At 47.0% G+C, this 60,948-nt stretch overlaps 1 long non-coding RNA gene across 1 annotated transcript; it reads left to right on the top strand.

The window, feature by feature from the left end:
* The first annotated feature begins 14,581 nt into the window (after window positions 1–14,581).
* LOC147702333 (uncharacterized) lies at window positions 14,582–47,805 on the top strand. The gene is made up of 3 exons (XR_015297226.1): window positions 14,582–14,678; window positions 47,105–47,190; window positions 47,682–47,805. It is a non-coding gene; the product is annotated as an uncharacterized LOC147702333 (long non-coding RNA).
* Window positions 47,806–60,948: the final 13,143 nt, after the last annotated feature.

Below are 60,948 nucleotides of genomic sequence, written 5' to 3'. Positions count from 1 at the left end.
ATACAAGACTGCGAAAACGCATTCTTCATCATTCAAGTTTCCCCATGTAAATCGCTTTCTGGACTCCTAATCTATCGCCCCCCAGGGGCTGTTGGACAGTTCTGCAGCTCACTCACGGAAACATCACTGACCTTGGCCAGCACTCTCCCTAATTTTATGATTTTAGGGGTCTTAAATATCCATTTCGATAATAAAGAAGATAGTCGCGCTACTGAACTGTCACTGGACTTAGCAACATTACAGCTTTTTCTGGGAAACCATCAACCCACGCACTCCATGGGCACCTTTTGGACCCCATCTTTTCCAATATCACAGATCTTAAAGTGCACGCACCAATCCCACTCCCATGGTCAGACCACTCTCTTATCCTGTTTAATTGGCGGTTCCCGACCACCTACCATCATAGACTAGCTCCATGTAAGCTCATACGCCCATGGTCAAAATTGAACACAGATAACGGGAAGCATACTCTGGAATCTTCCCCTCCTACATTCGGAGCAGACTAAGCATGGGCGGAAAATCCGTTCCGCTCGCGGATTTTGCGGATTTTCGGTAAATTCGCAATCCGCGAACGCTCGCGAATTTACTGAAAATCCGCAAATTCGCACGCAGCGGATTTTTTTTTCTTGGTGATACAATTTTGCGGCGTGCGGTGTAAGTTCGCAATTGCGAACATGTAGGTGCGGTGGGCAGCAACAATCTCGCACTTGCGAAATTACAAAATTTGCAATTCTGCACAAGAAATCCACTAGCAAGCAGCATAGACCTTCTGAAAATGATGATTTTTATCAGAATAACTCATCAGGTTGACATTTGCCTGCCCTTTTTTGGATTTGAGGCCTTTTGACTTTCTTTGGATCACTTTTGGATTAGAAATAAACTTTCACAAGTAAGTTTGTTGGCATTACATTTGCTGTTCTGCAGAAAAACAAGTTTTGCTAAACTGAAAGCACTCAGCAGCAGGTGCAAAAGTTCAAATTCATCATTAGTAAGCATTCCCTGTAGTGCTTCCTGACTGGGGCCCCTCCAGAGTTCAGTTGCTAGTTGCAACAATTGTATGACCCTGCTCTGACCCTCACAGCCGGATCATAGAATAGCTACAAGTAGGCCACAAAGGTCCTGGAGAAAAAAAATTGCACTGCAACAGAAAGCAAATTGCAGATAAGGAAGCAGGTGCAGACTGGAATTTTAAAACAGTGACACATTAATAAATCAACCCCAAATTAATTCATGTCAGTTGAAGCAGGGCAGGTGTGCTTGCTTTTTCCCCCCATAATCTACAGTGATGATGAACCAGAGGGTGGCATTGATGTACCAAAGGGTGGCATGGGTGAAACAGAGGGTGGCATGGGTGAAACAGAGGGTGGCAGTGGTGAAACAGGGGGTGCTGGGAACCTGTGATGATGAACCAGACGTAGAAACAACATAATCGCGACCGTTGCGAGCCGACATGTAAGTTCGCAATTGCGAACTGGTACAAAACCCTCGTGAACTGGCAGAAATCCTTGCGAACACAAAAAAAAATCACGCAAATTTGCGAGAATTCGCAGATTTTGCGGACTGCGAGTTCGCAAATCCGCAAATTCGCAAACGCCAGATTCGCAAAATTCGCCCATGCTTAGGAGCAGACCCCACTGAAGAGGATACCATGTTCACTACATGGACTGAAAACTCCTTGGACGCAGTCCTCCCAAAAAAACTCACCCCCAATTCTCGCGAAAAAGCCACCTCGCCTTGGTTCACTAAGGAGGTTCGTCTCCTAAAAAAACTTTGCAAGAAGGCCGAAAGGGCATGGAGGAAGGATTATGACCCCGGTAGGAAACAGGACTATAAACTTACGATATTAAACTATAAAAAGGCATTGAAACAGGCGCAAGCTGCCTTCTTCGCAGAAAAAATTAAATCCTCTACAAATTCATCAAGAGAAACCTTTCAAATAGTGAAAAAACCTTTAAAAGTCCCCGACCCCCCTGTCCGATAGCCCCCTTGGTCAATTGGCCTCCCTCATTAGTAGCACAGCAAGCTGAGCATAGATTAGATAGGTTTGGTCCCATCACAACCGAAACCCTTTCTCCTATCTCTCAGCCAATCAAAAGCGGCTCCCCGCTTGATCCAGCCCCACTACATATTCTAAAATCAGTTGCACCTTATATTCTGGCCCCCATAGCAAACTTGATTAACATCTCTCTGTCACAGGGGATCGTACCCCGAGTTGGAAGATGGCAGTAGTCAAGGCCCTCCTAAAAAAAACAATCTTGACCCCACGGAACTGAATAATTTTCGGCCTATCTCTCTTCTGCCAGGTATTAGCAAAATGGAAGAGAAATTCATCAATCGTCAACTATCGGACTACCTAGAAGCAAGCGACCTACTTAAACCTTCACAAGCGGGATTCCGACCTGGCCAGGGTACGGAGACTGCAATGATGGCGGTGGTTGAAGAGGCTAGGAAGATCAGTGACGCAGGGGAATCAGTGGCAGTGATCCTCCTGGACCTGAGCGCAGCCTACGACACCGTCAATCATCTTACGCTGCTTCAGCGATTGTGATTTGGGCATTTCAGGACTTGCTTTATCATGGCTTAAGTCCTTCCTGTACAAGCGGTCATTTCAGGTAGCCGAGGGCAATTTTAGTTCCAACACAACCCCACTTCTTTGTGGTGTCCCCCAGGGCTATTCCATGAGCCCTACACTTTTTAATGTGTACATGTCCCCACTTGAAAAAATCGTCACCCCCTACAGTATCAAGCTCCTGACATATGCTGATGATACCCAGCTTGTGGTATCATTAAGCCAACAGGAACATCCCTCCACCGATCTGAACTCCTGTCTGAGGGATATAGCCAGTTGGATGGGCAGGTCCAATCTTAAGCTCAACAGCGATAAGACGGAGATCCTGGTTATGGGCAATCAGTCACATTTCCGTCCTGAAACGCTGTGGCCTCCATGTATGGGCCCACCTCCAACCCCAAAGTCCGACATCAAAAGCCTTGGTATCTGGCTGGATCAAGGCCTAACACTTAATACTCAAGCCAGGAAAACAGCCGGGGCCTGCTTCAGCCTCCTTCGCACCGCGCAAAAAATTCTCCCGCTGTTGCCTTCACAGTCCAGAAAGCTCCTGATTCAGGGCCTTATACTGTCCAGACTGGACTACGGAAATGCACTTTATCTTGACGCCCCAAAGAAAGTGACAGCCAAATTGCAGGATGTACAAAATACTGCTGCGCGGATTCTTAGGGGCACCAACAACCGCTGCTCAGCGAAGCCGGCCCTCAGGTCACTGCACTGGTTGCCAATGCTCGAAAGGATACACTTCAAGGCCTTGTGTATCACCCATAAAATCCTGTATGGCAAAGCCCCTCCTATCCTAAAAGACTTTATCACCCCACACAAAACTAGTAGAACCCTTCGCTCCACACATCTTCACCTGACGACAACACCCAGGATCAAGAGGGCCCGATCAGGAGGACGCCTGTTTTCGTACAACGCCTCCAGACTTTGGAATGCACTTCCACTGGACATCCGGTCCCAGCCCAATCTTCTTTCCTTTTGCAGGCTTCTGAAGACCTGGCTGTTCCCTTAAAATCCACTCACCTGTTCCTACCTACTCTAATTAGCGCTGGGACGCTCACGGGCAGCCATGCGCTCTAGAAATCTACAAACAAACAAACAAACAAACAGCTATGATAGGTTTGTGAGACAGTTGGGTGTTTTGGGAAAGACAAAACAGGTTTGTACAGTATTGATGGTTCCACATCCTGTAGTCATTAGCAATTTATGATATTTTTAAATATAAAGATTGTCAGCCATAATAGCATGAATCTCACAAAGTATGTATATTCTTAGCAAAACATTAGGTATCAAATTAAGGTAATAATATATGTAATGAAAAAATTCAAACCGTCATGGAAGGCACATAAACTTTCTTATCATAGACTGAAATGTATACGGCCATAAAACTGCCATACTAAATAATGTGCTTAGCAATTTTTGTCTGTATGGAATTTCATCTACCATCTATAATGACAACAAACCTCTTCCTATTTCTACATGCTAGACCTAGGTGTAGTCTGATGGTCGTAGGGCAGCTCCTTCTTTCACCTTTTTGACGGGCGCTAGTATGGGTAGCATTAATTTGGGAACAGCAACACATGTTTCCGAGCACAGAGATAATTTGTAATGTTTACTTCTATGAGCCATACTTTTTAGTTCCGGTGGGTTTTGTAGTGGGTCTTTGCTACCTTATGTGATGCATTGCAAGCAAAGAAAGAAAGATAGCTGAAAGGGTTAACGTGCCCACTGCAAAATATGTGACTTAAAAAACTATGCCTCAGTGTATTCTGAGGAAGAAAAAAAAAGGGGTCACACCTGCAGAGTATATCACAGAGCTTCCCCTATGGACCCCCCTTTCCATACATACACACTGTCCCCACGAATTGGCTGAATATGAAGTATCGCCAAATAGAGGTACAAGCCGCTACCGGTTACTTTCCCTTTAATCTCCATGGCAGTGCCGCCAGTCACTGGCACCGCAACACTGTCTACACACTTATAACAAGAGTTTCGGTAGCCTTTAGTAGTTCAGTCCTCGGATGCAACCCCCACCAGTAAGATGAACTCTGTAAAATGACTTAGTAGGGTCAGGTATCAGCTGCAGACCTAGATGTAGTGCGAGGGTTGTAGGGCCAATTCTGGGAGGAGCAGCTCCTTATTTCATCTTTCCAAAGGGCGCTAGCATGGGTAGCTATAATTTGGTTAGCAGCAACGCATGCTTTCGAGCACAGAGACAATTTTGTTTGTAATCTGTATTGTAAAATTCAGTTGTGTAACAGTAAACAGCGGTTCTGTGTCAATGTACCAAAAGACACATCAGTTGGTGCGCTCAGCAGAGAGGCCAAGAAGTTAGTGAGCATCTGACAAGGTTTCAGATTGCTATGTGTGACCTTTTCATAATTTCAGTGTAATTATAAACTTTTTTAAGCTGTGTTTTGGGGTATTTAAAGTACCTTGCTCTGTTTTAGATGTGTTTGGGATATTAATGAATTTTTATGGAGCTGGAGCCCAGCACCTCTGCTAGGGTGTAGGGTCTTTGACGGGATCAGGATGGGCTGCAAGTTGGGGCCTATCGTGACTGTAATGTTTACTGCTGGGAGCTACAGTTTCTGGTTCTGGCAGGTTTGCTTGTCGGCTCTTCGCTACCTTCCGTGATGCATTGCAAGCACAGGTGAAAAGATAGCTCAAAGAGTTAACGGGGCCACCACAGTTTATGTCATCTAAAAGTCCCATGCCCCAGTGTACTCTGAGCAAAAGGAGGGTCACACCTGCGGAGTACATCACATAGCCCCCCCTCCTGCACCCCCCTCCCCCGCCCCCCCCACCGCCCCCCTTCCCACACACACAAACACGCACTGTCCTCAGAATTCGCCTAAATGTAAAGTAAAGCTAAATAAAAGTACTAGCTGGTTTCCTTTTAATGCCCATGGCAATAACGCCGTCACTCGCCTCATGGCACTATCTACACACTTATAACAAGGGTCTCGGCAGATCAGTGTCGGCGTTTTACTTTAGTGGTTTAGTCCTGAATATTACAAATTACATCCATTTGAGCAACTTGAAATTCTAAGGTTTTTCAGTAGGCTCGCTAAACGTTTGTGCAATTTCACTAAGGCTGACATCCTTTCGTTCCCTGTAAGATCTGTACATATATTAAAGGAGACACACAAATCCCCTAAGCTGCTGTACTTGTAACTATAATTTGCAGCACACAAAAACACGCTTTTATTTTTGCTAAGTTGGTGGCTGCGTTAGCGTCCGTTTGGGTGGAGCTGCAGCCAAACAGTTCACAGGTCTCCTTTTGATTATATGAGCAAATGTTTGCTGTGATAATAAAACAATTATTAAACAAAGTAAGTCATCAAATGAATTCTATTACACACTACTTTTACATGTCACAAAAAATACATTAATTATTTATAATATAAAATAAACAACTAAGCTAATCAATATGGCGAGCACAAGTTGTATCTATGTGTTTCAGGAAGATTAGTTAATGCACTGTAAATGCACATCTGTATTTGTAAAGCGCAAACTACTCACCTTACGGGTCTCAAGGCGCTAGGGGCCATAGTGGAAATTAAGTAAGCTATTGCCCAGAGTCACATGGTGCTGAGATGAGCTGCCACCGGGTTCGCCGCGAACCCTATGATCCGAAGACAGCTGCCCTGGCCACTGTACCACACCTCTCCACCTGTCACTTAACGGGCGAGTAATGAGAGCACATCATAGGTAAATGCATATAAGGCCCCAAAGGCGAGACCGATTATTAGTGGAGGTCCAAACATGCAAAGGAGACGGCATAAAAGTCTTGAAGTATTTATTGTAGTACCAGAAGTAACTGTCAACGACCTCAGCCACAGCTGGAGTCACACTCGAACACCAACAGTCAGCTGTCTATCACGGCGCTCGCCTTGGAACCCTCGCAGTGGTGACATTCTAAGTGATGTCACCACGGAGTGTTCCACGGCGTGCTACGGGACAGGAGGGTAGTGGTAGAACAGAGTGGAAGATACCACACATCCCCCTTCCCTGCATAACCAAATGCAAAAGGTAAACAAAAACATAATCAGAACCTACTCCGCATCATTTAGTCACATATTGCTCCAGATGTCGGGGCGGTCTGACCACTCTCTGAATTGTCCTACTGGCAGGGTGAGCGATTACAAAACGTTTCCTGGGAGGAAGTTCTCCTTTCCCCTGTGGCTTGTCCCCTGTCTCTTCCCCCCTTCCAGTGTCTTCCTTGGGATGATACCTCACTACTCTTCCCAAATTCCAAATCTTTCCCTCCTGAGTTTTCACTGCGTTTCTGAGTAATTTAACAATCTTTGTGGGTCTGCTGAACTCCGACCAACTCGCTTTCCCTGTGGGTGCTCTGATTTTTATGTCATCTCCCACCCTGAACCCCGCATCGTGGGTGGAGTGTAATCTATCAAACCTCTCCTTCCTTTCTAACATGGCCTTGCCTTGTCTGTCTAGCCCTTTGGACTCCCTAGAGTGATCAGTCCATATTTGTGCCAACCCATCCATCCTGGTGATAGTTTAGTGTTGGGTCTTCTTGCTCTGAGCAATTCAAATGGGGTTGCCCCCGTCGTCTGGTGTGGGGTCAGGCGGTAAGCTTCCAGACGTTTCACGATTTCTTCTTTCCAGTTTAGTCCATTAGTCTTAGCTAACTGGATGATTTCTTTCAAAGTCTTACTGAACCGTTCTACCATTCCGTTGGTTTCAGGGTGGTAAAGCGCACAGCGCTTGTGTTCAATCCCATACTTCTCTAGAAAGTCCTTCATTTCCCTTGAGCACAGCTGCACTCCGTTGTCTGTTAGCAAACTGCTAGGCAATCCTTCTCTGAGGAATAACTCCTGTAAGAACTCGACAACAGTCTTTGTGGTGATTTCAGGTACTACCTTCACCTCTGGCCATCTTAAGTACAGATCTACCAAGACTAAGATGTACGGTGTGCACAGTTCTCCCGTCAGTGGGCCTATTATGTCCAGCGCCACTTCATCCCACGGTCCCGAAGGGGGTGGCCTGAAAATCATGGGCGGTGTGTGTTGTTTCAAGACCTTGTCACTAACCGTACAAGGGATGCAATCTCTCACTTTCCTTTTGATGGTATGGTCCATGCACGACCACCAGTAGTCCTCCCGCATTCTCTGTTTGGTCTTGGTGATACCCAAATGTCCGTCATGGGCTAAGTCCACCAATTGTTCCCTCACCACCTTGGGCGGGATCAGCCTTGTTTCTCTGAACAGACACCCATCGGCTACAGACAGTTCTTCCCTGACCATCCTAGAATGGGCTTAGTGTTTCGCTTAGTTTATCTTCGTGTCTCCACGTCTCTTTTACTCTCTCACATACTCCCAAAAGTAGGTCATCTGCCTCCAAGGCCTCTTTCCAAGATTCTTCGCTGATGGCCCCTTGAGTGATCACGCACACGTTTTCTGTTAGGAAGTCTTCCTTGTCTTCACTATTCTTTTCTTTTGACTTGTCTTCTCCCTTTTCTTCTATCAGCCGTGAGAGACAGTCTGCCGCAAGATTCCTTGTTCAAGGTACATACTCGACACCTAATGTGTATTCCTGTAGATTTACCACCCATCGCCTGATTCTGCTCGAGATTGCGTCCAGTCCCTTCTTGTTAAACACTTCAACTGGGGGCTAGTGGTCTGTACGAAGGGTGAATTTTGTCCCCCAGATGAAGTCTCTGAATTTCCTCATGGCCCAGTGTACCGCCAATGCCTCCTTCTCGATCAGCGAGTACTTCATCTCAGACTTTTGTAGCGATCTTGATGCAAAGGCTATTGTTTCTTCTCCACACGCCCCTACTTGAGCAAGAACTGCTCCTAGCCCTTTCGAGCTCGCGTCGGTCGTTATCACCGTCTTCCTGTTTGGTACGAACGCTTTTAGGCTGGGTGCCTCTGCCAGTGCTCTCTTTACATCCTCAAATTTATCCTGGCATTAATCGTCACAATTGAACCCTACATCTTTCTTGAGTAGTCGTCGAATGGCGAATGTTCTGCCCGCGAAGTTCCTTACGAATTTACTGTAGAATTCCAGCATTCCCATGAACAACTTTATTTCTTCTTTGTAGGCATCAAGTGTGTTATGGTGTACTGTAGCTCGACTTTCGGACGGATCCCACCTGGTGTCACCTTGTGCCCCAGAAAGTCTAGCTCCTTGCACCCAATTCTGCACTTCTCCCTCTTCACAGTAAGGCCTTGGTCCTTAAACCTCGCCAGCACTTGCCTCAACCTTCTGTCATGTTGTTCGTTGTCATTGCCAAACACGAGTACGTCGTCCTGGTAACACAAAACACTGGGTATTCCTCTCAGTATGCTCCCCATGATTCTCTGGAATACCGCTGCTGCAGAGACCAACCCAAAGTCTGTAGCAGAGCATATCCTCAGCCTGTGACGTCCTGGCGAGAGGCGTTTTTGTATCGTTATCTCCTTTTTCCAGGGGAATTTCTCCGCTTTACTTGGATCGGATTTTATTATTTATCCGTCCTTACCCTACACGTGGCGCATCTCGGTGACAGAGAGCCTTTTTGGATTTAAATTCATCTATCCAGGAAACTATCTTCGGCACATTAAAGTCGCTTCTCCAAATCAATCCCTGGTTTTGACGTCATCGCCCACCTACAACTTCAGTCTGAGGTGTTTTTATCCAAATATAGACAACGTATAGTACGATCCACCTATACCAGTGTGATATCCACGGTTCCTTCTTCTGAGATACCCCTACCTACGAGATTATACACTCCTGCGTGCATCCACAGTCATGTAGAACCTTCTTTAAAGGAGAGACACAGTTGAAGCCATAGTAAATCATTGTCGATATCCAGAATAAGTTATATGTGCAATAGACGGCTACCTGATGAAGGCGTGTATGCCAAAACGCACGTTGTAGACATCTGCCGCACTGCCTGAATCAACGTTTCGTCTATCATATGGATTTGTATATATCTATGCCGACTGTTGAAATTAATTTTTTGGAATGACTAATTGAATCCTATATGTATAATTGAAGTTTTATAATATCAAATGAATTATGAACTATATATAAAAAATACGTAAATAAATCTATCATGTCAATTTTCTGTATGTGTACACTCTGACTTTATAGGGGTGCTTCCTGAGTACATTTAAAATACTCCACACACAGAGAGGTATTTTTATTAATAGACCTGGTTTGCATGGTTTCCTCTAGCTATAATCTTCCTATACAAGACCAACCCAAAGAGCATTCTCTTGAATTTAAATGCACCCATAGGCGTCACGAACGATGTAAGTTCTTGTGAATCTTCATGGAGCTTGATCTGGAAGTAGGCCGAGGTCAGATCCAGTGTGGAGAATACTTTAGCTCCTTCCAACATACTCATCATTTGTGCGATGTTTGGCAGAGGGAATTTGTCCACGATCACCTCCTTGTTCAATGCCTTAAGGTCAATGCATAGACGGACCGATCCATCCTTTTTCCTTGCTGCGACGATTGGCGCCAACCATTCTGTTGCTTCCACCGCCTCTATGACCCCTAGGTTGCATAATTTTTCTAGCTCGTCTCTGACTGCCTCCTGAATCGCTATCGGAAGGTTCCTCACCTTGGCTACCACCGGTACAGCATTTTCCTTCAGTTGTATCCTGTGAGAGTAATTCTTCAGGCATCCCAATTCATCATTGAAGACCTCTTTCAATTCGCTCTCCATGCTGTCCCTAGTTCCCTTCACTTCCTGTACTAAAATTTGTGGGGTTTTGTTTGGGTCAAGGTATATGCCTAAATCCTTTTGAGCTTGCCACCCTAGAATGTTGTCTCCCTTTGAGGATACATACACCTTTGATACTGTAAGCCTATCTTTATATTCTACTGTGCCCCAGAAGTATCCCTTCATACTAATAGGCTGACCACTATACCCCCCAGGTCGAACATCCATTCTGCTTAACCTGATCTTACCCTTGGCCACCCTTTCAAATTCTTTTGCATTGATGATCGTGATTTTGGAGCACGAGTCGAACCTAAGTTCTATGCCAGTCCCTTCGATTGTTATAGTGTCTTTTGGGCTGCTGACTTGACCACTCTGAACTTCCAAAACGATTTTGTCACACACTCTGTTCGTGTTGTTTCTGGTTTGCTTCTTAATGCCCTGACTACTCCTGCAATATTGTCTAACATGGCCCTTCCTGACACACTTGTTACATGTGTACTTGAGCGCGGGGCAGTCTTTATCGTTTGCCATGTGTCCTTGCTTACCACACCTATAACAGTTCCCTTTAAAAGACCATCGCACTCTGCTCTCCTTCTGCTCTTTAAGCCCCATCTTCTGCCCTTTGACTTCTAGTACACTGTCCCCTTCTGCCTCTACTTCACTCACCTTGACCTTCCCCTCACTGTCTTTGTTCTCACTATCCTGCTTTATTTCACTCTCACATTGCATCATGTGTTCTACCTGCTTGGCAACTATAAGTACTTCTCTCAATGGAGGGCCATCTTTTAACCACAACTCCTCTCGTACACGTTCTGTTCTGCACGCTAACACAAACCTGTCCCTGATTCTCTCTTCACTTGAACCACCAAATTTGCACGTTGCTGCAAGTTTACGCAAATCAGAGACAAAGTCTTCTATAGATTCCCCTTCCTTCTGTCCTCTTTTCCCAAAATGATTTTTTTCCATGATGGTGCTAGTTTTAGGAAGGTAGTGTAGGTATAGTTTTTAATGCTAATTTCGAACTCGTTTAGTCCTCAAGCCTCATGCGCCCCTAGCTCTGGGAGATGCTCTAAAACTTCTTCCCCCTCCGCCCCCAAATACTATTCTAACAAAGCCACCTTTCTCTCCAACCCCACATTTGGCCCGCATACCACAGCATAGTTCATAAACATTTTTTTCCATTTCTTCCACTGTATAGCAGGGTCCCCTGGACTCAATAGAGACATGGGGTGGGGGGGAGTCACGTTTTGCATGCTTACTCAGGGTTCTTCTGTAACTGTTAACTAGGCTTGAATGGATTAGTACCCCAAGTTTTCACATTAGACAGATAACATGCAAATAAGTGTATCTTTCCAAACACATTTTCCTCTTTACACGTGAAAATACAAAATAAATGCACTCTGTAGCCCACAAAGTGGCGCTGTTGTACTATAGGCTCTCTTTTAGTCAGGTCTCCTATCTTTACACTTGAATACTAGGTGTGCCCTTAGCGTGTGACAGGAAACCTCCACTAGGATATGAGGAGAATGAAACTCTTATAAACTCAACAGAAAACACAGCCTGAAATGACTTCCTACTAAGCTTTGATCGCAGATAACAGCTGATTGGCAAAAGGTCCCCGAGAAGAGTTAATTCCTCAAGTGGTCATGCTTTGGTGTTTTTTTTCGTATCGTGAAGTACCCGGGTTCACTCCAATTATGTCACTCAAAAAGCTCTGGCCATGTACGTTTTTTCCAGTTTCATTCAGCCTCCCACGCCGCACGCCGCACGCCTCAGATGCCGTTCGCAGCACAACACGCAGCCACACCGAGAAACTGTCACAATTCCTGGTTTCCCCCGCAGCGCTCTTCCTTTGCTTCAAGTCCCTTGCCGATGACAAGCGAATTTCCTCACGCCTTCACCCTTCATGCTTTTGCTCCTCTTAACACACCCATTAGTTATGTGCCAAGTCAGTTCCGCACCAATGTCCGCAAAGCCTCTTAACGCTAGCTCTCCGCTCCTAACTTCAGTCAGTCACACAGCATTTTCAGCGCTCTTTTCCCTGGTATCATGTTGTATATTGATTCTTCTTGTAATATGGCTGACAGTAGTCTTTAGCCCTTCCTTAGTGTTCCTACCTCCTTAGCTTCCCAGAATACCTGTGAGTGTTCTAATCTGTACCAGAGTGTTCTACCAGTGTCAGTTGATGGTCTGGTCAGCTGGCGAGGTTTTGTACTCAGCTGTGTCCTACAATAAATCTACATGTAATCAACTAGAAGTATCCTGTCATCTATCCCATCCTCGTCGCCAAAATGTTGTAAATAGGATGGTGATAGATGACAGGATACTTCTAGTTGATTACATGTAGGTTTATTGTAGGACACAGCCGAGTACAAAACCAAAATATCACTCTCGCTTTGAATTTTATTTCGTTACATGCAATGTGGCTTCCAATCTCATTTATTTCTCCCTTCGCCACACTTATGGATAGTACCTTCAGTTTCTTAAAGCGTAACGATTTTCTTCGTTATTCCTTCGTTGTGCTCTATACTTCTTTCCGTGTTGAGGTAGTGACAATCGTATTCCCCGTCCTCGTCGCCAGTGTAGTGGAGGTCCAAACATGCAAAGGAGACGGCATAAAAGTCTTGAAGTATTTATTGTAGTACCAGAAGTAACTGTCAACGACCTCAGCCACAGCTGGAGTCACACTTGAACACCAACAGTCAGCCGTCTATCACGGCGCTCGCCTTGGAACCCTCGCAGTGGTGACATTCTAAGTGATGTCACCACGGAGCGTTCCACGGCGTGCTACAGGACAGGAGGGTAGTGGGAGAACGGAGTGGAAGATACCACACGATTGCATTGCAAATGCTTGTTATGTTTTTTAACATTTGAATATTGACTTTCGAATACTGTCGCTGTAAATGGCACAAGCCTGTTTTGCCACAGACGTACAGTCCTGCACGTGTCATGGAGCATGTGGTGCAATAGATACGTTTTAGCTCTGGGGATTGCAGGCTATACTATAACAGCCTTCTTATAAACAGCCTCCCTTGGTGACCCCTGCCTGGGTAGCTTGAGCATTCGACTTGACCGTGCATGCTGGTAGAAGCAGACCGTTTGTATCTGTGCTGAGTCCGCTCTCCCACTTCTTCAGCATAATGCTGCAGTTGGAACATGCCTATAGGTAGAAGGGAGAAAGTAGAAGGGCCTGAGGTCATTATATAAATTTGAAATCCCGTTTTAGGTGAGCTTCTGAAAGCCATTGGGTGTATTTAAACTCCAGCTTTCCTGCTGCAAACATGGAACGCAGAAAGTGTGCTCACAAAAGATAAAATACTCACAAGCAAGTTTCCTCATCTGAAAAAAAGAAAGTATTTCCTTGTGATACTGCAGATACTAGTGGACAGGGCAGTTGCTGCTGGCTTGTAAACTCAAAAGAGAAGATAGCCAATGGAATCAGATAAAGATAAGGCTATAGCAGAGACGTGGAAAAGGAAGCAGATGCAAGGGTTTCAGCTCACAAGTAATATATCACATAAAAGAAAAAAATGTACTTATAGCTTAAAGAATGATTGACGGACAAGATGTTTTTAAAATCATGTGACCCAAACACAACTGATGATTTACCATTTAATAAAGAAGTTAAAATAGCCTTTTAAGGGAATGGAAGAAGATTGAGCAAATTGGATTTCTCAGATTACTGTTCTCTAAAAGGACTTTGATATACACTCCCAGTGGTGGTTGGTAACACACGAAAATGGTAGTCGACATAGATCAAGTTAAACAATATAAAATATATATTTCCATTTTCCATTTTAAAATGACAAAAAAAGTTTCTCTTCCCTTTTCAGCCTGCAGCACAACCTGTCCTCGTGTTCTCCAGCCTGCTCCCGACTCCACCACCACAAGGTCACAACTCCTTATCCAATCCCGGCACTGATCTCATGCTGCATGAGAGAAGTGTCTGGGTTGGCTGAAGCAGGCTGCTTCAGTGCTCTGAAGAGTACTGAAGATTGAATTACGCATGTTTGTTTAGCTGTAACAATGTAGCTGGCCACACCGACATGCTCAATTCACACTGAATGCGGCAGCCCGAGGCCACCGCAGGAGGCCACTCAAGAGGGCAGCCCTGTGGTGCCATCGGGCAGCCCACACCCCTCCTTTCTTCCCTTACGGTCAGGGACTCTGGTGGAGTCCCCTCCTGGGGCCCGGACAGGGCTGTGTCATGTCCGGTGCGGTAGGCGTGGTGAGGGGTATATATCCCCCCCTCGCCACGCTGACGACCTCTTTGTTGTCGCACGGGACACGCGCGGCCGCTGCCTCGCAGGACACGCCATCTAGAGGGGCCGTTTGTCCGTCCTTGCAGGCTCGTTCATGCCCCAAATGCAACAGCAGTTACCATTCGTCGTTCGGTCGTGCACGATTCTTCAGCAAATTTGGAGTGCGGTGAGTCAGCCATAGGTGTCTCCCCCCCCCCCCCCCCCCTTGTGCATCGGGGGTCTCCTTGCCAGTTTCAGTTGGGGCACCCTTAGCCCGCCTGCTTTAATCTATGCAGGCATAAGGGCCGCATGCGAGCGCCACCGTGGATGGCTTGGGGCGAGTGCAAGGGGGTTGCCAGCAGCGGGCCATGATCACGGTAGCGGTGATGTCAGGTCCGGGTGTGTGCGACAGTGGAGTATCCTGCAATCCCAGGATTGCAGTCGTTATTAGGAGACGGGTGATTGAGTGCAGCTATGGCTCCCGGTACTTTTTGCCGGTGGGGCGATAGGAGCATGGGGGGGCGAGATTGGGGTGTTAGCACTTGTACACCCGGTACCCCTCGCACCCACCACCCCCCCCTCCCCTTCGTCCCCCGGTCCCTAGGGGCTAGGGCACGCTTTGTATTCTGGCGTTCCCATCTAGCCTGGGTGATTACCGAGAGCGCGTCCTCTAACGTGGCGCTGCGGGGTGGGCGGAGCTTGAGCCCGTTAGCGCTGGGTTTTGCCACTTGGTTTGCGCCATCTGGAGCACCCTGGTCAGGCGCTCGCCGGCGACAGCAGGGGTCGAAAATAAAAGGAGAAACGTCTCAAGTGAGGAGAGAGTAGCAGGAACCTCCACGGATTTTCCACAGGGAGCTGCAGCTGAATACCCCAGCATTCTGCGGCAGGATGCTCGGCACGATGCTCGGCACTTTCCGTGATGTGACAAGGGAGCCAAGCTCGGCCCTCCTTGACAAAATGTCCCGCCCGCCATTTCGCAAGCACAAAAGTTAGTCCACCACGCAACGCCGGAGGGCTGGACAGCTGGGAGGCGGGAGCGGGGAGGGGAGCTGGATTGGGCCGGTCGCGCTGGGGGGGGAGGGGCCGCGGGGGCAGCAGTGGCGGGGAAAGGTAAAGGGAGGAAAGAAGGGATAAAGAAAAAAGGGAAAATAAGCAGAAATAAGGCACAAAAGAGCAGAGATGCAGAAAAGAGCAGAAAGGTGAAAAATAGAAAAGGTAGAAAAACGAGTGAAAATGAGTGAAGGAGCGAGGGAGAGAAAGGGAAAATGGGCAGAAATAAGGCACAAAAGAGCAGAGGTGCAGAAAGGTGAAAGATAGAAAGGGGAAAAAAACGAGTGAAGGAGCAGAGGGAGAGAAAGGGAAAATGGGCAGAAATAAGGCGCAAAAGAGCAGAGGTGCAGAAAGGTTAAAGGACAGAAAGGGGAGAAAAACGAGTGAAGGAGCAGAAAGAAAGAAAGGAGACAGAGGTCCACTGGACCACCAGGGATGAGGCGCAGGGAAACCTGCGGGTGGAGAAGGGCCTCGATCACCAACACTCAAGAGTGCAGGGGCAGGGGCACTTCACTTAATGGTGGAGCTGCAAGGGTGGGAGAGCAATTTCAATGACAGTGAGTCAGTGGTCTTATTCCGAGAGATTTAACTGAGCTAGAGGTGGTCAAGGAGCAGTTAAGGGCTTTAAGATCAGAGATCCAATGTTGTTTAGGGAGTCGATTATTTTTAGGAGCAAACAGGATGACTTCTATTTTTTTAGGGTTGAGTTTAAGGTGATTGTGATGGAACCATTGTTGAATCTTAGTCAAGGCATCATTGAGGTGAAGAATGTCTGCATGGGAATTGATTTTATAGCAGAGCTGGGTAACATCCGCATAGAGGTGATAGTTGATTCCAGCTTGCTTAAGAATGAGGGTGAGGGGTTCCATAAAGAGGTTACACAAAGAAGGAGTGAGGATAGAGCCCTGGGGAACACCCAAGGAGACTGGTTTAGGTTTAAAAGGCAATTGCTGATTTTAATCTGTTGGGTTCTGTACTGGAAGAAGGAGGTGAACCAATTGAGAACAGGACCATTGAAGCCGAACCTATCTTTGAAGGTGTTGAGTAAGGCAGAGTGGTTTACAGTTTCGAAAGCAGCCAAGAGGTCAAGAAGAAAGAGAAGGGAGGCCTTCCCCTTGTCGAGAGAGTGGTGGATATCATCAACAATGCTGAGCATCGCAGTTTCAGTACTCCAGTCTTTTCAGAAGCCTGACTGTAAAATGTCTAGAAGGCTAAATGAGTCAATGTGTTTATCCAGTTGGAGCAAGGCACATTTTTCAAGGGCCTTGGAAAGAAGAGGCAGATTAGAGATAGGACACAAACTGTTAAGGTCGTTGGGATCAGCAGTGGGATATTTGAGGATGGGAGAGATTTGGCCTAGCTGGAGGGAAACAGGAAAACACCCTGTAGTCAAGAAGGAGTTGATGATAATAGTCCAATAAGGAGCCAATATATGTTTTAAATCTTGGACGAGGTTGACGGGGAGAGTGTCACAGGTATGAGAGGAGGGATTAAGCTTAGTGATGATGTTAAGGACATCTCGCTCAGAAACTGGGTTAAAATAATGCCAAGATGCATTATTTTTTAACTGTGGACTGGTGAGGGAATGTTCAAGGGGGGTTGATGGTGTGGGGGAGATGAACAGAGTTATGAGGGGGCGACAATGTAAAAGGTGAGTGGAAGGGAGGACAACAAGGGGTGATGAGCACTGTGGGGAGGGTGTTGTGGCAAAGGAAAGATCAATCTTAGCGATTTTATCAGAGAGAAGTTCGCAATTTCTTCACATCTTTCGGTCAAGGCCGTCAATTTGGGAGGGGCAGAAGCTGTTTGATTTTTGATGATGCTAAATAGGTCTATTTTTAGCTCGGTCGAGTTGTGTGCGGAAGAAGGAGGCCTTTTTATTGAGGATGTGCTTTTTATAATTAACCCTAGCGGCTCTGAGGAGGGCAAGATTAGGGGGGGGATGTTGTCTCCACGCGCGTTCGGTCATCCTAAGTCCGGGTCTCTCATTATTGAGACCAGCATTGAACCAGGATTTGGCGGGGATATTTTTTTGTGATTTTAATTTGGCTGGAGCAATTCGGTCAAGAACCTCAATGATGGATTTGTTGTAGTGTTCAGTCACATCATTAGCATTTTGTGAGGGAGGTGGAAGTTGAAGTTAAGCTTTGATCTTAGTCTCCAATTCGTCAGGAGGAATAAGGTGAAGATTTCTGGTTAATTTCTTATGTTTGATGTTTTTGGGGAAAGGGGGAGGAGCAGCGCTTTTAATCGTGAAGAGGATAAGGTGATGGTCCGACCAGTCAATAGGGACAATGTGCGAAAGGGAAGCTAGATCATTACTAGTAATGATAGCATCAAGGGTAGCCCCTTTAGAATGTGTTGGTGAATGACAAAGTTGAACCAAGTCTGTAACCTCGAGGAGGTCATTGAGGATGTTAACCGAGGGATCAGCATTGCTATTCCAGTGAATATTGAAGTCTCAGAGGAAAATGTTTTTGGAATTGGAAATCGAGGCTTGTGAGAGTAGGTCAGACAATTCCTCTAGAAATGGAAAAGGTTCACTCGGGGGATGGTAAATATTATGTAGCCAAATAGAGGGGGGCCCCTGCACTTTAAGTTCAGCTCCCAGGTATTCAAAAGTGGCTTGATCAGAATTCTTGACAAGGCAGAGTCGGAGTTCATCTTTAAAAATAATGGCTAGGCCTCCCCCAATTTTGTCATGCCTATCTTTTCGGAGGATGGAGTAACCCGGGGAAGAGCAAGTCAAGAATCGATGAAGAGTGAGCCTTGAGCCAGGTTTCCGTAAGAAAAGCTATGCAATGGCTTCGCTAAGGATGGTTTCCGCGATTTCTGATGCATGTCGTGAAGCCGATCGACAGTTGACCAGCATACAGTTGAGGGGTTTATGGTTGGTTTCAGGGGAGGAGTCAGAACGCATAGTGGTGCATTGCGGGGGAGATCTGAGCGCTCCAGGGAAGGTAGGTGTACGGCTAATCCCTAGGATCACGGGAATAGTGGAATGCAGTGTAAGAGGATCAGTAGTCGCAGTGAGTTGCGGAGGAAGCCTGGGCGAGCCAGTGGAGGCAGGGATGCGCTTCTCCCCAGGATCACCGGAATAGTGGAGTGAGGCGTAAGGGAGTTGACCGTCATGGAGCTAGGTAAAATTTAAGTCCCGGGAACCGGAGGGGAGTGATCGGTTGGAGCTTGGGATGGGAAAAGGGGGCAGTTCCCAGGAAGTCCCTCAACTGACGTGCCATAAGGAGAAGTACATCCATATAGAGGGAAAGAGGGGTTTGTATGTCCGCCACCCATTGTGAAGGGATGCTTGGCAGGTTTGGAATCAAAGAGGGAGTTAAAGTATTTCCTGAGAGATGAAAGTTCTAACGTCAAGATAGAGAGGTGGAGTTCAATGTTAAGAAGCGAATGGGTTAAAAGCATGGATGGTAAGGAGGAAAAGAGGTCTTTAGGGAGAGGGGCAGGTTCCTCATTAGCCAGGGGGAGAGGAATAGGAAGTGGATGTGGAGGAAAACCAGGCGGCGGGAGGTGAAGGGTTTTCCGGATGCGAGACGGAAGATGAATTGTGGTGTGAGCGCCCATATAACCAGGGGTCTGATGGGTGCTATGGGAAGACGAGGGGGAAAGGGGAAGGTGAGGAGAGGTGCTATCAAGGTGCAATCAAATCTATGGGGGTGGGAATCATTGAGATTAGAAGGGATCTGTGACAATCGTGGAGCAGTAGGGGGATAATGTGAGGGGACTCAGTATGTAGGGAGATCGGAGTAGGGGGCTCAATCTGAGGGGCAGAGGGGCATGAGTGTTAAGAAGAGAGTGATTGGAATTGAGTGGGAGCGCATTAGGGGAAGTGGAGGGGATTTGGGTGGCTAAGAGGGATGTTTTAAGAGGCATTTTTCTTGATACCCTTGCATCCAGATAGTCAATATTTATTTGCCTTCCGGCTCAGAAACCAGGTCTTGGCATGGTGCCGAGTTCCTTAAGGGTATACAGAGAGCCCCTCAATTTTCAATCAGATTTTGAAGAAGTGTCTGGAGTCAATGGTGATGCCCAATAACTCAGTTTTAGTGCAGTACGTCAATGATTTGTTGGTTGCATCGTGAACAAAAGAGGCTTGTGTGGTTGATACGACTGCTCTATAGAATCATTTCACAGGAGGAGGGCTTAAAGTATCACCAGCAAAATTACAATTTTTGTACAAAAAGAAGTTCTCTATTTAGGACATAACATTGAGAAAGGATAGAGGAAGTGTCTCAAGATCGGATCAATGCCATTTTGCAAAAGAATCCACGAGTACACAAAAGGAGGCTCAGATGTTTCTGGAAATGGCTGGATATTGCAGGCAGTGGATACCTAGTTTTCACTGATAGCCAAGCCATTACAAAGGTTGACACATAAAGATGTGTCAGATCCTATATATCTGAATGATGAATGCATGACAGCATTTCTTGAACTGCGAGACAGTTTGTGTCAAGCTCCAGCCTTGGGAATGCCCAACTTCAACAAGAGCTTTGCATTATTTTGCATTGAACTTGCTGGTTGTGCACTTTAGAATCTAATACAAATACACGGAACAGCAGGCTGTTGAGTAGCATATTTATCTTCTAAGTTGGATAATATGGCTGCTGCATTACCTGGATGTTTAAAAGCAGAGTGCAGCTAGTTGTATGAGTTTGGAACAGACTGAGACAATTGTGATGTGACATCCATTGAAAGTGTATGTGCCACATTCTGTTGAAATTCTGTTACCGCGAACTCGCACACAATAAGTTACAAGCAGTCACTTAACAAAATACGAGCAAGTGATTCTGGGAGCAGAGAATGTGTCTGTGATAAGATGCACAAGTCTGAATCCATCTACCTTGCTACTGCTTCCCAGTTGCGAAGTGGTGATAGACGAAACATCAGGATTGTTTGGATGTGACTGAATTGTGTACAAAGCCAAGACCTGACATGCAGGATACTCCATTACCTGAATCTGATCATGTTCTGTTTGTGGATAGATCGTGCTTGATAGATTCTGAGGGGACCTTGAGAGCTGCATATGTGAACTGTACAGTGATGAGTGCCATTGAAGCATCATGGCTGAAAGGAGTGAGTTCAGCACAAGTGGCAGAGTTGATTGCGCTAACTAAAGCATGCTGTATCGCAAAATAAATGCGAGTCACCATATTTACAGATCGTCAATATGGTTTTGGGGTGGCACATGGTTTTGGGCAGATATGTTCAGAACGTGGATTTATGACCTCTTCGGGTTCACACATACGAAACGGACAATGCCTATAGAAGCTATTGATGGCACTACTATTGCCAGCCCAAATTGCGGTGGTGAAATGTTCAGCACATAACTCTGGTTGTGACTATATCACTGTTAGGAATAGGTATGCTGACGAAATTGCACGATTTTGTGCCCAAAATTCAACATTTAAAAGAACAATCTGATGAATCGGAATCCAGACAAATGTTTTCAGCTGATGAAACTTGGGAAGAAATCAGAGAATTACAAGATGTAGTTACTGAGGGAGAAAGAGCAGGGTTCATAAAAGCAGGATGACGTGTGGATTTACACGGATGGAAGGCCAGTATTGCCAGATAGTTTATTTGCACCTGTGGCAAGAGTCTCCCATTGTCCGACTCATGTGGGCAGAGATGCTATGATTATTATTATATATTTTTTTGGAATATATTTTATTAGCATTTCTTAATCATTGGCAATGACGTTCAGTACATATGACGATAATAAACTGTTGAAGAGTAGAAAAAATAATTATACAGCATTTGTAATCTTTTGTACACCATTAAACCAACTGCATTGCTCAACAGTGATGTGCATAGTAAATGAGAAACTGTTCTTGTGTTGTGGTGGTTTTGCAAGTAGGCCGTTGAGGCCGCATGTGGTGTGACGTCTGTCTCTGTATATGTGGTGTCGTCCTGAACTGACGATACTGCTGGGGAGGATGTGATGATGAGTTGTGGTGTGGGGCTGCATGTGCTCCCCAGGGCAATCTGTTCCTTGACCATATCCTGCAGTCAGTGCGCAGCGTATCGTGCATCATATTCGCTTAAGGGGAAATGTTGAATGCCAGATGAAGTGTAACTGCCAATATCACACATGCAAACTTAGAAGAATCTTACCAGTGGTGAAAGTACCCTGGTTTTTGTAACATAACCATTGTATAAACAGGGAGGTGGGATAATTCATGGGAGAAAAGAAGGAGAAGAACGAAGAAAGACTTCTTCAGGTGTGCAAGTTGGAGGAGGGGAACTGCGAAAAAGGAGGGTCCGAAATAATTATAGGTAGGTGGGAGTGCCAAAGCTGATGCTAATGAGGCGTGAGAAATGCCGATGTGTTATCGCAGGGGAAGTTCCATTAGGTCACGGCAAAGATGTTGGCCATGTCCATCGTGTGGGGCTTGGGTCCCTGTCTAGGGGGAAGGGAAGGAGAGGGGAGAGTTGGTGCAGTCGTGTCTAGTATTTAGGGGAGCGGTAGCACCGGGGGCGGGGGGTTGTTTGGTACTTTTTGCGGTATGTCCTTGTGTCATTGTTGCGCGGTAGGTTTGCATGTCGTGTCATGTGTCCAGTTACAGCGGGGAGAGAGGTGGCGGGCGTGGGGTGTCACTACTGTGTCCCATGTCTGTGGTCTGTTTTGAAAGAGGGCCATATCTCAAGTGATTCCTTGTTCTATGCTTCCCTGCTGGAAGGACTGCAGGGTATCATCCCATAGCTGTGCAATGGGGTATTTTCTCAGTCCCGCCGTCTCCTCTTGGTGCAATATTGTGCCTTCCGCCCTCCCCCAATTGGTAAAGGAGGCATGCCAGTGTTGAGCATGTGGGGGTTCGCTGTTTTTCCAGCGTTTGGTGAGCAGATGCTTGGCCGTGACAAGACCCAGGTCCCAAAACCTAGCCGGTACTTTGTTCAGTTTAGTCCTTTTATAGAGCCCCAGGATGCAGGCTTACCATGTGCACGGTATGCCCTTTTGGGTGCATTGTGCCAGCAGTGTTATGATCGTGTCCCAGTATGACTGAATGCTGGGGAACAACCAGAGCATGTGTAAGAGGTCCGCTCCAATCAGGGAGCATCTCCGACATGCAGTGTCGGTGACCGAGAAGTATCTGTTAATTTTATCAGGCGATAGATAAGCGCGGTGTAAGATGTAAAATTGTCTGATCTTGAAGCGGGAGTTACGTGGAACATTAACTGGGCTATTCAGCACCATTACCCATTCTTTGTCCATCCAGGCCCTTCCTCTATCCGCCGCCCATTTGTCTCTTAGCTGTAGGGTGGAGTGTTGTGTATGTGTCAAGAGAGCTTGCGCTAACCAGTGCACCACGTGGGTGCCATTGCCCATGACATGTAGATATTGCATGAATTGGCGCATTGACGGCTCCTCAGACATGTCACCCCAGGTATCGGCTAGCGTTCGGACCAGGGACGCATGCAACAGAAACTTTCCGGCTTGCAGGCCAGTGTCCGCAGTGAGTTCAGCAAAAGTGAGCAAGGCTCCGTCCACGTAGAGGTCTCCTAGTGTCTCCACTCCCGCCTGTGCCCATCTCTCCAGCATGGCTTCCGTTACCACTCCATTCTCTCTGGGAGCGCCCAGCAAGGGGAGAACTGGGGAGTACGGCTTCACCATTCGGGTTAGTTTTAGGCAGTGTAAGAAGCACTTGCGCGCCACCGCTAGGTGTAATTGTGAGGGGATTTGGTCTTAGCCAGGGGATGGAACAACGTGCAAATTTGTGTGTGGGTCCAGTGAGTGGTGTCTGTGGCAGTGTCTCCCAAATTTCTGCCACTCAGCCATCCCGATACCCATTGCAGCTGTGCTGCCAAATAGTACAATTCCAGGTTGGGGACCGCCAGGCCCCCAGCTTCAGTGGTCATATACAGCTTTGCCAGCGCTACACAGGGTCTACCTGTATTCCAGATTAGGTCGAGGAGTAAGGCTTCCAATTCACGAAACACTCTGGTAGGAACGTAGTTCGGGATATTGGCGTAATAATACAATAGTCGTGGTAGGACTATCATTTTCGTCAGCGCCACTCTGCTTGGCACAATCAGGGGCAGGGTTTTCCAGAAGGCCATCTGCACGCGTATTGAGGAGATCGCTCTCATCAGGTTCCAGTCTAGTATGTCTGATGGGTTCCTGTATATGTGTATTCCCAAATACCGGAATGTGGTGGGATACCATTTGAGTCTTTCGCCACCAATTCGGACATCACATTCAGGCGTCTCCGGTCTAAATGGATAGGTGCCCAATTTGGTCCAGTTGACTCTTAAGCCTGACATGTCCTCAAAGGCCTGAAATATGCCAGCTAGAGATCTCGGGGTGTTGGTCAAATCCCTGACGTATAGAAGCAGGTCATCCGCATAAAGCGAGACTGCGTGCATACCATCCGCCATCGGAATTCCCCATTCCTTCCCCCGTGTCCGTGGTATCGTGGCCAAAGGCTCTATAGCCATGGAAAAACAGTAGTGGGGACAGGGGGCAACCGTGTCTGGTGCCCCTTCGCACTCGTTTGGCATCCGAGAGGAGTCTGCCCGTGCGCACACGGACGGTGGGTCTTTGATACAGCAGGTTAACCATGTCAGTGTAACCATCCCCCAGGTCTTACTTTTCCATCACTGCTGCCAGGTATGGCCACTCCACTGAGTCAAATGCCTTTTCGAGGTCTAATACTAGGCACCCCGATCGCGGCCATTGACGGGTAGCGTATTCTTGTACACGAAACAGCCTGCATATATTAAATGAGGTGTTGGGTGTGGGAACAAAGCCGTTCTGGTCTTGTTGCACCAGCGTTGGAACCAAAGGGGCCAGTCGTTGGGCTAGGGTAGAAGCGAGTATTTTATAGTCTGTGCTTAAGAGGGCCAACTGGCGATAGGAGCCCATGCGTGTACCATCTCTGCCAGGTTTGAGGATGGAGATAAGGTGGGCCTCATTCAGCGTGGGAGGGAGGAATCTTCCGCGGCCGCTGCATATATTTTCAGTAACTCAGGAATGAGGATGTCTGAGCAGGTCAGGCCGTCCGGGCCGGGGGATTTGCCATTGGACAAGTTAAAAATGGCTGTGCGAAGCTCCTCAGATGTGAGCGGTGCCCCGGGAACTTCCTGTTGCGCAGCAGTCAGTTTTGGCATTTGCAAAACCGAGCGGTATTCCACGATATCAGCTTGGGGGGACTCGTAGGCTGGAGTTATATAGTGACTTGTAGTGTCCTATGAAAGCTACGTGTATTTTATTTTACGTGTAGACCACCTCATCTCATTAGTGCTTATCGCTGACACCGGCGTCGCACGATCCTCTTGTTTAATTAGCCAAGCTAATAGCTTGCCTGGTTTGTCGCTAAGGTGGTGTGTGTGCTGAATGAGCTGCGTAATTAAGGTTACGGAGTCGTTCCAACAGGCGCGCGTGTTCTGCGCGCGCCGTCAGTAGGGGGCCGTCAGCTCCATTTATTGCGTCCTGTTCCCGTTGTAGTAGATCAGTCTCTACCTGTGTCAAGTCACCCTCTAGTTGTTTCTGCATGCGATCCTGTGTGCCCAAGCAGTGTCCCCTAATCACAACTTTAAAAGCGTCCCATTCGACCTGGGGCGAGGACGCCGCGTCTGCTTTGTCCTCAAAGTATTGCGCTGTTTGTGTGAGAAGGGAATCTCGGAATGCTGAATCTTGCAATAGAGCTGGCTGCAGTCTCCAGGTGGGTACAGGTGGATGCGGTCGTTCCCATGCTATGTCAATTATGTGCTGGTTGTGGTCAGAGTGGGTGCGGCCCATGTATCGTGTGTCAATGACATGGGGTAGTAGTTCAGCAGATACCATGTATCTATCCAGTCGAACGTGTAGATTATGCGCTCCTGAGTAGTATGAGTATACCTTAGTAGTGGGATTGTATGCGCGCTATGCATCTTGTAGGTCCCATTGTGTGGCCCAGCTGGCCAACGCCCTCATGGCCCCATGCGCAGGCGTGCCGGGTTGAGGTGGGGAGGAGCGATCTAGTGTTGCGTCTAAGATACAGTTATAATCTCCTCCCAGCAGCCATGGGACGCCATGCCACTGCGCTAATGTCATCGAGAGTCGTGCAAGGAAATCTCCCTGGTCAGTGTTCGGAAAGTACAAGGAGCCCAGAACCACCGGTTGTCCATCCAGCCTGCCCCGGACTACCACAAATCTACTGTCAGGGTCGACATGTGCGTGGTACACTGTCAGAGGGGTCCCAGGTCTAACCCACAGTAGCGCCCCTCGAGCGTATGAGGAGTAGTCTGTGGCTTATAACTGCCCACGCCACCTGTGGTGTAATGTACGTGTTTCTGTTTTGTTCAGATGTGTCTCCTGTAAGAGTGCAATATGTATCCGGTGGTGTTTTAGATGGGAATATATCTGGTATCTGCGTGATGGTGTGTGCATGCCCCTGACGTTCAAGGTACACATTTTTATCTCAGCCATGTCTGCCGTCTAGGTGATTCCTATTCCCTCCATCCGCCCCGACCTGCCCCATGTAGCCTTCCCAGGCCTCCCGCATCTCCTCTCGCCTGAGCATAGGTGTTAGCAGGTAGTCCTCATGGATGCAAAAGGGGTGGGGACATAAAAACACAACAGACCAGGATAGGCCATAACAATAAAAATACCAAAAGGTCGGTTGCTTAACATGCCGCCGTCCAAACTCTCAAAAAGAGATAATAAACCTTACAATTCTAGGGGGTGTTAAGCTTTAGGCACAAGATTGCGAGTTAGTAGTGTTATTCACAAAAGGGGTGTTTTCCCACCCCGGGCCGTAGAGAAAAGGCCGCAGCCAGCAGGTGTCACAGAGAGTATCACAGCTTAGTTCTGTAGGGATGCGTCTGCCCAATGCAAGTCTCCAAGTAGAAGATCGTGTGGGGGCACATGTCTCTGGTAGATCCGGGCCTCTAGTAGCCTGATTTCAGCTGTCGTGGATAGGGGGAGTTTGGCATTAGCATGACACATCAACAGCATTCAATGTCGGGAAGTATTACTCACTGCGTCTCATCGCCGCCAGCCCTCCGGGGCAAGGGAGTCCCGCACTCGTCACACCCGGGCTCCACTCGCACCGAGCCGAGCCCGGGAGACACAAGCAAGGCAATGTCAACCATGCGTCATGCAGGAGGATCCTGTTGTTCTTTTCAGCTGAGTAGATATGCTGTCTGTGGCGTAACATCGGGTGGCTCTGTAGATAGTTGGGAGTCTGGTATTTCGTAGATGGCTTCATCATCACTCGGGAACGCTCGCGGGCTGGCGTTCAGGGCAGAGGACGAAGCCGGAGAGCCGCTGATTTCCGTGGCCTTGCGGAGTGCATCCTGCTGTTCCAGTAGAACCTGGTCTGTGTGTGGGGAGCGGGTCGTTGCCTCCTGTGTTTGGTTGGGTGTGGGCGATTTGCGCCTGCAGCGTCGCCGCGATCCACATGAGCGCGACATTGTGGCGGTTCCCTGTGCCCGCCGGGGCGTCTCGCCCACTCCGCCATCCAGCCAAGCTTCAAATTCTTCAGGGCTAGTAAAAAAGTGTGTCTTGTCCTGTGCCACCACTCTCAACTTGGCAGGGAAGAGGAGCGAGTATTTGAGACTCGCCTGTCGCAGCCTCCGTTTTACAACAAAGAAGGAGTGTCTCTGACGTTGTACTTGAACTGTATAGTCGGGGAAGAACATTATTTTGGCGTTATCGATCTGGATCTCTCCGAGTTTCCTGGTTTCACGTAGAATTGTATCACGGTCCCTATAGTTAAGGACACGAAGGAGCAGCGGCCTAGGGTTGGAGCCCGAGGGAAGTGGCCTTGTGGGTACACGATGAGCGCGCTCCACCACAAAATATGGCGACAGCGTGCCTTCTGGCAGGATGGCTCTCAGCCAGTCTTCCACACGTTGTGTGGGGTCTGTCCCTTCCCACTTTTCCGGCACACCCCCGAGTCTGATGTTATTTCTTCGTGCCTGCCCTTCTGCGTCCTCAGCACTGTCTTCCAGAAACTCGACTCTGTTCAGGAGGTCCTGTATGTGCCTATCCGCCTGGGTCACCCTGGGTTCTAGATCTGTCACCGTACCCTCCTGCGATTTGGTGCGGTCTGCCAATTTTTTGTGATCGGCCCTAAGGTGATTGAGATCAATCGCCACGTTGTCAATTTTAGTCTCCAGTGAGGTACAAGTCTGTTGGAGTGACTCTTCCAGGCGTTCCATAACAGCTAGCACATTGTCCAGTTTCGTCGTTACGTGGTCAGTATTCATTTGTGGCGGCAACTTGTCTAGCTTCCCCTTCGTTGATGCATCTCCCCTGCCAGTGCGTGTCTTCACACCCCCAGACATGAGCAAGGCAGTGGGCAACAGCGTCCGCCGCGTCCGAGGGGGTCCGCACCGGCGGGGAGCACTCCGTCGCGCTATTCAGGCAGTTGGGGTATCAGGGCTTGACCACTCCGAGAGGCAACCAGGAAGCGCAGTGTGGGCGCCGTCAGCTTTCCCCTTATCAATACTGGGTGCAGTGACCAGCGAGGGCAGACGATCGATTAAGGGCTACTAAGCATGGCAATCCATAAGGCTATGTGGCTGGAGGTGCAATGTCTCTACGCGGCAGTTCAGAGTATGGCGTGTTGCGTTAGGTTCCCCTCGTCCTCGTTATCGCATCGGAGCATGTACCTAGTGGGGTATGCAGTCTCCGTTACGCTGGGGGGTGATTGCCCTCCCCCTCTTCCACCCGCATCTTCCAGTTGTTGTCTGCAGCAATGGGGTCTGCGAGATCGACAATCCGGGGGGGCCCCCCCACAGGTAGCCAGTGGTGGAGTTCCGATGTGTCAGGGCAGCAGTGCGTCCCGGTTGTGGCCAGGCCTCAGCAAGCCGGATGTGCGCGCCCTTCCCTAGTGCTCGCCCCTGAGGGATCCCGGCCCCACGCGTTGCGAGGGTCCGCCGCTAGGCCCAGTCCCCCAGTAGGACCTCCAGCTATTCTCTAGGTCGCCTTCCCATCAGGGCCGCTAAGTCTCAGTCGTGGTGCGGGGTGATCGGGTGCGTTCCTTGGCTGTGGGCTCCCGTAGATGGCGTAGTGCAGGGTGTGCCTCACCTCAGGGTTCTCGAGTGTTCTCGCATCTGCCCATCATCACCAGGTCCCAACGTGGCCGGCTGGATGGCGCCTCTCCTTCAGGTATGTCGTGTCGTGTCTGCCCTTCGTCACCACATGGGTTCCATGCAGGGAGTAGGTGCAGCTGGTCTCTGTGCGTTGCGGGTCCGGGTCGGCTCAGGGCACTGGAGATGAAGGCATAGCCGCCCGGGTCCAATTGCCGGTCGCCTGGCGTCTCAACAGGTTACCGCTTAGGCCGCGTCTTTTGGGCCTAGCGTCCAGGTGGAGACCGCATCCCTTGCTTGATCGCTCTCGCCGGGCCAGTGGCACCCAGCGCGGCAGGAGTCTGCTAGGCGGCGCCGGAGCGGTCCCAAGTCAGCGATCGGTGTCAAAATCGGCTGAGGGGTGAAGGAGGGTTGTCTCTCGCTCCGCCTGCAGTTGCGGCTAAATCAGGATAATTTAGACGGAGAATCGGCCCAGGAAAGGGGAGCTCGGATCTGAGCTTTACCCTGCTGCGTCCGTCGCCATTGCGTGCCAAGCCACGCCCCCGGCAGAGATGCTATGATTAGGCTTTTCAAACAGTCATGGTACAATACTAAATTCAGAGTCATCGCAGAGAGTCTGTGCAAGAGGTGTTTAATATGTCAACAGCAAACTACAGGTAGAAAAACAGTTGTCAGTTTAGGATGAATTGGACAGGCAGGAGGCCCATTTATGCATATGCAGATCGACTTCCTGGAGTTGCCTCCTTGCAATGGACTAAAATAGGTCTTGGTGATTGTGTGTCTGTTTTCACGTTGGGTTGAAGCATATCCAACAGGGCGCAATGACAGCTTTACTGTCCTTAAACTGTTACTTGGAGAGTTGATTCTGAGGTTTGGATTTCCAGTCTTGTTGGAATTGGATAGAGGAACGTACTAAATTACCAAGTAGTGTGAATGCTTTTTACTGCTTTACATAATGAACAAAAATTACATGGTGCTTATCGACCTGAAGCGCCAGGCGTGGTGAACAAATAAATATCACAATAAAGTCACGATTGACTAAAGTTTGTGCATCCACAACACTGAAATGGCCTGATGCGTGACTATTGGTGTTCCTGAGTTTGAGAAGTATTCCAGACAGAAGAACAAGACTGTCCCCACATGAAAGTATCATGGGGAGGGCTATGAGACAGCCAACAGTCCCAGCGAATCAGCTTGTGAACATATCTGATGATTTAGTGCTCAATTACTGTAAAGGACTGGCCGACGTAGTGTGCTCTGTGTCTCACCAGATTGGAGAAGTCACAACTACAGTCCAACATGAGCAAAGCACAGGATTTGTGCCCTGGAGACTCGATCCTGGTGTAAAAAGGCATGTTTAGAATCTTGCTGGCATGGGCCATATCAAGTGATTCTGGTGACAACTACTACAGTCAAATGTGGTCATCCCATGTCCACTTGAAAGTACAGAGTCCATTGAAGGTGAACAAAGAGCCTGAACAGACTGAAAATCAAGCAGAGTGGGTGCAATCTACTGAGTCTCGTAATACTGTTAACGATGTTGAAACTGAAAGAGAGTTGGTCCCTCAAAGTGACAGAGGAAGAGAGAAAAGGGCATCAGCTAAGCAGAGTCTTGAATCAAGTGAAATAAACAGTGTACCTGAAAATAGAGTACAAAAAGGTGAGAAAAGGCCTTGAGGAACTAAGCAGTTGAAAGACATCTTGGGCAGAAGAATCCCAACGACTGTAGCAGAAGTCTCTAGCCAATCTGAACAAAGTGATACAGACATAGAAGAAAACAAAGTACGCAGACCAAAAAGAGCACGAGTTCCAAGTCAAAAGTACGCCGCACCTGAATGGACATATTTGGCTGCCACAAGTGATTGGAACAATACGCAAAGAATTCTTTCTCCCAAGGATAACTCATCTTATGAGCAACCCTAAATGAACTGTCTGACAAAAGAGGGTGCTGGGGGGAAAAAAAGGAGATTTGAAAATAAGGCTGTGATCTGAAGCGCAGGTGAGGCTGGAAAAGTTAGGGATGCACAAACCTAGCAAATCTAACTGATCGATTATTAACTTTAAAAAAAAAAAATTAACATACCTGGCTAATCTAATTGATTGACATTTCACTTTTTTGGGAATTTCACTTCTTGAAAATGTTTGCATTGTTTCTTTTGAAAATGAATAGTTTTAGTTCTGAGACTGGTTATCAAAATTGTAGAATAAGTGATGCAGAAATTGGGGGTGATAGTTTTGGTGCATTAATACCTTCAGTGGGAGTGATTTTGAACTCACAGAATTAGAAAATTGTACACAGTAGTTGATCGTTTATCAACAGACACTGCTGGTGGGTTCTTGATGATTGATACTGAAATGGTTGCTATCAGATAGATTGTTTTACAAAACCGTCTTGCCCTGGACGTATTACTGGCAAAAAAGGGCAGAGTCTGTAGCATGCTGAAAATTCAACAATGTTGCACTTCTATCCCTGACAAAAACAGAGACTTGCGCGGATATATCAGTAGTATTACAAATGTGCATAGTTATTTAACAGAACTAAAAGTTGATGATACATGGGAGAAACTTGGTAAGGGTGTTTCCTCAATGGGAAATTGGTTTGCAGCACTGGGTAACAGCTTAGTAGGGAAAATGCTAACACCAATAATTGCTGTAGCTATCAGCATAATTATCATAATACTGATGTATAGATGTTGTAAACGCAAACAAGAAGAAACAAAACAAAGAGGTAAGCAAAGAAAAAGACGATATAGAGCTAGAAAGGGTGCTTACTATGTGTGTTAAGGGATGCAGGTGTTAGGCTTCAACAGATGAAAACAATTGCATTCTAAGATAGTCAGATTGTCATTAGATTAATGAAAATTGTGTGATGGCTTGATTCGCCATCAGAGGAGGGATTAATAGGGCATGATTATTTAAGTATGATTCTGCTTGGTCAAATCCTGCTAATTGTGTGCGAATTACTAAACGTACTTAAGAAACCGAACATTTGTGTCTTGTTGAACACAGAATTTAAAAACTGCATCGTAAAAGCAGAAGGTCGCAAACTGGTTTGAGATAGAGTTACTCGTGACAGAGAGAGAAGAGAACTTAATGTGTTATGATAATGAAAAGTAATAAATACAGTTTGTGCTTTAGTGAGTAAAGTTTGAAAATAAATGCATTAATGAAAAGTTTCCTGCTAAAATGTTATCTTTCAACACCTAAAATCTGAAACAGCAGAATGTAGTTTTGCTTATCTAATGAAATCTGAGGAGAAATTAGACAGTGCCTTAAAGTTAGTATGCGTTACTTTAAAAAAAATGGTGATTTTGTGTGGTTTTCTATGTAGGCCTCAAAATGCATTTTGACTTTCCATTGCAGTCCTCAGAAATGTATTTTGTCCTTCATTATTTTTTTCAATGTACTAGACAGGCTGACACGAGCAGCGAATGTTATCACTGAAGTTTCATTCCTACTGTTGAATGTTCACTTGCTGTGTATAAAAAAGTCACAACCTTTTTTGCAAGCCAACTTGAAAATGAGCAAGTGGATGTGTAAATTTGCAAGTGTGCTTCCTAGTTTCGAGGTGAACGGATATTTCCATATTCTTAGAAAATAGTAGACAAAAGACAATTATGTTACTTACGGGAGTGTTCTGGAAGATTTGGGCTGAAGAATGATCATTCCATGATCACACCATAAAAAGTAACCAAAAGAGTCCGTACATACTGTGCAAAGGATACTTTGTGGGCAGGAACTAAGAACATTGGCGGTATAATTGCCCTTGGAAAAAAGGATGTGAGGCTGGCTATTACCCCTGCAAATCCTGGGCATGATATGCTGTCGGTCTGAACTCTGATTTTTACTGATTTTCTCGGGCACTTCACTGCTGGTGAAGTTAAGCAGGCTAAACCTTTTGGCTGAAGAGCTGACTACTCTGGCTATTGCACGCTGTGCTCTAGACTATTTTGCGTCACTGGCCTGATAAATCTACAACCTACTTTGGTATGCATGATTGCTGATTTGCATACTGTATTTGCATTATGTTTTTTTCTCTCTCTCCTCTCCCCAGGCATTGATTTATGATGTATTTTTCTTTTAAACTGTGATAGAACTGTGATTTACCTGTATACATTTGGATAAGCAAGTATTAAATGAATTCTAATGTATTTTTGTATTTGACCATTTCATCTTGAAGTTTAGATAAAAGTACCTTAATTTGGCGTTTGTTTTTTCTGTATTGATGTTAATATTGACAGTGTATGGTTTTTGATCATTGTTGTTTGATAGGCATTTCTTCATTGCAGGTCCTCATGAAGTAGTGTCTTCCGCCTCTAATTATCAGAGTCCCTATTAGCTCTTAAAAAGATCTAATGGAGGACCTCATGAGTTTCAATGGGCCCAAACTCTGTTTTTGTTGAGAACTGGTTATCGATTTATGATTATGTTGTGGTGAGTAATCACTGGTTTATGTTTACAATTCTACACAGCTTCCATTGGATCAGTGCGGCAGCCCAGACTGCCACATATGCACGCTGCTCTTCCGTGGATGCTCATTGAGCACTGTGGGAGTAGGGATTGCTGCAGTTGTGCGGCGCAGCAACTGACATCATGCCTTGGGAGAGGGAATGATACATTGACCCTGTGGTGTGGGAGTTGTGTGGGATGATCCCTGCGCACCTAGGGATATGCTTTTCTCCCTCCCGCCCGCGCTGGATGACTGAAGTGATACTGGACGGCCCACTCTGGGTACTGCGCATTGTCTTGGACCCCTCATCTAGGACACGTCTTGTGCTTTGTGATCCACAAAGGTCAATCTTTTGCCTGACCTGCCTTGGTTTCACTGCTGCCTTGGTTTCACTGGTGACGCTGAAGCCCACCAGCTTGTAAACCCCACCCCTCTGGAAGGGTGGGGTTTACAAGCCGTCTAAATACGCCTGGGTTCTGGTTGAAAGGGTGGCAGATAGTAGCACTGGCTGCGCTTGGGGCCACTGGGATGCCCCAGCTACTGACCTGAAATAGAAAGTTCAATGCTGGATGCCAGTCCTGTCTCTGAGGACACTCAGTCAGGGACCTCATTAGGCCTGCAAAATATGTCTGATAGCCTCCACATCTCTTCCACGTTTCCCGGCCTTGCATGCCATTGTCATGGGGAGGGACAGAATGCATAGGGGAGTGCCACAGACTAAGAGGGATCAATTTATGGCTCCTGTAGTACCTTTAAGAGGGGATACTCCCTTGATGAGCTGTCAGAGGACACTGAGACGCCACAGGGACCTACTGGTGCACAAATACTTGCTGCTATAGAGGCGTCCAGCGCAGCAGAACAGGCAAAGATATACATTGGATGTTTGACTCCGGAGCGTTAACCTGCGAGCAGTGGTGGAGCGATCCTTGGCCATGGAGAAACATGTATCCGAACTGCAAGGCCTTGAGGTCTACGCCGACTGACCTCTCGGCAAAAACATGACCTCGGAACGCAGTGCTGAAGATGCTGAGGGCTGATGTCAGTACTGCAATCTTCGCCTCTCTCGATTTCTGGAGGAGGTGGAGGACCAGTGGCATGAATTAATCCTTGATCAATGGATTAAAGAGTCTTTCCTGAATGCTTGTGTGTCTTCCTTGTTTGTCATTTAAAGAGCACACCGTGCTCTTGACCACTGACCCCGGGGAGGCACTACGCACCATGATTGCAGGAATCATCAATTATAGGGACAAGAATGCAGGGAGACCCCAATTTCGAGAACCACATGATCCGTATTTTTCCAGACTACACCCACTCAAGCCAATGAGTCTCTGCTATATACTTTTCTACCTGGTCAAGCTGAAAATGATCCATGCTGATTGGGCGCATTTCTACTCTGGAGGCTGCCTGGGACTGGCTTGAGTTGCGGGGAGAGGGTGGGATCCCGGTCCAGGCCTCACGCTCTGCGAGGGACTGGGCACCGGAAACTCATGTCATGAGATCGGCAAGGAGACACAGACGGGGGGAGGGCAGGCCTCCCGGTCTTTCCAAGGGGTGGGGGTCTGACGTGATGGTACCTTAGACCTTGAGCGTCAAGGATCAGACCAGGAGGAGGCAAGGGCATTCTTTCTGGACCTTGAATGGCAGAAATCAGAGCACAAGAAAGTGGGACGATCGTGGAGGTGGCGATTGCCTCTAACTCCGACAAGGTGTTGCGGAGGAGTGACGGCTAAAGCTAGTTCGCACTGACGAAAATGCAGAGGGATCTGGAGTGGAGGGGTGCCATGCTAGACCTGGTGGCCGATGAATCACAGCTAACCACTCCCTCATGGGGGTTCACCGGTCACAGTCTCTGAAATATCCCCGGAGACTGCACAGGTCAGTTCCCTGGACTCCTAATTGGCAAGTGCTACTGTGTGGCGGGGTAAGAGTGTGAGTGGTTGCATGTGTGAGGAAATGAATGCACGGGGTATGTCTATGGCCATGGGTAGGGAGTAAAGAGTATATACCCACACCTGCTGCTTCTTCCAAGAGCGAGAGGGGGGCAAGATCATCTCATACGGTTGGGCTCAAAATGTCCCTTGACCATCTAAGTTATGCCCTTAAGCACCCCCTCAAATGGAGTGACCCCCCCCCAATCCCCATGGTTTCCTTCCCTTGCCCCCTCCCCCATTTCAAGGATGGCTGTCCTAGGGGAGACGAATAGGTGCAGGTTAGCTGCTGCCACTACTGTTACTTGTTGATTTAATGTAGAGTTTACTTACACACCATAATATGCCAGCAAATTCACATGTAGCTCTGATACATATGGTTGGGAATTCCTCCAGGTCTACCTGATGTGGAGGGCCTTGCCCTAAATGTTGGTTTACTGTAATTTATGTTCCCTTCTAACGGACGGCTGTAATAGACTGTGATATTATGACTTATGTGATGCCATCATTTATGGCATCCTGCTATATTGTGTACTGGCCGCCTGCTGAATAAAAAACAAGTTTATGTATAATAAAAGGTTTATCCGCCCTGGTGTTCTGAGAACTTGCCAAGTGTTGACCCTCTTCCACCAAAGAGAGAAGAAACCTCCTCCTGATTCACAGAGTTAGACCACACCTTGCCAACTCTGAAGTTTTGGTTTTGATTTTCAGTTCTGTGACGGTGAAATTGGTAAAAGTTGATACACCAATGATAATATGGAATGTGATGTCAAAAATACCTAAACATGGGAGTAAGCGACGAAAGGGACCTCTAAAGAAAGTACAAAATCTAGAGCTATGATAGAATCACAGCACAGGGTGATCCATTCAGAGCATTTGTTTCGTCCTTTCAATGTGCAGTGGCACTGCCCTGCAAAGAAACAGCAGAATAACTCAAAACAGTCCTGCAACATTATAATATAAAACTGAGACACCATCAGGAAGGCTTGTCCATAGGAGTGATGGATGTCCAATTGTCTTTTCGATTATCATTCTATTTTTGTCTCACCATATCAATTAATATATTTTAAGTGGGCCTGATGAAGATGGCTACTCATCTGTGATGCCACCGAAATGTACACCGATTGCATGTTGGAAAAACCCAGCACAAACCAAGTAAAGAACATCCTTGGATTTATTCCTGGATGTATGTAAGATTAGGCTGGGGTACAGATAAGAGAGTATAGTGTGAATGTGTTTGTGTGGTGTCTGAAGTGGGGAGTGATTGCAGAAATGGAGTTTGTACATACGAAATGGTGCAATGTAAAAGGTGAGTTTTAATGTGTACTATCACGTATCTTTGCTATGTGGCTGTATACATATATTATGGGTTATATTGTGAAATGTTGCATTGACAATTGGATAATTGTGTAAAAAGAATCCAAATAAAAATGATTGAAAATGGAACAAATAATATGTAAACGTATGTAAATTTGTTGGGCAAGATTTAGAGCACTATGTGCCATATGTTGGAAGCAAAACAGGTCTAGAGGGAATGTTTTGGGTACTTAAACCTGCCAAGTGTTGAACCACAAGGGTTAACCTTTAGTGTTCCAGCCATGTCCAATACGCAGGGCATCTTGACAAGGAGTCCACAACCCCAGCCCGCCCACTTGTTGCACTAACTTTCCTTTGACAGATGGAACAAATGCCTTCATTGCCAACCGAATCACTCAAAGCTCCACCAAATCTCTGATCTCCACATCTCCCAGATGGCCGACCCATCCCAGAAGTGACGCATCTGTCACGACTGCAAGATCTTGTAGGGGAAGGTCGAGGGGTCTGTTAACCGAATCGTGGTTTACCAACTACCACTGCAGATCTCTCGCAGTTCCTTCTGGGATCTGGACCTGGTCGGTGAGATTTTCCTGAAGGAACACCCGCTGGAACATCAGGTCCTACTGCAGAACCTGCATGCGTCACTTGGCATATTTCACCAACAGGATGCAGGAGGCCATGAGCCCAACAGCCTCAGAGTCAGTCTCACCAAAATCCAGGATAGAGGCTAAAACATTGGAATCATAACCCAAATATCCTGGACTTGCTGCTCGGGAGGATAGGCGTGAAACTGCACTGTGTCCAGAACATCTCCGATGAAAGGGAGCATCTGAAAAGGAGACAGGTGTGACATCTGCATGTTTGTAGAGTACCCCAGCGAATGCAGGAGGTTCGGCATGGTCTGAAGGTGGGAGACAACAGTCTGGGAGGAGGGCGCCTTCAACAGCCAGTTGTGGGCAGGGAAGGGGGGGTGGAGAGGACACCCTTAACCTGCTCAGTTGAGCTGCGTCCACCACCATCACCTTGGTGAACACCCTATGAGCCCTGGTAAGGCTGAAGGGGGAGCAGGGTAAACTGAAAGCGCTCGTGGCCTACCTTAAACCGCAGGTAACGCCTGTGGCCCAGCAGGATGTGGATGTGAAAATACACATTCAGCAGGCCCAACGCTGCCATCCATTCTTCTTGGTCTAGGGCAGACAAGACCTGAGCTAGAGTGAGCATCTTGAACTTCTCCTTCTTGAGGAAGAGATTAACGGTCCGAAGATCTAAAATGGATTGCAACTCTTGTTTTTCCCTCTGAACCAAAAACTAGCAAGAATTACAGCCACTGCCTACTTCTGGACTAAGGGCTAAGGACCTTCTCTCTAGCTCCATTGGCCAGGAGAGCTGTAACTTTGTCTTGGAGCAATTTTAAATGATTCTCCACCAGCCATTCTTGATTTGGGGGAATGGGAGGAGGAAAAGAAAGGAAAGGCAGAGAATAGCCCTCCTGAATGATTTACAAGACCCACTTGTCCGATGGTATGGACCTCAAGTAGAGGAGATGATGGATTCTCCCACCAATTGGAGTGGTGTGGTACTGCAGAGTCAGACTAGGCGTGCTTGGAGGCTGCGGCTGGTGAGGGCAGGGTGGCCGATGACTTCTGGGCCACGCACAACTTGGGAAGTCTGCGCAGGCCGGTGGCTGAGCTAGGGCTTACGCGGCTGGAACCCCCTTCTGTTGCCACAAAATGGGCAAAAGCTACACTGCCATGAGGTGTAGAAGAGAGGCCCAAGGATCTGGCCGTAGCGCGAGAGTTCTTGAACCGCTCTAGGGTAGAGTCTGCCTTGTCCCCAAAAAACAGGATCAATCAAACGGCATGTCCATCAAGTTTGCCTGGACATCGCCCGAGAAGCCAGACGTTCTAAGCCAGGTGATGAAATCGCTCTGCCCAGCAAATTAGTTGTGTCAAGGCCCCATCTTATAGGGAATCTTGCTGCATCTGATTCCCGAATGGCAGCAGCTGTCCTTCTGCATGAAGATCACCCTTACAAGTGACACCAATCTCCTCCTACCCCTGGAGGCTGCCACTGGTGAGGCAAATCAAAGCCATGGAATGGTCAGGACATACGGGAGGAACATGCCTGATAAGGCAAAGCACACATTTCATGCATGCAAGGGCTACCTCGTGAGAAGAGGCAGGTCAGGGAGGCTCACTTTGGAGTGGAGAAGGTGGAGGAGGAGTGCCCCAAGGAAGGAGGGGTGGAGACCAATTGTGCCAGTGCCTGCTAAGTAGCAGCCCACTAACCACCAGGAAAGCCATTGGAACTGGACCACCAGGTAATAAGTGTTCGAGGTTCGGCACCCCGAGGCCACTTTACTTCAGGGGAAGCTGGAGTTTCGCAAGCGCCACAAAGCCTTATGACCGTGCCCGAGGACATCCCCCAAAAGGGCATGCAGGTCCCGAAATAGGAAATGAGTAGGGGAAAGGGGGAGATTTACAAATTAATGAAGGAGGCGGGGGAGGATGAAGCTCTGAGATGGCCACCTGGTCAGCCACTGATAAATTGAGTGACACCCAGAAGGGGATGGATGGACATATCAAAGAAACAGCTGCGATCACATAACTCTCAAGAAAGGCCCGAACTCCTGTGGTATACCCCAATCCTCAAGTATCAAACAGAGGAGGACTCGCATCAGATTCCCCCCTCCACCCTCTTACATCAATGCCCCTCTGCTTAATCCCCTGCACCAACGGGAACAAACAGGACTTATCCCTATTGACCGATAGTCCCAACAGTCGGCCAAAGTCCAAAAGCAACAAAGCAACCACGGAGAATGTAGCAGGACATTGTCCGCATACAAAAAAGGCCACACGGGTTCCATTGTACAGGGGAGTACCCCATACCAGTCCAGTCCCTCCACCTGCACCCGGGAAGCCAATGGTTTCATAGCCATGGCAAATAGCAAGGGTGAGAAGAGGGCTGCCATGCTGAGTGCCACGCCCGAACACGAAAGACCCTGATATCAGCCTTCCAAACGGGGTTCTAGCAGAGGGGGATGTACATAGGCGAAGGAGGATTCCGGTGATGTAAGGGCCAAATTCAAATTTCCGCAGCACTGCAAAAAAGGAATCCCAGCTAAAGGAATGAAAGGCCTTTCGGATGCCCAACACTAGTGTCGCTGCTCTAGGCTAACTGCCCGCACCGCCTCGATGATCCGGAATAGCTGGCGGACACACTAGGAAGTGTTCCTCCCCGGAATAAATCTGTTTTGATCGCTATGGATCAAGCGCGGAAATACCGCTGAAACCTGTGGGGCAGTTTTAGACTCCATATCTTTTAGTGTACATTTAGGATTGAGATAGGGCAATAGGATGCTAGGCCCAACGGGTCCTTGCTGGTTTGAGTAAAAGCTACTGATGTGTCACGCATTGTGGCCGAACGGCCCCGGCAGCAAAGGCCCCTAAGAGCCGGATGAGCAGTGGGGCCAACACATTCTGAATGGTCTTGTAACACTCAGAAAAGGATCATGGTAGGCAGGAGCAGAAGGTCCACAGTCCCTTGTAGCTCTGCCATGTGATCGCGCTTGGTCACCTCCAACTCACGAAGAATCACAGGCCGGACCCCAACCACCACCTGTATGCTTTCCCAACGTAGCACACCATTGAAGGCCTCCCACTCCACAATTACGGGAACGGTCATACCCTCGTAAAGTGAAAGAATTCTTGGATCTTAGTGGCGAGTGTATCTCGAAAGGGGGCATCCTCAAGAACACTGGGTGACAGACGCCGCATAGGTATTATGGAGGAAATTCAGCCCCAGTTGAGTCCTGTCAGCAGAGGGCTATGATCGGGCAATTCCCTACCCAGATAATCTGGAGCTGTGATAAAAGGGAGCAAGAACAAAATACGCGGTCTAATTGTGAATAGATCCGATGCAGAGGAGAATAGAAGTAGAGTTGGGAGCCCGGATTGTGGTAGTGCCATACGTCCAAGAGATCTAATTGCTGCAGACAGGCCCGCAAGTTCAGTGTTTTTTTGTTTGTTTTTTAAACTTGTTTTTATTTAATCACTGTTTCCAATGTATCCAGAACAAGGAAATACATGTGCATGTCAGAAACTATAGCATAATATACATCCAGCCCTATTAACATCGTATCCTCTGGCTTTGCACGGACTCACTACTCATGAGCCGAGATACTCTTATTTGTAAGTGTAATTTTGTCTACAATAGAACCAGTATCCTGAATGACATAGGAACAACAATAATCACAACAGGGAATCAAGTTGCCCTCTCTAAATCCAACCCCAACCCCCACTCCCTCCACCCTCGTGGCAGTAACAGACAGGTGGCGCATTACCTCTAACCTAAATGGAAAACTAGCGGTGCAATCATAGCTTGCTTATACATCATGCATTCATTGTGTGAGAGGGTACGGGTGATAGCATTGCCTCGGGAGGTGTCAGAGTTGGCCCATCGCTCGGGGAGCTATGTGTGCTCTCGTTCTCACCTTCATTTGTTGCTGTGGACACTTTGGTCAGCATTGGCTCCCACTCAAGGAGATCACTCGCCGCATTCTCAATCCTGTGCTCTGAGGCGGCATTCTTCAGCTACCCCCTACTCCCAAAGGTCATCCCTCCATTTGTTCCACGCAGGCGGTCCTGAATGTATCCAATGGATCATGTTGTTTAGCCAAAACCAGTCCTAGTAGCTCAAACTTATAGCGCATCCTAGTCCCTTTCTTGGATGTCGAAAGCTCCCCCAAAAGATAGTGTTTTATGGAAATATCATACACACCGCCGTAGCCGTGCGAAAAGGTAGCAACACCTGGAGCTAATACTGCTGCAGCCGCGGACAGTTCCATACCATGTGCGAAAAAGTGGCGGGGTCAGTGCCACATTCAGACATGCAGAAGACAATCCAGGGGTACTCACCAATGAAGAGTCAAATATGTGCGGTGTAGATAATAGAACTGGATTAGCTTGAATTGTGCATTACTTGTGTCTTCTGCCACCTGTGCCAGTGCTCTCCTCTGCTCACAATCTGTCAACGGGATGGGCAGGTCATCATCCCAACTCGCCTTGATCCTGTCTAAATTTGACCCCCGGTCCACCTTTAATGTCGTATAGATGCGGGAGATGAGCCCATGACTAGACCCAGGGTCCAGCAAGGCTACCAGCGTGCTGGACTCTCCGGGTTCATTGGGGAATGTTGTCCACATCTCCCATATAGTGCTTGATACTTTGGTATACTGTAGGAAGTGCCCTGCAGGCACCTGGAACCAGTCCTGCGCTTCCTGAAAAGTCATGTACTTGCAGTTCTGATATAGGTCCCCCGCCGACTCACAAAACCCCTCATACCACTTCGAGAGATCCATGACCTCTTTGATATTCTGGAAACCCTTCAACCAACGCAGAGGTAATGTGCTAGCATACGGGGCCTTTCTGATCACCAAGTTCACTGCCTGCTTCCAGGCCTCTGTGGCCCAGCGGATTATGCGCGGGCACGTTTTAGGGACCCTAGGGCCCATCATTAAGAACTGCTGCAGTTGTATCCCAAGCTCCAGCTCCTCAGTAGGTCGTCTCAATCGTGAACTCCCCCACGCACCACTGAGCTGCATATTGTAGCAAGCCCCCATTCATATCTAGTTTTAGTATATCCAATCTGGCTTTGCTATGCTTTCCAGCCAAGACCAAGGAAGTCAAGCGACTGTTCAGCGTGTCAAACGTTTAATTCGGGATCTTGCAGAAGGAGTTCTGGAGCACATAGAGGCATCAAGGCAACAGTATCATTTCCGATACCGCAACCCTCCCCATAACCGAAAGTTGAAACATGTTCCAAAGCACTATCGACGCACGCAGACTATCGAGGACCCTACCCATATTCAAATCATACTGGGCCTCCGATCGATGGGCAATCTGTATTCCGAGGTACCGGAAGCGATCGCACTTTCAATCCATGCCGACCGCAGGGAGATCGCGAACTGCTCCCCGCGCCAATGCGGCGAGGAAGCCCAGGTTGGTTTTCTTGCAGTTAATACGGAGACCGGAAGAGATCCTGAAGGAATCCTGTATTTTGCGAGCCGCTGGATCGCCCCCTCTAGCTCACACAGATAAAGGAGAGCATCGTCTGCATACATGGAGACTACGTGATTACTACTGTCTACCTCTATGCCCCACGAGCCATATCTCTGTGCAAATGTATCGCCAAAGGCTCCATGGTCAGGGCGAACAGCAGCGGAGACAATGGGCACCCCTGCCCTGTGCCCCTTTCAATTACAATGGTTTTGGTTATATGTCTCCCAGTTCCCACTCTGGCCATCGGTTCATGGTACAGCAGCCTGACCCATGCTATATACTTGCTTCCAAACCCCATTCTTCGCAATACCTCCCAGAGGTAGTCCCACCGGAGGGTATTAAAGGCTTTTTCAATATCCAGGGCGACTACTGCCGCCCTGAGGTTTGTGTCTGCGACAGGGTGGAGGACATGGGACAGCCTACGCAAGTTCATATGCGTTCCTCTCCCAGGCATTAACCTGCATTGGTCCTCATGCACCAGGAATTCACCACTCTCCGCAACCTAAGAGCTAGAGCCTTGGCTAATAACTTAGCGTCCACTCCAAGGATGGACAGGGGCCTGTATGCGGTAGGATCATTGGGGTCCCGGTCGGGTTTGGGGAGCATAACAATCTGCGCCTCACACACAGCATGGGGAAGGACTTCCGCCTGCTTAGCCTCCCGCAGGGTATCTAATAATCGGGGGAGAATTAAATCAGCCTACACCTGATAAAATTCAACCAGAAGACTATCGGGCCAAGCGCCTTACACCTGGCCATGCCTTGCAGGGCTGCCTGAAGGTCCTCCAATTGTATCTCTGCTACTAGTTCCTCCTGCTGGTCATCCGAGAGCCACGGTAGTGTAACCACCCTACCCGAGCCGTCGTCACTCGCGCTCCCGCGGAATGTGATCAAGTAAAACTGCATTAACACTGACCTGTGAGTTCACTGAACCGACCTCGGGACAGAGGAGTGTAATCAGGGTTAGCAACCGTGGGAGTAGAGGGCAGCAGTGAGTGGTAACGGTACAGCGCTGGATCCAGAACTGGGTTAAACTCACCACTGATCAACCATGGCAAGTGGGCCCACTGAGACAGAACAAGAGAAAGACGGTGCAGGATCCTAGGTTGATCGGTGTTGTGGGCATATGTACACCCCAACAGGACATGGTTACCATTCAGGTATGACTCCAGGAGAACATAGCTGCCATCTGGGTCAATCTCTAGGTGTAACACCTCAAGCAGGGTTCCTGCCCTCACCCAGACTACAGCCCCCCCTCGCATAGGCTGAGAAATTAGTGGTGAACACTTGCCCCCGCCTCCACCACCCTAGTAATGCAAGACTCCTGCAGTAAGGCTACGTGTATGCCCTTCCACTTGAGAAAGGTATGTACGCGACATCGTTTAGCCGAGGTATGCATGCCTCGGATGTTTTAAGAGAGAACATTATACTTCTAGGACATCATGTGGAAGAGGTGTGGCGCAGCGGCCAGGGCGACTGACGCCGGTCGCTGGGGATCACCGTTCGATCCCTGGCACCAGCGGCCCGGGTCTGCCCAGCACCATGTGACTCTGGGCAATTGCTTGCTTAATCTTCCCGACGTCCCCAGCGCCGGGAAACCTACAGGTAGCTATGCGCTTTACAAATACATGATTATTATTATGAGATGACTTGCTAGTCCGCCCCTCCACTTGCCACAGGAAGCCAACAGCAGGGACAGAGAAGAGTAAGAGTGGCGCTGATCAGCCTCCCCGGTGGCCCCTCCTGGGTTCCCCCTGCCAAAAAACAGAAAGGGGTCAGGAAACTGCTTGCTGCGGATCAGACCATCTGCACATAATAACTGAACAGCAAAAGATAAAACAAAACAAGAATACCGAGGGCTGCCAGGTAGCGGCCAGCCCCTCGACCAAAAGCAGCAAACCATTCTAGGAGTGAGACTGCTTGCGGTGAAGGTCGAAAGAAGAGTGGACCATACAACAAATGGAGGAGGCCCGGGCTAGTAGGATAATATGATGGAGTGTCCAGGTTGAATAGGGCTGTAGCACGAGACTGAGTCTACCCTATTCAGAGGATTCGATGAAGGGTGCCAGGCACATCTCTACTGCCAGTCAGCGGAGGTCTAAAAGGTGAGGAGCCCGCTTACCCCACCAACTGATTCCTCCAAGGAGGCAGGGCAGCATGAGAAGCCCCCGTAGAAACTGGGGAGGCCAAAGGAAAAGAGGTAGAACTTTGCCCCCACTGATGCACCAAGCAAGCTCCAATCAAAACATGGAACCAAAAGAGGCAGAGATCCAAGCAGTAGCATGACAAGCTGGCGGGGCAGGTGCTCTGCAAGAGGTCTCAGCCACGGAGGAGGCACACAAAATCCAAAGTGCGGTCCTTAAGCACAGGACACCACATCTGCCAAAGTAAGGGCCCTCCACAGGCTCTGATGTGCCCCAGTGCAGCCCTTGTACTCACAAATCGGGCAGGGCAAAGACACAGGCCCTGGTGCCACCCTACTCTTTCTAGGGTGCTAGACCCGCCCCCTCCCATGAATCCCCTAAGGTTCCATGCAGACGGCCAGTCGAATAGCAGCGCTGTAACGGAGGGGCTGCCGATCCACGGGGGACCCCTCACCTCATCCAATCACCTCTGGCATCTCCTGAGGGTCCTGGGTGGCCCGGCAAGGAGAAGCCTGGCAGGAACAGGGCTGAGCCATGTTCCCAGAGGCCTCAGAGGAGTCAAGCAAACTTCGAGGGGGAGCCGCTCAGGGTCCATGCCCCCTCCCCCCCCCCACCGAAAGCCCCCCGTCACCTATGTGGACACACCTCTGCAGATGTCAAGGGTCCAGGCCGATGTGCAGAGGATCGCTGGTGATTAGGAAGCTGGGGCCCAGAGCTCCCGAATCAAGCAACCGCCAAGATGCATGGCTAGACTACAAACCCATACTATCTCTTTATAATACTACATATGGCATATATAGAGGGGTTTCAGATTTGGGTGCTTAGGATAGAAAGGATATCATATTTAATGCGTATGTGAAGAGTTTTAGATTTGGTTCTCCCCTTGCAGATGCAAAATGGCAAATTGCTCCAATTCCTTGCCATTCGTACCCAGTCCGTTTCTAGTTTCAACGGTAGCTTCATCACATTAATTGCACATGACCCAGAGAGCATCGGCGGTTGAGTAAGATTAAAACAAATACTGTTAAAAAAGTCATTTGGAAATTGTGATGGTGAGGCTACTTGTGTGAGCCTGCAGTGCCAAAAGGTTGTGTTCAGGGCTCCCTGCTAAACAGAGCGGAAATCCCATTTGTTGAAACCGACACTGCACAATTCTTGTGGCCACTCGTAATATTTTGTTTATAATATTAGATAAGCAGGGTTAGATAGAACGGGTTTAAAAAATAAGAGTTTAAAGAATAACTAAACGTTTAACTTATTTTAAAGAGTTAAAGATAATTCAAATGTGCCCCAGTATCCCACAATTAGGTGAAGATAGATACTCATGAAAAGCAGGCTAAGATTATCCCAGGTAGAAGTACTTCTCTAACGTCTCAATGATACGGTTTGTATGTTATCTCAGAGGGAGAGGAGAGGCTCAACTGAAGTATATATTGAATCTACTTATTCGGCTTATTCACCGTGGAGAACCTGTCCAAAGCTTAATAGGCGCTTGGACGTTCTGCACTTTCAAGTATAAATTCCAGGTACAGGATCTTCTCTCCACTATATTGTTACGATCCTATCTTGGGTGAAAAGGTTGCAGGAACTGATTATGTCCCTCGTGACGATATCAACCAGTGTTTGTGCCCAAGATGAATACACTTCCTCATGTAGATTGAAGGCCTTGAAAATCTGAATGCACTCAATCAGCACAAAGTACAGTACCTTGACTAGAAGAGAAAGTTGAGCTGTGTTTGCTGTATCAGACTCGCTTGCACATGGACGAGTCTGCTCGAGTCACCCAAGTGCTATCCTGCTCCACACTGAACTCCAGGTCATAGATTTTCTTCTGGCTCTGATCACCTCCATTAAATTCAAAAGAGATCAATCAGTGCCTTTAAGGTCATGAACATTACTACTCTGATAGAGGTTTGGTGCATTATTAATTCAGGAATTTGTAGGTCCATTAAGGGAAACAAACTGCTCCTTCTGCATTTGGCTACTTGAGGAGACTGTCTGCATGTACAACCCTATCACAGGAGGTGGACTTTGGTCCTTTTTTGAAAGGTGAAAAACTTTTCTTTTATTAGGCCCGTGGTGGATATCATCGAAAAAACTCCCAAGATATTACAATTGCCCCTGGTCTGTAACAAAACGAAATACATCTTGATGTCTTTTATTGAATATTTTTCACAATACCCTGTTTAGGCAGCTTTGTCTCACATTGAATTCGAGTCTTGCTTCAAAGCCGTGATTGTGGTCACATAGTGTTTCTTGGAGTCATGGCGGCCATCTTGTAATGATGCACGTCGTGGCATATCATAATCAAAAAAGTATTTCTGTTCGGGTGATCTGTTTAAAATTTTGACTAGCAAATAAAAAAAAAAAAAGGAAAATATTCAATAAAAGACATCAAGATGTATTTAGTTTTGTTACAGACCGGGGCAATTGTACTACCGTGGGAGTTTTTTCGACGATATCCACCACGGGCCTAATAAAAAGAAAAGTATTTCACCTTTCAAAAAATAAAACGGTATGTAAGGTCTTTTATTACATCGTAGCAAATATTTTTAGCTGTGTTTTATATAATTGATTAAACTCTTTATAATTAGAAACTGGCAAACTAAAATTCAGTGAATGTTTTCTTCTCAGATGTTGTTCTTTTATGAATAAATTCATCTCACCATTGAAGTTCTCGGCGCAGTGCTACTTTCAGTTGGTTGTTCATTTACAGAAAGGTATGCATGAGGATTTGTATATCTTTGATTCGAACCAATGATTAATAATAATGCACATTCTAAGCAATAGCACAATTGCTGTAATGTGAATGATTGTTTCCAGCTATGTGATGTCAATACCATAGAAAAACATTTTTTTAAATAAATTAGTCTCATTTGAGACAAAATGGTCCAAACCCCAGGCTACTTTCCTTCTTCTTTCGCTTGTTATGGATTATGCTCCTGTACATCGAGTGTAAACTAATCTCTGTACAAGTATCAGGAAAATGGGTCTCCTTGTGAATGTTTCTTGATATCCATGTTACTGTGTAAGTAAAAAGATGACAGTTGGAACCATGTTTACAATGTTTTCGCTGAAAATATTACAATCCTTTCTTATATCTTTGTAAATGTGCTTTTAATGATCATAGTTTTAAATGTTGTAGAATTGTTAAAATTGCTTGAATAATGTTCACACAAAAAACATCTTTTCTTTTTGAACATTCCTATAGCCTTGAAGAAGTCTCATGGAGACGAAACACGTAGCGTCGGCAATGATGGCTATAATTTTTGCACTGTATTTTAAATGAATGATCGTCCATCAAAACAAATAAAGAAGAAAATAAGCAGTTTCACAAAAACCTTGGCACTTTGTACACTTTCTTTGGAGGATTGTTGATTGTTTCTGGAATAATTTTGTCTTTTGTGGATACTAATCTTGTGATACGCATTATATATTATTTGAGTATGTGCTGAGTAGATCTGCAACTTGTGTTTTTGGTAATCCGAAAGGGAACTAGAGAAGTCAGGTTCCCAGCTCTTAAACTACCATAATTGTTCAACCCTATATAAATATACTAGTACCAGTGCATGATTTTAGTGCCCCGAATTCTTCTTTTGTGTATTGAATATCCCCTTTTTGCATCCAGTTATTCTTTCCAGCTGTTGTGTCCAAGCTTTTCTAGGCTTGCTGACCTAGAACATGCTATATTAGATGCAACCCTGGCCTCCAGAGTAACTCACCAAATAAAAATTACCAAGGATGATGGAAATGGATGTTTAATCTGCACTAGCCACAGAGAACTCACTGTTTCACCTAAGTTTATTTAATTTAAACAAGTGTTGTATGTCAAAGTAAACTATAAGGCGTTTTGATGGCAAATTACATTTTGTAGAAGAACACCTAAACCCTAAACAAAGAAGGTAGATTACAGTAGTTAACCCCTTGCATGCTGCTGCGATTCTGCGCCTGTGCGGCAAAATTGCGAGTGGGGGGGTTTATGACGGCCCGCAGCCGTCATCAGCACACGAGCGCCGTAGTGCATGACGGATGGGGGCCGTCATCAGCATGCAAGGGGTTAAAGGCACACCTAAAAGAGGAGATGACATGCAGAAATTCAAACACTGCCCTTTTGCAGGATAAAGAACTAAGTAGGTTAGCAATGCCCATGTTAAACATGGGAACTGCTGTCGGTCTCTGAATTTGAGTGACTATGCATTTCCAATACTTAATAAAATGTGCTTATCAGAAAAACAAATTAAGTTTTCATGAGTCAACAGAGAAGGCAAGAACAACCAGCATTGGAAATGCAATAAGTCTCGCATTAGGAAAGTTTGAGCTATTTGTCTTGTAAATGACAATTTTTTTATTTAGGTGTTGTTTTTGAAAATAGCTAAATTAATAGCTTTGTCATTTACAATACCAATAGTTATAACTTTAGCAAATGTGACACCTATAGCATTTGTAATGCAACATGTTTTGTATTTACTTGACTTAGATGTACTGATATTACAAATAACAATGGCTTTTAATTTTTTTTAGATAATTAATACTTAAATAAACGTGATTGTAATTTATAATGGCAATGGCTTATACTTTTGTAAATAACTTTTGTGAAGATTATGTTCAGTGTATTTTATTGTGATGAAAATCCAAGAACAGAAGTGAAATATTAACATCTTTTTTGTGACATTTGTAATAAAGCTTGAAACATTGAGAGAACATACTTGAACCAGTGTTGCTGTGGTTGCGCTGAGTGATGCTGTGGTTTTGCTGAGTGGTGCTGTGGTGGTGCTGGGTGGTGCTGGGTGGTGGCGCTGAGTGATGCTGTGGTGGCGCTGAGTGATGCTGTGGTGGCGCTGAGTGGTGCTGTGGTGGTGCTGAGGGATAATGTGGTGGTGCTGAGGGATAATGTGGTGGTGCTGAGGGATAATGTGGTGGTGCTGAGGGATAATGTGGTGGTGCTGTGGTGGTGCTGAGGTGGTGCTGAGTGGTGCTGTGGTGGTGCTGAGTGATAATGTGGTGGTGCTGAGTGATAATGTGGTGGTGCTGAGTGATAATGTGGTGGTGCTGAGTGATAATGTGGTGGTGCTGAGTGATAATGTGGTGGTGCTGAGTGATGCTGGGGTAGCGTACTAAAATAAGCACGTTTCCACAATGAGCAGATCTGCAATTTAGTTTAGATAAGACCGTGAACCAACGAAGAAGGGAGCGGTGCTCTGGAACAGCATTCAAAGGTACAGAAAGAAAGGAACAGACATAGTCACACAGGGTTGGAGCTTATATGCAGATCCTCTGTCACTTTCTGGGCATATTGAGGTCAAGCTGCAGTCACTCAGTGGCTCAAAGGAGAACTGCTCTGAAAACTTCTTGATCCATTCTGAAGCCAGGGTAATATTTTAAAGGTGAGGAATCTGAGGTTAGAAGTATACTTCAGATACACTGTACACAAAAGGAGGTCAAAAATAACATTAAGATTCAAAGTAGAAGGCAGTGATCTAGGTTGGATGACCTGGTTTACAAATATCCCTATATCACGGTATCTTAATTAGAGTATAATCCCGATTTCGTACACACACTGCAGCCAAAATAACATTCATGGAAGTGAAAGATAAAACAGATCCTTGAGACCTTAGCAAATATTGCACACAGAACTTTACGATCCTTGAGCTGTACAGCCATCTGAGAGGATGAGGGACTGGAGGTGTGGGTGGGCTTAGTAGGGGATGGCCATCTGCGGTCCTTTGACAACTTGATAACATGTGGCTTTGGGACCACATAATTCTTACTAAACAAACGAAACGTGGGGCACGTTGGGAGATGTTTTAGCATGTTAATGTTAACAAACAAGCAAAATAAGAAGGCGGGAACAGTCCTATGTCATGCATTATTACAGTATCAGGATATAAAACTGGCTCCACCCAAAGAATCATAGAAGGCCAAACTAGGGCAGGAAATGTCAACTTCATTATGGAAAAACATTGTTGGATCGGCGAAAAGCATTTCTAAAAATGCGGGTCTAAGTTATATGCGGTTTAACTACATTCATCACACAAACCTGACCCCGAGGCGTAGAGCCCGGATGTACCCGGCAGCTTATAGTATGGTTTGGCAGTGCGTAATAATTGCTGCGTTTTGGAAAGAAGTGCTGCATTGCATCTCTGAGATTACAGGTGGACTGCTATTGTATGACCTACGCCATTGCTATTGGAGATCCGCTCTTATTCGAAAAAAAACCAAAGCATGGCACACTCTTAGCGGCCTTTGACATAGTGTTGGTGAAACACCGCCTACCCCTGGCACGAAAGCCTCCCTAATCTCGCAGTTTCACTGAAACTTAACATAATGGGCGCATGCTGAGATTACAGCTTCACAACATCACTGCCATTTGCTCACCAGAAAGAACTAAACGTACTCAACCATTTGTTTAAAAAAAAAATGCCACAGAAAATGTGCATCTTACTTCAAGGGGGCAGTCGTCAGATGAAGAATCAAGTTCGTCCATGTAAGTATCCCATTTTGTGTACCTTCCCACCTCATAAGAGGTACCCTAACGATACACCTGGGCGTGTGCAATATTCACATGAATCCAGTAATTGTGAAGCAAAATAAAAGTTGTTTACATTAAAAAAATAGAGAAAACGAGATGAAAGCCCTTTACCTTAAAATCATTTATTAGCCATTGTCTGATAAGCTAGAAGACATGAGGTGTAATTCAGAGCTGGCTGCAGGAAGAGATGGTAGATGCAGATGCTGGTTTTCAGACAGAACTCAAGAGAGCCATTAGGCTTTCGACGAAGGGGGCATGAGGGGCAGAGCAGGGTACTGGCACACTTATGATTGGTTGGTGTACCCCGGACAGAGGGAAGTAATACTAACAAGCATTAGAGGCAGCAATAGCGGCCGCGAAATGCGTGGGCAGAGAGGAGGCAGGCGCTGGAGAGGGAGGGGGTGGGCTGCCTGCAACTCGAGCGACCATATGGAGACGGAGGGGGTGGGCTGCCTGCAGCTCGAGCGACCATATGGAGAGGGAGGGGGGGTGGGCTGCCTACTAATGAGACGTGGCGGGGGAGTGGAAGGGATTACTTTGTTTTAGGGACCAAAGATTATGAGTCTCGTATGCAGACGCGGAGGAGGAGGTATGGATCAGTTTAAAAGGTATACCGCGATGCTCCGATAAAATAAACTAGTGATAGATACCACGCATAGGGTGGACTCATAAGACATGGTCAGCAGGACAAACGTGCCGTTTGTGGAGCCATGGTTATGTGTAGGGAAATATCACATAATATGCGTGATAAACGTTTAATAATAAAGCATTCTCAGAATGGTTCCGTATGCAAGCAATGCTCTGTTGGGGGATTTTTATGTTAATTACAAAGATCTAAGGTATGCTATACGGAAAATAGCGCGCTCGATATGCTGCACTCTGTGAAATGGTGCGTGTGGCTACTCACAGAGCGTGCAGCGCGATCAAACATCTAAGCGCATGCCACATGGTGGAACGTACTACTGTGTGTCTTAGGCTGGCAGTGATATCTCCTTATTCTCTGTAAATGTAGTTTTCCTGGAAGCGGTGAAACAGGGGATGTTGACACCGGGGTTTAATTACAAAATGGTCCTGCGTTAAAGGGGCTGCGTGTGACGTCGCAATCATGTGATACTGACACAGCCCCAGCCCTCAACACATGATGGTAGTGAAGCGGCTGTGTGTGTCACGTGATGGGGGTGTGTTAAGAGAAAACATTGAGATATAACGAGCAGGAAGTAGATGTAACAAAAAAAAGAATGTCTATCTATGTGGCAAATCTTATTGCAACTTAACAATATAGGATTATATGTGCGATCTTAAATAGGGGGGGGGGGGGGGGGGGGGAGAAACGCAAGACACGGCCTGGCGGCCCTGAAAGTGAAAGTACGGCCGGCCGGCCGGCAGTGAATAAATTAGGGGAGGAGAAATGCCTGAGGCAGAGCGCACACTGGGGGAAGCTTGTGGGAGAGAGGCTGGTGGCTTTGATGTGCATTGTGCACGCGCTTTTTTCACGGGCACAGCATCAAATAGCCGCCGATGGTTAAGCTCTGGTTAAGCCCCAATATCTCTCGCAAGCTCAATGCGAAGGCGCATTGACAGGCTCGACCTAAAAAGGAAACACAAACATCAAAAGTAAAGCTTCAAGACAATCAATCCATCATTTTTATTAGTGCAACTCCACTGAGGAGGTTCCGGGGCAGATCGTGCCATGCATTCAAGCTGTTTTTGGTGCTCAAGGAGGGGTGTCCAGTTGAGAGCACACGTGACTTCGAGCACAGTTGCCCCGTGTATACCTAGATATTTGAAGCAGAGTTGCCAACGAGGAATGCCCACGTTCCAGTTCAAAGACGTGGTGTCGCCGCACAGGGGGATGAGGAGGAACTTTGTTGTGTTAAGACGCAAGCCAGGGGCCTGTTCGAATAAGTAAAAAAGTTTGAGGGCCAGGGTGCCCGAAGTTGCAGAGTTCCCCATACAGAGATCATCATCAGCATACAGTGCCGTTCTGTCCTCGGAGAAGTTCAGCCATTACTATCCTTCCAGTTGTGCATCACAATGGACCAACCGTGTCAGGGGCTCAATGGCCAGGGCGAAAATCAGTGGGGAAAGGGGGCAACCGTATTGGGTGCACAGTTTAATTGGAAATTCATCAGATAACATCTCGTTAATGTGGACCCGAGCCAGGAGGTGGAATATAGAAGAAAGATAATTGCCGGAAAACAAAGCCAAAGCCCATGCGATGTTGGACTACCACCAAGTAGGCCAGCCGACGGTGAAGAAGGCCTTTTCAAAGTCAGCAAGAAATAGTGCTATGACTCCGGTCAATTTATCCATGTGGCACAGAGCGCAGTGTAATCATTAGATGCAGTGCTGGGTGCTATGGTGTGGCATGAAGCTGCATGGATCAGGGTGGGTCACGGCAGGGAGGACAGAGTGAAGCCTTGTCGGCAGATCACTACACTATACATTAGATCGCCACTTGGTGTTGGGCTTGGATGATTGCATGTTGATGTTGTCGTCTTGGAAGAAGTCTTTTGTAGTCACAAGATAGGTGACTCCTCCCTTGGACGATAGTGCGCATGGGTATCAGCTCCATCCTTAGATTGTTTTTCGCCATGATGGGAAATGATGGAGTTAATAGAAGTAACGAAAAGATGTCCATGCGTGTGCATCCAAGTAAGATAGAAACTGGTACAGATACAAGTCCCGTGAGGGCGTGTAGTGATCTGCAGCTCTACATGCCAAGAACAGATGCATACTGGTAAGTAGCATTTTCCGTTCGAGGCATATGAGCTGCAGATACTACACTATGAGTCAATTGTGCAGCAGTGTCTCCCCTAGCGGTGGTCACCTGTATCTGTTGAAGTTGTTTGAAAGAGTTTTAAGAACAGCTTGGCCTACTGCAGCTTGCTGATTGGCTTGCACATCAATACAGTAGTGTTTAGTGAAGGGGTGCGTTGTAGACCATGTTGCTGCCTTGCATATGTCTTCTAAGGGGATGTTCCCTAAGAAAGCCATGGAGGCTCTTAGCTTGCGTGTGGAGTGCGCTCTAGGAGGAACTGTTATTGTACGTTTTGCTTTTTGATAGCAGACTTGCATACATTTTACAATCCACCTTGCAATTCCACCCTTAGAGGTGGGGTTGCCTTTATGAGGTGGAGAGAAAGATATAAATAATTGTTTTGTCTTCCGAAAAGATTTAGTCCTATCTATATAGTAGAGAAGAGCTCTTTTAACGTCTAGGGTATGTAGAGCTCTTTCTGCTACAGAGTCCGGGTTTTGGAAATACACTGGTAACTCTACAGATTGGTTTAAATGAAAAGGAGTAATCACTTTTGGAAGGAATTTAGGATTAGTTCTTAGAACAACTTTGTTACGATGGAGTTGTAAGAAAGGTTCTTGTATAGTGAACACTTGTATCTCACTTATTCTTCTGAGAGAGGTGATAGCAATAAGGAAAGCTGTTTTATATGTGAGGAATTGCAGTTCACATTTGTGTAGAGGTTCAAAAGGGGGTACCATGAGACTTGTGAGAACCACGTTAAGGTTCCACACTGGAGAAGGTGGTAACCTGGGTGGAATAATTCTCTTTAATCCTTCCATAAATGCTTTAATTGCAGGTACTCTAAAAAGAGACAGATGTTGTCTGTTCTGTAATTATGCCGCAATTGCTGCAAGTTGCAGGCATATGGATGAATATGCCAAGTTACACCTTTGTAAATGTAGAAGGCAGCAAATGATATTTTGGATAGAAGCATCCAGGGGATCAATTTGATTATTATTGCACATGTAAATGGCAAATCTTTTCCATTTAACAGCATAACAAGCTCTGGTAGTAGGTCTCCTGGCCTCTTTAATGATGTTCATACAGTCTGGTGGTAGGTTAAGATAACCAAACTAAGTCTTCAGGAGCCAGATCGCCAAATTCAGTTGATTTGGGTCTGCGTGTCTGATGTCTCCATGGTTCTGCGTGAGTAGGGATGGAGTCAGTCGTAGCTTTTGGTGTGGGACTAGAGATAGTTCTAGCAGTGTGGTGAACCACGGTTGCCTTGCCCATGTGCGAGCTACCAGGATCAGTTTTAGAGACTGTTGTCTGAGCTTGCGTACAACCAATGATATTAGTGGTATGGGCGGAAAAGCGTACGCAAATCTGCCTGACCAATTCATCCATATCGCATTGCCCTTGGACAGCGGGTGTGGAAACCTGGCGGCGAAGGTTGGGCATTTTGCGTTTACGTGTGTGGCGAACAGATCTATGTCTGGATACCCCACTGGTGAAAGAATGGTTGAAGAACCTGCAGATGTAGTTCCATTCGTGAATTTGTTGCGTCTTCAGACTCAACAGATCTGCTATCTGATTGTGAACTCCTGGAAGGTGCTCTGCTAAAGATATATGTTTTGTGGAATGGCCCATCTCCAAATGCTCTGTGCGAGTTGGGACAGTTGTAGAGAGTGTGTCCCCCCCTGTTTTTGTATGTAATACACGGCTGTCATGTTGTCCGTCTGGATTAAGACAGCTTTGTTCTGCACATGTAATGTTTTGAGTGCTAAGAATATTGGTAGCAGCTCTAGATGATTGATATGGAACAATCGTTGTGGACTGTTCCCTTGTCCTTGAGTTGTATGGTGTAGGAGATGAGCTCCCCATCCTGTAAGGGATGTGTCTGCTGTAAGCACTAGCTGTGGAACAGGCTCGAGGAACGTCCGCCCCTTTGTCAAGTTTTTGGTGTTCCACCACTGCAGAGAGCGATGTGTGCAGCTGTCTACCAACACCAGGTCTGTTAGTTGCCCTTGTGTGATATATCCATTATGACGTACACTAGAGAATTTGACAGAATGTCTCTAAGAAACTGAATTTTGCCTTGAGAAAGCCCTGGCGCAATTCTCCACAGAGGGCGAAACACGTGTCGGCTGTTAATGTTCAATCTTTGCATCAATAAAACTTTATATTTTTTCTAAAACTGGATCGACCCTATTTGTTGAGTGGAAATTTAAATCGAGGATTACAGGATTCAATCTCAAAATACCACATATAAAAATCTGGAAAACACTCTTTCTAAAAACTGTTAGTTGCCCTTGTGCCTGGTTTCATTGCTGTGCTAGACATTCTTGTAATGGGCGCATCTGCAGTCTTGCATATGGTACTATGACGATGTCATCATGCCTATTAGTCGCATGAACATTCTGGCTTACAGAGATTGTTGCGGTTGAAAGATTGTGACTAAGGCCTGAATGTTCTGTATCCTTGCTGGACTGGGATACGCTAGAGCTGTAGATGTATTTATTGTAGCCCCCAGATTCTGATGTATGTGAGAGGGTTGGAGGTGGGACTTGGTGTAGTTTATTGTGAACCCTAAGTAGTGCAATGTCTGAATTGTCTGATGTGTGTGTTGGACACACTGATTGAATGACTTGGCTTTTATGAGCCAGTCATCCAGATAAGGGAAGACATGTATTTGTTGTCTCCTGAGGTGTGCTGCTACCACTGCTAGGCAATTTGTGAATACTCGTGGTGCCGTTGTTACTCCGAATGGAAGGACTTTGAACTGATAATGTTGTCCTTCCAGTACAAACCTTAGATACTTTCTGTGAGCAGGATGTATAGGAATGTGGAAGTAGGCGTCCTTTAGGTCTAGTGTCGTAAGGAAATCGCCTTGTTGCAGCAGTGGGAGCACTGTTGTAAAGTGATCATATGAAAATGATCTGATTGTAAGTAATAATTGAGGGGTCTGAGGTCGAGAATTGGTCTTAGTGTCCTGTCCTTCTTGGGAATTAGAAAATACAGCAAGTAAACCCGTTCCTTGTTCTTGTAAAGGAACCATTTGTATTGCGTCCTTTTGTAGAAGTGACAGACCTTCTTGTTTGAGCAGAGTAAGGTGTTCTGTAGACATTGGACGCTGCTTGGGTGGTATGTGTGGAGGAGTTGCTCTAAGTTCTAGGCAGTAGCCATACTGGATAATCTGTTTTACCCACTTGTCTGTTGTGATGAAGTTCCAGACAGGCTGGAATTGCGTTCATCTGCCGCCCACAGGAGTGGAATGCTGTTGGGGGAGCAGAGGGAATTCACTGTTTTGTAGCGGAAGAGGTTCGATTAGTGTTGTTACCTCGACCTCTTCCCTTGTTGTTATTCCCTCTATATCCTCCTCTAAAATATCCTTTGTTAGAGGATGTTTGTGTGTTTTATTTGACGGATGTTGTGTTGTCTGCACCGGTTTGTTTGGAGTCCCCTCTGTAGAAGGAGCGACAAAAGGAACCTCTAGTTTGTATGGACTTTAAAGCTCCCATAGATTTAGCAGTGTCTGTATCCTTCTTCATTTTATCCAGAGCTGGGTCTACCTCTGGTCCAAACAATTGGGTTTGATTGAATGGTTGATTTAAAATAGTAGTTTGGACTTCTTGTTTAAATCCTGAAATGTGTAGCCACGCATGTCTTCTAAGGACTATACTAGCATTTACAGCTCTAGATGCAGTATCTGCAACGTCTAGTGCGCACTTGATAGATGCATTAGAAATGAGTTTCCCTTCTTGTATAAGATCATTTGCTTATGCCTTATATTGGTCAGGTAGATGGTCTAGCAGTTTTTCCAGCTGGTCATAATAAGCCCTATCATATCTGGAAAGGAGGGCTTGTGTATAAGCTATACGCCATTTGTTGGTAGCTTGTGCGGCTATTCTTTTGCCTGAGGCATCTATGACCTTGGATTCTTTATCAGGTGGAGGTGCCTCACCTGAAGTTTGTGAGTTTGCCCTTTTCCTAGCATTGGAGGCGACTAAGGAATCCAATGGTAGCTGCCCTTTAATGTAGGCTGGATCTGCAGGTGCAGGCCTATATTTTTTCTCAATCCTAGGGTTTAAAATCCTAGTACGTACAGGGTCTTTAAACATTTCTGGACCGTGTTAGATGACCCCTTTAATCATAGGGAGAATTTGAACAGATCTCTGTGATTGTTCAAATGCATCTAATAGGAAATCTTCCTCTGCCTCGTCAGAGTGCATGGTGACCCCGTGGTAAATGGCAGCTCTGTTTAATAGGTGCCCAAATCCAATGTTATCTTTTGGGGGAGAAGGCTTTGATGGGTATGACTGTGGGTCAGGAATGTCTAGTATATCCTGTGGGTTTGGGTACTCACAGACTGTCACCTGTAGGGTATGGGAAAGGCTAATCTTGGTCTATCCCTCCTCCTAAACTTTACTCATCATAATTTTGAGATGAGTGTGGTGATAAAAGAGGAGAATGTGAAGGAGAAATCTGTGGTTAATTGTTAAGAGGAGCAGGAGATGAAGGAGAAGGAAGTATAGGTGAAGAAGGGTGCATAGTGGATGTGGCAGAGTTCTTCTTCTTGGCAGGAACCACAGGAGTGGATGGTTCATCTGCCTTCCTCTTCTAATGTGGTATGGTGGACATCTGACCTGTCTTAGGGTCGATGTAGATCTTCTTTTGCAGAGGATCTGGCTGGAAAAGTTCTTCTGTTTGAGGAACCTTTGTCAGCGCCGATTTTTTCGGTGCCGGACGAGGTTGCTGTCTGTCTTTAGCCTTAGGAGGTGTTACAATGTCCTTTGGCGTAGTTTGGCACAGAGGGTGTCATAGGCTGTTTCGAGGGCTTGGGCGCATCGGAATCAGGCCTTTTTGGTTTCGGTATCGAAGATGAGGTCTTCGGAATGGAAGCTGGTCTCGTCTGCGTCGAGGCGTCGGACGCTGGCTTCATACCCTTGTCTTTAGAAGTCGACGGTTTCGAAGCCGAGACTTCTTTCGGTTTCGGTGCCGAGGGAGCTGGTGGGATCGGCACATGTGGCTGGCTTGGTACAGAGGTACAGGAAGGTTTAGTTATCTTCTTCGGAGCCGGGCTCGATGGCGGGGCTGTCAAAGTGGTTTTTCGGTCGCGACTGGGCCCCGAAGGCGGAGTGTTGACCTTTGCCTTCGATCTGGGTGCTGTGTGTGGTGCAGGGGCAGTAGTACTCAAGCGCTGACCCGGTGGTATGGAGTCATATGAGTTGTCTGCCTCTGATACGATCTAGAGATCATCTGAATCTTCTTCAGGAACGAGCGGAACCTCTTCGTCGAAGATATCCACCGGTTCCGGAGCTGATCTCTGCATGTCGTGTCGACGGGACCTCCGATTGCCAATGGTTTTCTTGGATCGAAAGGACGAGCAGGCTGTACAGCTGGGTTAGTCGTGTTCTGGCGATAAGCACAGGTTGCAGAGCTAGTGATGGTCACTGTGTGGAAACTTTGCTCCACACCCGGGGGCATTTCTTAAATGCGATCCTTTCCATGAGGTGTAGGCCTCACCGCGTGGATAGACCCAACAGCCCGCGTCGACGACTGGAATCGAGCTGATGGAATCGAAACTATGTTAGTCGGTATCAAAGTTAGTATGATAAGTTTTGAGAAGTTTTTTGCGCTTCGAAGTGCTTGAAGTCTTTTTATAGCCGGAGTGGAAAACTTTCATCCGAACCCAGTGGCGGAAAAAAACAATCTAAGGATGGAGCGGATGCCCATGCGCACTATCGTCCAAGGGAGGAGTCACCTATCTCGTGACTACAAAAGACTTCTTCGAAGAAGACAGCATGCAATCATCCGAGCCCAACACCAGGTGGCGATCTAATGCATAGTGTAGTATCTGCAGCTCATATGCCTCGAACATATAGTCATCAGATCAAATTCTGCGGGGAAGGAACCTTTATTGATGGCCTCATCGTACAATCGAAGTAGGTGGGAAACGAATTGGTCACGGATGGTGGAGTAATACTAAAGAGAGGGCCAGGGGTTTACCCGGCATTAAGGTTTTTGATGGTGATGTGGATTTTGCCATCTGTAAGTAGTTCGAGTGCAGCTCGCTGGGCTGCCATCAGAGTTATAATCAGGAGGTCATTGAGGAGCAGGTGGATGCATTCTATGCGAGGACGTGGGGCACTGGCCTAGAGCAGACGGTAGTAGGCTGTAAAAGCTGCCATGATACCAGGGGCAGTCTGGGTCACAGAGCCAGAGTCGTCAGCCCCAACAGCGATGAAGTGGGACGCGATGTCCCGGGTTGCAAGTCTACATAGAAGTGCCCCGTTTTTGCTACCGTGAACATAAATATGTCGGGTGGTCGCCCTCCAGGATCGGTACACCTTGTTTGAAATTAGGGGTGGGGGCGCAGTTCTGTCTATATCTAGTTTGCGGATGATTGTTTCAGTTGCATCTACGGTCACCTTGGTCTCATTATTAAGGATGCATGCCTCTAGCTCAAAAATGTCGTACTGTCTGTATTTTTCTTTGTTTAAGATAGCTGCTCGACCACTACCGTATTGTGGATTTGCTAGTTGCCCATAGAGTGCCCGAGTCTCGCAGAGCCAGTATAAGGATCAAAGTAGGATGCAAGCTCCTCAGCGAAGTGGTCTGTCAATCCCTTATCAATCACGAGCCAAGGATTGAGGCGCCACACAGGGCGACCAGAGGGACATGGGCCAGCCAGCCAAAGGACCTGTGGAGAATGGTTAGAAACACCCCAGGATAGCATCGATGAACCCGCGGTGGCCGAAACATCGGTAGGCGAAAGGAAGATGTAGTCAATCCGGGACGTCGAACGTATGGAAGAGATCACATGCGAGTAGGCTTTTGTTTGTGAATTCTAAATCCTCCAGGCATTGCACAGGCCCAGTGAGGTCATCCATACTGTGAGGGCTCGGGCCCATCTGTCCCGCGAAACGGGGCCAAGGACGTCTGAGAGTGGGTTTATCCCTGCATCAAAGTCGCCCCCTAGAATTAGGGAGCAAGAGGGCAGAACGGCTACAATTTGGGTCAAGCCATGGAGTGTCTTGGTTTGCATGGGAGGGAAGGGGGGAGGGAAGGGGAAGACACAAAAGCTAAAAACAGTGTATTGTCTACTGTCTCATCCACCTGCCACCCCCACATCTGGCCTTGCGAATCCTAGAATGTCTAGGTTATGGCAGGACGGACATTTTTGTGTATAAGGATCGCCGTACC

The sequence above is a fragment of the Lissotriton vulgaris genome, chromosome 7 (genome assembly GCF_964263255.1).
Source record: "Lissotriton vulgaris chromosome 7, aLisVul1.2, whole genome shotgun sequence".
NCBI classification, from domain to species: Eukaryota; Metazoa; Chordata; class Amphibia; order Caudata; family Salamandridae; genus Lissotriton; species Lissotriton vulgaris.
This window is presented reverse-complemented; position numbering and strand designations above follow the sequence as displayed.